Here is a 70,806-nt window from a genome sequence, read left to right as displayed (position 1 = left end):
CTGTCGCCGAGAGCATGGACGCCAAACGGCCCGGCAGCACTGGCCTTCGCAGCCTCCTCAGCTGGTTCTGGCTCAGGACAGATGTTGTCCCCCAGGACCCGAAGCAAGCGTCCCCTGTCGCCGAGAGCATGGACGCCAAACGGCCCGGCAGCACTGGCCTTCGCAGCCTCCTCAGCTGGTTCTGGCTCAGGACAGATGTCGTCGCCCAGGACCCGAAACAAGCGTCCCCTGTCGCCGAGAGCATGGACGCCAAACGGCCCGGCAGCACTGGCCTTCGCAGCCTCCTCAGCTGGTTCTGGTTCAGGACAGACTTCGTCCCCCAGGACCCGAAGCAAGCGTCCCCTGTCGCCGAGAGCATGGACGCCAAACGGCCCGGCAGCACTGGCCTTCGCAGCCTCCTCAGCCGGCTCAGGTTCAGGACGCGTGTTGGCCCCCAGGACCCGAAGCAACCACCCACTGGTGCAAAAAGGATTGCCTGTAAAACCATGGGTCTGCTCTGCATGGCTTGTATTATGCTTCACCTCTGGTGAAATCGGGAGAGACTCCAGCAACAGGTGAGCAATTGAAATCAGTCTCACAGGAAGGGACTGGCTTGTGGGAGCAGAGAACGACAACAGCTGGGGCCAAGAAGGCTTGCAGTGTAAAAGCCAAACCCAGTGTGGGCCCCGAGCAGGCCCCGAGAGGTCCTCTGCCTCTTGCCCAGGGACATGCCAAGCCACAGGGCTGAAGCCCTCCAGGAGCCCCAGCACGACACGGGGCCTGCCGGAGGTTTCCTCAGCCCAACGTGCTGCCCGGAGCAGTCCTGCGAGGCTGGAGTCCTTCCAGAGGAAGACAAGCCCAGCAGGACACTACACGGCCCCCCAAGCCACTGCCTGCTTCAGTGTGCCCCCAGCACAATGGCTCCCTCAGGCCTTAGGACCTCCAAGGCTGGTGCCAGGGCAAGCACCACACCAGGGAGAGGGGCAGGTGTTAGGACGTGGGTGGATAACGATTGCAGCTGTAGCATTTGCATCCAGCTAACAGGGAATTCTCTGCAGGGCGACAGCTGGCTGGTGCAGCAGGACATGCCTCAGCCCACCAAAGGCTCCTGGGGTGAGGGCACCCCCACTGGCGACAATAAAGGCCAATAAAGTTTATTGTTCCTGTAGCGCGTGTCGTTTCGGTACCGAGGGGATCCAGGGAAGCGGCAACAGGAAAGGCAGCGGTGCGAGCCAGGCTGCCGAGTGCGGGCTTGCGCAGCACGCGCTCCGGGAGAAGTGGGAGAGCTGGGGTGGGAGAGAACACGCATCCGTGGCTGTGAGGTGCCCTACGGGTGCCCGGCTTCCAGGAGGAGGGCCCTGCATGCCGGCAGCGTGCCCGTGTCCCGGCGGGGTTCCCGGGGGGGCCCACGTCCCCGTGAGGTGCCTGGTGGGTGCCCATGTCCCCGTGAGGTGGCAGTGGCCGCTGCGTGCCCAGGGCCCCGTGGGTCACGGCCCTCCGCAAATAATTCTAGGCTAATCACACTCCTCAGGTCGTTTTAACAAATTAAACATAACTTGAGATCAAAGGACACCTATAGGACTCACTCAGGCCTCAGAGGAAGCAGCCAATGATGAAGCCAACACCAACCACCAGGGATCACGGGCCTGTCATCCAGTAGCAGCAGCCCTGGTCTAAATCCCACCTAAGTTCCCAGGCACACAGGACCCCTTCAGAGAAAACCGGGTACATGACAAGCTTGCCCACACTAATGGCCACATGCCGCCACACAAGGTGGCACACTAAGAGTTCGGAGACAGGGGCACAGTTCACAGGGACCGGTACGATTCCCTAATGGCACAGAGCACAGGCATCCAACACTGGCCTTCACGGCCACCCCCCCAGGGTCACGGCTGTGAGGTACATGGCGACTGCAATGTCCCAAGAGGAGCAGCCCACGTCCCGGCAGGGTACCGTATTCTGCTGAGGATCACAGGGAGATGCCCAGGTCACAGTGAGGTGGCAGCACTTGCTCATACCCAGGACACTGTGGGTCATGTTCCCCCGTGAATAATTCTAGATTAATCACATTCCTCCTTCTCACAACTTAAGATTTTGGTCAAAGGGGGTGCATTTGTGGCTTTCCCCCTAACATGGGCTGCCACTTTCCCCCAAGAGGATTTGGAGCGCAAGCGTGTCACAGCTGCCCACCTGGGGCACAGCGCTGAACACAGCTTGGATGGAGCTCTGGGCACAGCTCCTTCTCGCTGACAAGTTCAGGGCACAGCCTCTTTTGCTGATTAAGGATACCAATGAAACTCAGGCACCAGAGTGAAAAGAGTAGGCGTATTTTACTAGTGATAACCAAGTAATGTAACAGAGTAATACAGAAAACATGCAGTAAGAAAAGGCAGAATAATGCACCCAGAGCAACAAATAGGAAAATACAGGGTAATGCATCAAAACATTACTACATGACAGGGAGAACAGTGATTAAGAAAGATCCATCACCACTTGCATATGTTACCAACATCCAGACCCGCAGACGCTGGGCAGCCCCGGTTGCAGCGAGGATTTGGAGAGCCTGTCCCGGCAAGTGGGAAGTCCTACGCGGTGCCTCCACCCGTAGGTGAGGCTTCCAAAGTCGCTGTGAGTGGGTCCAGCCTTATACACTAGAGATCGACAAGCCAGAATAGCTGGCACCTTTGTGTTGAGCGGAAAATTTCTGGTTTCATTCTCCTGTTGGATTCCACCCAAAGCATGGCCAGGGCTCGAGGCGGGGAGATCAAGGGAGTTTCTAACAAGGCCAAATACGTGGGTTCTCAGCCTTGAACAAGGCTAAACAAGGGAAGTTGGATACATTCTCTCAGCATTTCATCCTCACTACTGATTATATTCTAAGCTGCATCTTTCACTAGTGAGCTTACATACTTTGTTAATGATGACGTATTAAGTTAGCAGCTTTGCCTTGGGGCCTGTTGTTCAGGCTTCAATACTTTAACACTTTAGCGCTTTTTACATCAGCATAAGCGGTTGTTATAACAGCACAATGGTTATCAGTTATAAAATATACAGGATTCATCTATAGGTCAACTCTGGCTTGGGCCTGTTGTCCAAGCCTTAGCACTTCACAGCCCAAACCATGTGGGACACAGTCCCGCTCCACTGCTGGGCTCGGTGTCTGCCAGCGGCACAGCAGCAGGAGCACCAGGCCTCAGAATGCGCCCATGCAGGTCCTCCCCAGCTCCACCTCGGCCTTCATCGCCCGCCGGCCGGGCAGGGAAAGGCACTGTGGCATCACAGAGCCTTGTGTGACATCACAGAGCCTTGTGTGACATCAGCCCGTGACTTGTCACATCGGCAACCCTTAAAAGCACGGACACACGAGGCGGCCACTCAGTCCAGGTTGTCGCTGCCTGAACTCTGGTCAGGGTGACAGCCCCAGCCAGCTCGTGCATCGATATTTTCTCGTGCATCGATATTTTTTCCCTCGGCAGAGACCACGATGAGGCTCAGCCCACTTCTCTGCCTCACCATGGCTCTCTGCATGGTGTCTCTGTTCCCCGGTGCCAGCGGCCTTTCCATCAACACCAGCTGGTTCACAGTCCACATGGAACTCCTTTCTGAGGTGCGCCAGAAGCTCTGCATGGCCGCCAGAAGGACTGCCTCCGTACTGACCAGCAGCATTGGCCTTCGCAGACACGGCAGCTGGGCCAGGTTCAGGACAGATGTCGTCCCCCAGGACCCGAAGCTAGCGAGCCCTGTCGCCGAGAGCATGGATGCCAAACGGCCAGGCAGCACTGGCCTTCGCAAACTCCTCAGCTGGTTCTGGTTCAGGACAGACGTCGTCCCCCAGGACCCGAAGCAAGCGTCCCCTGTCGCCGAGAGCATGGACACCAAACGGCCGGGCAGCACTGGCCTTCGCAGCCGCCTCAGCTGGTTCTGGCTCAGGACAGATGTTGTCCCCCAGGACCCGAAGCAAGCGTCCCCTGTCGCCGAGAGCATGGACGCCAAACGGCCCGGCAGCACTGGCCTTTGCAAACTCCTCAGCTGGTTCTGGTTCAGGACAGACGTCGTCCCCCAGGACCCGAAGCAAGCGTCCCCTGTCGCCGAGAGCATGGACGCCAAACGGCCCGGCAGCACTGGCCTTCGCAGCCTCCTCAGCTGGTTCTGGTTCAGGACAGACTTCGTCTCCCAGGACCCAAAGCAAGCATCCTCTGTTGCTCAGAGCATGGACGCCAAACGGCCTGGCAGCACTGGCCTTCGCAAACTCCTCAGCTGGTTCTGGTTCAGGACAGACGTCGTCCCCCAGGACCCGAAGCAAGCGTCCCCTGTCGCCGAGAGCATGGACGCCAAACGGCCCGGCAGCACTGGCCTTCACAGCCTCCTCAGCTGGTTCTGGCTCAGGACAGACGTCGTCCCCCAGGACCCGAAGCAAGCGTCCCCTGTCGCCGAGAGCATGGACGCCAAACGGCCCGGCAGCACTGGCCTTCGCAGCCTCCTCAGCTGGTTCTGGCTCAGGACAGACGTCGTCGCCCAGGACCCGAAACAAGCGTCCCCTGTCGCCGAGAGCATGGACGCCAAACGGCCCGGCAGCACTGGCCTTCGCAGCCTCCTCAGCTGGTTCTGGTTCAGGACAGACGTCGTCCCCCAGGACCCGAAGCAAGCGTCCCCTGTCGCCGAGAGCATGGACGCCAAACGGCCCGGCAGCACTGGCCTTCGCAGCCTCCTCAGCTGGTTCTGGCTCAGGACAGATGTCGTCGCCCAGGACCCGAAACAAGCGTCCCCTGTCGCTGAGAGCATGGACGCCAAACGGCCCGGCAGCACTGGCCTTCGCAGCCTCCTCAGCTGGTTCTGGTTCAGGACAGACTTCGTCCCCCAGGACCCGAAGCAAGCGTCCCCTGTCGCCGAGAGCATGGACGCCAAACGGCCCGGCAGCACTGGCCTTCGCAGCCTCCTCAGCCGGCTCAGGTTCAGGACGCGTGTTGGCCCCCAGGACCCGAAGCAACCACCCACTGGTGCAAAAAGGATTGCCTGTAAAACCATGGGTCTGCTCTGCATGGCTTGTATTATGCTTCACCTCTGGTGAAATCGGGAGGGACTCCAGCAACAGGTGAGCAATTGAAATCAGTCTCACAGGAAGGGACTGGCTTGTGGGAGCAGAGAACGACAACAGCTGGGGCCAAGAAGGCTTGCAGTGTAAAAGCCAAACCCAGTGTGGGCCCCGAGCAGGCCCCGAGAGGTCCTCTGCCTCTTGCCCAGGGACATGCCAAGCCACAGGGCTGAAGCCCTCCAGGAGCCCCAGCACGACACGGGGCCTGCCGGAGGTTTCCTCAGCCCAACGTGCTGCCCGGAGCAGTCCTGCGAGGCTGGAGTCCTTCCAGAGGAAGACAAGCCCAGCAGGACACTACACGGCCCCCCAAGCCACTGCCTGCTTCAGTGTGCCCCCGGCACAATGGCTCCCTCAGGCCTTAGGACCTCCAAGGCTGGTGCCAGGGCAAGCACCACACCAGGGAGAGGGGCAGGTGTTAGGACGTGGGTGGATAACGATTGCAGCTGTAGCATTTGCATCCAGCTAACAGGGAATTCTCTGCAGGGCGACAGCTGGCCGGTGCAGCAGGACATGCCTCAGCCCACCAAAGGCTCCTGGGGTGAGGGCACCCCCACTGGCGACAATAAAGGCCAATAAAGTTTATTGTTCCTGTAGCGCGTGTCGTTTCGGTACCGAGGGGATCCAGGGAAGCGGCAAAAGGAAAGGCAGCGGTGCGAGCCAGGCTGCCGAGTGCGGGCTTGCGCAGCACGCGCTCCGGGAGAAGTGGGAGAGCTGGGGTGGGAGAGAACACGCATCCGTGGCTGTGAGGTGCCCTACGGGTGCCCGGCTTCCAGGAGGAGGGCCCTGCATGCCGGCAGCGTGCCCGTGTCCCGGCGGGGTTCCCGGGGGGGCCCACGTCCCCGTGAGGTGCCTGGTGGGTGCCCATGTCCCCGTGAGGTGGCAGTGGCCACTGCGTGCCCAGGGCCCCGTGGGTCACGGCCCTCCGCAAATAATTCTAGGCTAATCACACTCCTCAGGTCGTTTTAACAAATTAAACATAACTTGAGATCAAAGGACACCTATAGGACTCACTCAGGCCTCAGAGGAAGCAGCCAATGATGAAGCCAACACCAACCACCAGGGATCACGGGCCTGTCATCCAGTAGCAGCAGCCCTGGTCTAAATCCCACCTAAGTTCCCAGGCACACAGGACCCCTTCAGAGAAAACCGGGTACATGACAAGCTTGCCCACACTAATGGCCACATGCCGCCACACAAGGTGGCACACTAAGAGTTCGGAGACAGGGGCACAGTTCACAGGGACCGGTACGATTCCCTAATGGCACAGAGCACAGGCATCCAACACTGGCCTTCACGGCCACCCCCCCAGGGTCACGGCTGTGAGGTACATGGCGACTGCAATGTCCCAAGAGGAGCAGCCCACGTCCCGGCAGGGTACCGTATTCTGCTGAGGATCACAGGGAGATGCCCAGGTCACAGTGAGGTGGCAGCACTTGCTCATACCCAGGACACTGTGGGTCATGTTCCCCCGTGAATAATTCTAGATTAATCACATTCCTCCTTCTCACAACTTAAGATTTTGGTCAAAGGGGGTGCATTTGTGGCTTTCCCCCTAACATGGGCTGCCACTTTCCCCCAAGAGGATTTGGAGCGCAAGCGTGTCACAGCTGCCCACCTGGGGCACAGCGCTGAACACAGCTTGGATGGAGCTCTGGGCACAGCTCCTTCTCGCTGACAAGTTCAGGGCACAGCCTCTTTTGCTGATTAAGGATACCAATGAAACTCAGGCACCAGAGTGAAAAGAGTAGGCGTATTTTACTAGTGATAACCAAGTAATGTAACAGAGTAATACAGAAAACATGCAGTAAGAAAAGGCAGAATAATGCACCCAGAGCAACAAATAGGAAAATACAGGGTAATGCATCAAAACATTACTACATGACAGGGAGAACAGTGATTAAGAAAGATCCATCACCACTTGCATATGTTACCAACATCCAGACCCGCAGACGCTGGGCAGCCCCGGTTGCAGCGAGGATTTGGAGAGCCTGTCCCGGCAAGTGGGAAGTCCTACGCGGTGCCTCCACCCGTAGGTGAGGCTTCCAAAGTCGCTGTGAGTGGGTCCAGCCTTATACACTAGAGATCGACAAGCCAGAATAGCTGGCACCTTTGTGTTGAGCGGAAAATTTCTGGTTTCATTCTCCTGTTGGATTCCACCCAAAGCATGGCCAGGGCTCGAGGCGGGGAGATCAAGGGAGTTTCTAACAAGGCCAAATACGTGGGTTCTCAGCCTTGAACAAGGCTAAACAAGGGAAGTTGGATACATTCTCTCAGCATTTCATCCTCACTACTGATTATATTCTAAGCTGCATCTTTCACTAGTGAGCTTACATACTTTGTTAATGATGACGTATTAAGTTAGCAGCTTTGCCTTGGGGCCTGTTGTTCAGGCTTCAATACTTTAACACTTTAGCGCTTTTTACATCAGCATAAGCGGTTGTTATAACAGCACAATGGTTATCAGTTATAAAATATACAGGATTCATCTATAGGTCAACTCTGGCTTGGGCCTGTTGTCCAAGCCTTAGCACTTCACAGCCCAAACCATGTGGGACACAGTCCCGCTCCACTGCTGGGCTCGGTGTCTGCCAGCGGCACAGCAGCAGGAGCACCAGGCCTCAGAATGCGCCCATGCAGGTCCTCCCCAGCTCCACCTCGGCCTTCATCGCCCGCCGGCCGGGCAGGGAAAGGCACTGTGGCATCACAGAGCCTTGTGTGACATCACAGAGCCTTGTGTGACATCAGCCCGTGACTTGTCACATCGGCAACCCTTAAAAGCACGGACACACGAGGCGGCCACTCAGTCCAGGTTGTCGCTGCCTGAACTCTGGTCAGGGTGACAGCCCCAGCCAGCTCGTGCATCGATATTTTCTCGTGCATCGATATTTTTTCCCTCGGCAGAGACCACGATGAGGCTCAGCCCACTTCTCTGCCTCACCATGGCTCTCTGCATGGTGTCTCTGTTCCCCGGTGCCAGCGGCCTTTCCATCAACACCAGCTGGTTCACAGTCCACATGGAACTCCTTTCTGAGGTGCGCCAGAAGCTCTGCATGGCCGCCAGAAGGACTGCCTCCGTACTGACCAGCAGCATTGGCCTTCGCAGACACGGCAGCTGGGCCAGGTTCAGGACAGATGTCGTCCCCCAGGACCCGAAGCTAGCGAGCCCTGTCGCCGAGAGCATGGATGCCAAACGGCCAGGCAGCACTGGCCTTCGCAAACTCCTCAGCTGGTTCTGGTTCAGGACAGACGTCGTCCCCCAGGACCCGAAGCAAGCGTCCCCTGTCGCCGAGAGCATGGACACCAAACGGCCCGGCAGCACTGGCCTTCGCAGCCGCCTCAGCTGGTTCTGGCTCAGGACAGATGTTGTCCCCCAGGACCCGAAGCAAGCGTCCCCTGTCGCCGAGAGCATGGACGCCAAACGGCCCGGCAGCACTGGCCTTTGCAAACTCCTCAGCTGGTTCTGGTTCAGGACAGACGTCGTCCCCCAGGACCCGAAGCAAGCGTCCCCTGTCGCCGAGAGCATGGACGCCAAACGGCCCGGCAGCACTGGCCTTCGCAGCCTCCTCAGCTGGTTCTGGTTCAGGACAGACTTCGTCTCCCAGGACCCAAAGCAAGCATCCTCTGTTGCTCAGAGCATGGACGCCAAACGGCCTGGCAGCACTGGCCTTCGCAAACTCCTCAGCTGGTTCTGGTTCAGGACAGACGTCGTCCCCCAGGACCCGAAGCAAGCGTCCCCTGTCGCCGAGAGCATGGACGCCAAACGGCCCGGCAGCACTGGCCTTCACAGCCTCCTCAGCTGGTTCTGGCTCAGGACAGACGTCGTCCCCCAGGACCCGAAGCAAGCGTCCCCTGTCGCCGAGAGCATGGACGCCAAACGGCCCGGCAGCACTGGCCTTCGCAGCCTCCTCAGCTGGTTCTGGCTCAGGACAGACGTCGTCGCCCAGGACCCGAAACAAGCGTCCCCTGTCGCCGAGAGCATGGACGCCAAACGGCCCGGCAGCACTGGCCTTCGCAGCCTCCTCAGCTGGTTCTGGTTCAGGACAGACGTCGTCCCCCAGGACCCGAAGCAAGCGTCCCCTGTCGCCGAGAGCATGGACGCCAAACGGCCCGGCAGCACTGGCCTTCGCAGCCTCCTCAGCTGGTTCTGGCTCAGGACAGATGTCGTCGCCCAGGACCCGAAACAAGCGTCCCCTGTCGCTGAGAGCATGGACGCCAAACGGCCCGGCAGCACTGGCCTTCGCAGCCTCCTCAGCTGGTTCTGGTTCAGGACAGACTTCGTCCCCCAGGACCCGAAGCAAGCGTCCCCTGTCGCCGAGAGCATGGACGCCAAACGGCCCGGCAGCACTGGCCTTCGCAGCCTCCTCAGCCGGCTCAGGTTCAGGACGCGTGTTGGCCCCCAGGACCCGAAGCAACCACCCACTGGTGCAAAAAGGATTGCCTGTAAAACCATGGGTCTGCTCTGCATGGCTTGTATTATGCTTCACCTCTGGTGAAATCGGGAGGGACTCCAGCAACAGGTGAGCAATTGAAATCAGTCTCACAGGAAGGGACTGGCTTGTGGGAGCAGAGAACGACAACAGCTGGGGCCAAGAAGGCTTGCAGTGTAAAAGCCAAACCCAGTGTGGGCCCCGAGCAGGCCCCGAGAGGTCCTCTGCCTCTTGCCCAGGGACATGCCAAGCCACAGGGCTGAAGCCCTCCAGGAGCCCCAGCACGACACGGGGCCTGCCGGAGGTTTCCTCAGCCCAACGTGCTGCCCGGAGCAGTCCTGCGAGGCTGGAGTCCTTCCAGAGGAAGACAAGCCCAGCAGGACACTACACGGCCCCCCAAGCCACTGCCTGCTTCAGTGTGCCCCCGGCACAATGGCTCCCTCAGGCCTTAGGACCTCCAAGGCTGGTGCCAGGGCAAGCACCACACCAGGGAGAGGGGCAGGTGTTAGGACGTGGGTGGATAACGATTGCAGCTGTAGCATTTGCATCCAGCTAACAGGGAATTCTCTGCAGGGCGACAGCTGGCCGGTGCAGCAGGACATGCCTCAGCCCACCAAAGGCTCCTGGGGTGAGGGCACCCCCACTGGCGACAATAAAGGCCAATAAAGTTTATTGTTCCTGTAGCGCGTGTCGTTTCGGTACCGAGGGGATCCAGGGAAGCGGCAAAAGGAAAGGCAGCGGTGCGAGCCAGGCTGCCGAGTGCGGGCTTGCGCAGCACGCGCTCCGGGAGAAGTGGGAGAGCTGGGGTGGGAGAGAACACGCATCCGTGGCTGTGAGGTGCCCTACGGGTGCCCGGCTTCCAGGAGGAGGGCCCTGCATGCCGGCAGCGTGCCCGTGTCCCGGCGGGGTTCCCGGGGGGGCCCACGTCCCCGTGAGGTGCCTGGTGGGTGCCCATGTCCCCGTGAGGTGGCAGTGGCCACTGCGTGCCCAGGGCCCCGTGGGTCACGGCCCTCCGCAAATAATTCTAGGCTAATCACACTCCTCAGGTCGTTTTAACAAATTAAACATAACTTGAGATCAAAGGACACCTATAGGACTCACTCAGGCCTCAGAGGAAGCAGCCAATGATGAAGCCAACACCAACCACCAGGGATCACGGGCCTGTCATCCAGTAGCAGCAGCCCTGGTCTAAATCCCACCTAAGTTCCCAGGCACACAGGACCCCTTCAGAGAAAACCGGGTACATGACAAGCTTGCCCACACTAATGGCCACATGCCGCCACACAAGGTGGCACACTAAGAGTTCGGAGACAGGGGCACAGTTCACAGGGACCGGTACGATTCCCTAATGGCACAGAGCACAGGCATCCAACACTGGCCTTCACGGCCACCCCCCCAGGGTCACGGCTGTGAGGTACATGGCGACTGCAATGTCCCAAGAGGAGCAGCCCACGTCCCGGCAGGGTACCGTATTCTGCTGAGGATCACAGGGAGATGCCCAGGTCACAGTGAGGTGGCAGCACTTGCTCATACCCAGGACACTGTGGGTCATGTTCCCCCGTGAATAATTCTAGATTAATCACATTCCTCCTTCTCACAACTTAAGATTTTGGTCAAAGGGGGTGCATTTGTGGCTTTCCCCCTAACATGGGCTGCCACTTTCCCCCAAGAGGATTTGGAGCGCAAGCGTGTCACAGCTGCCCACCTGGGGCACAGCGCTGAACACAGCTTGGATGGAGCTCTGGGCACAGCTCCTTCTCGCTGACAAGTTCAGGGCACAGCCTCTTTTGCTGATTAAGGATACCAATGAAACTCAGGCACCAGAGTGAAAAGAGTAGGCGTATTTTACTAGTGATAACCAAGTAATGTAACAGAGTAATACAGAAAACATGCAGTAAGAAAAGGCAGAATAATGCACCCAGAGCAACAAATAGGAAAATACAGGGTAATGCATCAAAACATTACTACATGACAGGGAGAACAGTGATTAAGAAAGATCCATCACCACTTGCATATGTTACCAACATCCAGACCCGCAGACGCTGGGCAGCCCCGGTTGCAGCGAGGATTTGGAGAGCCTGTCCCGGCAAGTGGGAAGTCCTACGCGGTGCCTCCACCCGTAGGTGAGGCTTCCAAAGTCGCTGTGAGTGGGTCCAGCCTTATACACTAGAGATCGACAAGCCAGAATAGCTGGCACCTTTGTGTTGAGCGGAAAATTTCTGGTTTCATTCTCCTGTTGGATTCCACCCAAAGCATGGCCAGGGCTCGAGGCGGGGAGATCAAGGGAGTTTCTAACAAGGCCAAATACGTGGGTTCTCAGCCTTGAACAAGGCTAAACAAGGGAAGTTGGATACATTCTCTCAGCATTTCATCCTCACTACTGATTATATTCTAAGCTGCATCTTTCACTAGTGAGCTTACATACTTTGTTAATGATGACGTATTAAGTTAGCAGCTTTGCCTTGGGGCCTGTTGTTCAGGCTTCAATACTTTAACACTTTAGCGCTTTTTACATCAGCATAAGCGGTTGTTATAACAGCACAATGGTTATCAGTTATAAAATATACAGGATTCATCTATAGGTCAACTCTGGCTTGGGCCTGTTGTCCAAGCCTTAGCACTTCACAGCCCAAACCATGTGGGACACAGTCCCGCTCCACTGCTGGGCTCGGTGTCTGCCAGCGGCACAGCAGCAGGAGCACCAGGCCTCAGAATGCGCCCATGCAGGTCCTCCCCAGCTCCACCTCGGCCTTCATCGCCCGCCGGCCGGGCAGGGAAAGGCACTGTGGCATCACAGAGCCTTGTGTGACATCACAGAGCCTTGTGTGACATCAGCCCGTGACTTGTCACATCGGCAACCCTTAAAAGCACGGACACACGAGGCGGCCACTCAGTCCAGGTTGTCGCTGCCTGAACTCTGGTCAGGGTGACAGCCCCAGCCAGCTCGTGCATCGATATTTTCTCGTGCATCGATATTTTTTCCCTCGGCAGAGACCACGATGAGGCTCAGCCCACTTCTCTGCCTCACCATGGCTCTCTGCATGGTGTCTCTGTTCCCCGGTGCCAGCGGCCTTTCCATCAACACCAGCTGGTTCACAGTCCACATGGAACTCCTTTCTGAGGTGCGCCAGAAGCTCTGCATGGCCGCCAGAAGGACTGCCTCCGTACTGACCAGCAGCATTGGCCTTCGCAGACACGGCAGCTGGGCCAGGTTCAGGACAGATGTCGTCCCCCAGGACCCGAAGCTAGCGAGCCCTGTCGCCGAGAGCATGGATGCCAAACGGCCAGGCAGCACTGGCCTTCGCAAACTCCTCAGCTGGTTCTGGTTCAGGACAGACGTCGTCCCCCAGGACCCGAAGCAAGCGTCCCCTGTCGCCGAGAGCATGGACACCAAACGGCCCGGCAGCACTGGCCTTCGCAGCCGCCTCAGCTGGTTCTGGCTCAGGACAGATGTTGTCCCCCAGGACCCGAAGCAAGCGTCCCCTGTCGCCGAGAGCATGGACGCCAAACGGCCCGGCAGCACTGGCCTTTGCAAACTCCTCAGCTGGTTCTGGTTCAGGACAGACGTCGTCCCCCAGGACCCGAAGCAAGCGTCCCCTGTCGCCGAGAGCATGGACGCCAAACGGCCCGGCAGCACTGGCCTTCGCAGCCTCCTCAGCTGGTTCTGGTTCAGGACAGACTTCGTCCCCCAGGACCCGAAGCAAGCGTCCCCTGTCGCCGAGAGCATGGACGCCAAACGGCCCGGCAGCACTGGCCTTCGCAGCCTCCTCAGCCGGCTCAGGTTCAGGACGCGTGTTGGCCCCCAGGACCCGAAGCAACCACCCACTGGTGCAAAAAGGATTGCCTGTAAAACCATGGGTCTGCTCTGCATGGCTTGTATTATGCTTCACCTCTGGTGAAATCGGGAGAGACTCCAGCAACAGGTGAGCAATTGAAATCAGTCTCACAGGAAGGGACTGGCTTGTGGGAGCAGAGAACGACAACAGCTGGGGCCAAGAAGGCTTGCAGTGTAAAAGCCAAACCCAGTGTGGGCCCCGAGCAGGCCCCGAGAGGTCCTCTGCCTCTTGCCCAGGGACATGCCAAGCCACAGGGCTGAAGCCCTCCAGGAGCCCCAGCACGACACGGGGCCTGCCGGAGGTTTCCTCAGCCCAACGTGCTGCCCGGAGCAGTCCTGCGAGGCTGGAGTCCTTCCAGAGGAAGACAAGCCCAGCAGGACACTACACGGCCCCCCAAGCCACTGCCTGCTTCAGTGTGCCCCCAGCACAATGGCTCCCTCAGGCCTTAGGACCTCCAAGGCTGGTGCCAGGGCAAGCACCACACCAGGGAGAGGGGCAGGTGTTAGGACGTGGGTGGATAACGATTGCAGCTGTAGCATTTGCATCCAGCTAACAGGGAATTCTCTGCAGGGCGACAGCTGGCCGGTGCAGCAGGACATGCCTCAGCCCACCAAAGGCTCCTGGGGTGAGGGCACCCCCACTGGCGACAATAAAGGCCAATAAAGTTTATTGTTCCTGTAGCGCGTGTCGTTTCGGTACCGAGGGGATCCAGGGAAGCGGCAAAAGGAAAGGCAGCGGTGCGAGCCAGGCTGCCGAGTGCGGGCTTGCGCAGCACGCGCTCCGGGAGAAGTGGGAGAGCTGGGGTGGGAGAGAACACGCATCCGTGGCTGTGAGGTGCCCTACGGGTGCCCGGCTTCCAGGAGGAGGGCCCTGCATGCCGGCAGCGTGCCCGTGTCCCGGCGGGGTTCCCGGGGGGGCCCACGTCCCCGTGAGGTGCCTGGTGGGTGCCCATGTCCCCGTGAGGTGGCAGTGGCCACTGCGTGCCCAGGGCCCCGTGGGTCACGGCCCTCCGCAAATAATTCTAGGCTAATCACACTCCTCAGGTCGTTTTAACAAATTAAACATAACTTGAGATCAAAGGACACCTATAGGACTCACTCAGGCCTCAGAGGAAGCAGCCAATGATGAAGCCAACACCAACCACCAGGGATCACGGGCCTGTCATCCAGTAGCAGCAGCCCTGGTCTAAATCCCACCTAAGTTCCCAGGCACACAGGACCCCTTCAGAGAAAACCGGGTACATGACAAGCTTGCCCACACTAATGGCCACATGCCGCCACACAAGGTGGCACACTAAGAGTTCGGAGACAGGGGCACAGTTCACAGGGACCGGTACGATTCCCTAATGGCACAGAGCACAGGCATCCAACACTGGCCTTCACGGCCACCCCCCCAGGGTCACGGCTGTGAGGTACATGGCGACTGCAATGTCCCAAGAGGAGCAGCCCACGTCCCGGCAGGGTACCGTATTCTGCTGAGGATCACAGGGAGATGCCCAGGTCACAGTGAGGTGGCAGCACTTGCTCATACCCAGGACACTGTGGGTCATGTTCCCCCGTGAATAATTCTAGATTAATCACATTCCTCCTTCTCACAACTTAAGATTTTGGTCAAAGGGGGTGCATTTGTGGCTTTCCCCCTAACATGGGCTGCCACTTTCCCCCAAGAGGATTTGGAGCGCAAGCGTGTCACAGCTGCCCACCTGGGGCACAGCGCTGAACACAGCTTGGATGGAGCTCTGGGCACAGCTCCTTCTCGCTGACAAGTTCAGGGCACAGCCTCTTTTGCTGATTAAGGATACCAATGAAACTCAGGCACCAGAGTGAAAAGAGTAGGCGTATTTTACTAGTGATAACCAAGTAATGTAACAGAGTAATACAGAAAACATGCAGTAAGAAAAGGCAGAATAATGCACCCAGAGCAACAAATAGGAAAATACAGGGTAATGCATCAAAACATTACTACATGACAGGGAGAACAGTGATTAAGAAAGATCCATCACCACTTGCATATGTTACCAACATCCAGACCCGCAGACGCTGGGCAGCCCCGGTTGCAGCGAGGATTTGGAGAGCCTGTCCCGGCAAGTGGGAAGTCCTACGCGGTGCCTCCACCCGTAGGTGAGGCTTCCAAAGTCGCTGTGAGTGGGTCCAGCCTTATACACTAGAGATCGACAAGCCAGAATAGCTGGCACCTTTGTGTTGAGCGGAAAATTTCTGGTTTCATTCTCCTGTTGGATTCCACCCAAAGCATGGCCAGGGCTCGAGGCGGGGAGATCAAGGGAGTTTCTAACAAGGCCAAATACGTGGGTTCTCAGCCTTGAACAAGGCTAAACAAGGGAAGTTGGATACATTCTCTCAGCATTTCATCCTCACTACTGATTATATTCTAAGCTGCATCTTTCACTAGTGAGCTTACATACTTTGTTAATGATGACGTATTAAGTTAGCAGCTTTGCCTTGGGGCCTGTTGTTCAGGCTTCAATACTTTAACACTTTAGCGCTTTTTACATCAGCATAAGCGGTTGTTATAACAGCACAATGGTTATCAGTTATAAAATATACAGGATTCATCTATAGGTCAACTCTGGCTTGGGCCTGTTGTCCAAGCCTTAGCACTTCACAGCCCAAACCATGTGGGACACAGTCCCGCTCCACTGCTGGGCTCGGTGTCTGCCAGCGGCACAGCAGCAGGAGCACCAGGCCTCAGAATGCGCCCATGCAGGTCCTCCCCAGCTCCACCTCGGCCTTCATCGCCCGCCGGCCGGGCAGGGAAAGGCACTGTGGCATCACAGAGCCTTGTGTGACATCACAGAGCCTTGTGTGACATCAGCCCGTGACTTGTCACATCGGCAACCCTTAAAAGCACGGACACACGAGGCGGCCACTCAGTCCAGGTTGTCGCTGCCTGAACTCTGGTCAGGGTGACAGCCCCAGCCAGCTCGTGCATCGATATTTTCTCGTGCATCGATATTTTTTCCCTCGGCAGAGACCACGATGAGGCTCAGCCCACTTCTCTGCCTCACCATGGCTCTCTGCATGGTGTCTCTGTTCCCCGGTGCCAGCGGCCTTTCCATCAACACCAGCTGGTTCACAGTCCACATGGAACTCCTTTCTGAGGTGCGCCAGAAGCACTGCCTCCGTACTGACCAGCAGCATTGGCCTTCGCAGACACGGCAGCTGGGCCAGGTTCAGGACAGATGTCGTCCCCCAGGACCCGAAGCTAGCGAGCCCTGTCGCCGAGAGCATGGATGCCAAACGGCCCGGCAGCACTGGCCTTCGCAAACTCCTCAGCTGGTTCTGGTTCAGGACAGACGTCGTCCCCCAGGACCCGAAGCAAGCGTCCCCTGTCGCCGAGAGCATGGACGCCAAACGGCCCGGCAGCACTGGCCTTTGCAAACTCCTCAGCTGGTTCTGGTTCAGGACAGACGTCGTCCCCCAGGACCCGAAGCAAGCGTCCCCTGTCGCCGAGAGCATGGACGCCAAACGGCCCGGCAGCACTGGCCTTCGCAGCCTCCTCAGCTGGTTCTGGTTCAGGACAGACTTCGTCCCCCAGGACCCGAAGCAAGCGTCCCCTGTCGCCGAGAGCATGGACGCCAAACGGCCCGGCAGCACTGGCCTTCGCAGCCTCCTCAGCCGGCTCAGGTTCAGGACGCGTGTTGGCCCCCAGGACCCGAAGCAACCACCCACTGGTGCAAAAAGGATTGCCTGTAAAACCATGGGTCTGCTCTGCATGGCTTGTATTATGCTTCACCTCTGGTGAAATCGGGAGAGACTCCAGCAACAGGTGAGCAATTGAAATCAGTCTCACAGGAAGGGACTGGCTTGTGGGAGCAGAGAACGACAACAGCTGGGGCCAAGAAGGCTTGCAGTGTAAAAGCCAAACCCAGTGTGGGCCCCGAGCAGGCCCCGAGAGGTCCTCTGCCTCTTGCCCAGGGACATGCCAAGCCACAGGGCTGAAGCCCTCCAGGAGCCCCAGCATGACACGGGGCCTGCCGGAGGTTTCCTCAGCCCAACGTGCTGCCCGGAGCAGTCCTGCGAGGCTGGAGTCCTTCCAGAGGAAGACAAGCCCAGCAGGACACTACACGGCCCCCCAAGCCACTGCCTGCTTCAGTGTGCCCCCAGCACAATGGCTCCCTCAGGCCTTAGGACCTCCAAGGCTGGTGCCAGGGCAAGCACCACACCAGGGAGAGGGGCAGGTGTTAGGACGTGGGTGGATAACGATTGCAGCTGTAGCATTTGCATCCAGCTAACAGGGAATTCTCTGCAGGGCGACAGCTGGCCGGTGCAGCAGGACATGCCTCAGCCCACCAAAGGCTCCTGGGGTGAGGGCACCCCCACTGGCGACAATAAAGGCCAATAAAGTTTATTGTTCCTGTAGCGCGTGTCGTTTCGGTACCGAGGGGATCCAGGGAAGCGGCAAAAGGAAAGGCAGCGGTGCGAGCCAGGCTGCCGAGTGCGGGCTTGCGCAGCACGCGCTCCGGGAGAAGTGGGAGAGCTGGGGTGGGAGAGAACACGCATCCGTGGCTGTGAGGTGCCCTACGGGTGCCCGGCTTCCAGGAGGAGGGCCCTGCATGCCGGCAGCGTGCCCGTGTCCCGGCGGGGTTCCCGGGGGGGCCCACGTCCCCGTGAGGTGCCTGGTGGGTGCCCATGTCCCCGTGAGGTGGCAGTGGCCACTGCGTGCCCAGGGCCCCGTGGGTCACGGCCCTCCGCAAATAATTCTAGGCTAATCACACTCCTCAGGTCGTTTTAACAAATTAAACATAACTTGAGATCAAAGGACACCTATAGGACTCACTCAGGCCTCAGAGGAAGCAGCCAATGATGAAGCCAACACCAACCACCAGGGATCACGGGCCTGTCATCCAGTAGCAGCAGCCCTGGTCTAAATCCCACCTAAGTTCCCAGGCACACAGGACCCCTTCAGAGAAAACCGGGTACATGACAAGCTTGCCCACACTAATGGCCACATGCCGCCACACAAGGTGGCACACTAAGAGTTCGGAGACAGGGGCACAGTTCACAGGGACCGGTACGATTCCCTAATGGCACAGAGCACAGGCATCCAACACTGGCCTTCACGGCCACCCCCCCAGGGTCACGGCTGTGAGGTACATGGCGACTGCAATGTCCCAAGAGGAGCAGCCCACGTCCCGGCAGGGTACCGTATTCTGCTGAGGATCACAGGGAGATGCCCAGGTCACAGTGAGGTGGCAGCACTTGCTCATACCCAGGACACTGTGGGTCATGTTCCCCCGTGAATAATTCTAGATTAATCACATTCCTCCTTCTCACAACTTAAGATTTTGGTCAAAGGGGGTGCATTTGTGGCTTTCCCCCTAACATGGGCTGCCACTTTCCCCCAAGAGGATTTGGAGCGCAAGCGTGTCACAGCTGCCCACCTGGGGCACAGCGCTGAACACAGCTTGGATGGAGCTCTGGGCACAGCTCCTTCTCGCTGACAAGTTCAGGGCACAGCCTCTTTTGCTGATTAAGGATACCAATGAAACTCAGGCACCAGAGTGAAAAGAGTAGGCGTATTTTACTAGTGATAACCAAGTAATGTAACAGAGTAATACAGAAAACATGCAGTAAGAAAAGGCAGAATAATGCACCCAGAGCAACAAATAGGAAAATACAGGGTAATGCATCAAAACATTACTACATGACAGGGAGAACAGTGATTAAGAAAGATCCATCACCACTTGCATATGTTACCAACATCCAGACCCGCAGACGCTGGGCAGCCCCGGTTGCAGCGAGGATTTGGAGAGCCTGTCCCGGCAAGTGGGAAGTCCTACGCGGTGCCTCCACCCGTAGGTGAGGCTTCCAAAGTCGCTGTGAGTGGGTCCAGCCTTATACACTAGAGATCGACAAGCCAGAATAGCTGGCACCTTTGTGTTGAGCGGAAAATTTCTGGTTTCATTCTCCTGTTGGATTCCACCCAAAGCATGGCCAGGGCTCGAGGCGGGGAGATCAAGGGAGTTTCTAACAAGGCCAAATACGTGGGTTCTCAGCCTTGAACAAGGCTAAACAAGGGAAGTTGGATACATTCTCTCAGCATTTCATCCTCACTACTGATTATATTCTAAGCTGCATCTTTCACTAGTGAGCTTACATACTTTGTTAATGATGACGTATTAAGTTAGCAGCTTTGCCTTGGGGCCTGTTGTTCAGGCTTCAATACTTTAACACTTTAGCGCTTTTTACATCAGCATAAGCGGTTGTTATAACAGCACAATGGTTATCAGTTATAAAATATACAGGATTCATCTATAGGTCAACTCTGGCTTGGGCCTGTTGTCCAAGCCTTAGCACTTCACAGCCCAAACCATGTGGGACACAGTCCCGCTCCACTGCTGGGCTCGGTGTCTGCCAGCGGCACAGCAGCAGGAGCACCAGGCCTCAGAATGCGCCCATGCAGGTCCTCCCCAGCTCCACCTCGGCCTTCATCGCCCGCCGGCCGGGCAGGGAAAGGCACTGTGGCATCACAGAGCCTTGTGTGACATCACAGAGCCTTGTGTGACATCAGCCCGTGACTTGTCACATCGGCAACCCTTAAAAGCACGGACACACGAGGCGGCCACTCAGTCCAGGTTGTCGCTGCCTGAACTCTGGTCAGGGTGACAGCCCCAGCCAGCTCGTGCATCGATATTTTCTCGTGCATCGATATTTTTTCCCTCGGCAGAGACCACGATGAGGCTCAGCCCACTTCTCTGCCTCACCATGGCTCTCTGCATGGTGTCTCTGTTCCCCGGTGCCAGCGGCCTTTCCATCAACACCAGCTGGTTCACAGTCCACATGGAACTCCTTTCTGAGGTGCGCCAGAAGCTCTGCATGGCCGCCAGAAGGACTGCCTCCGTACTGACCAGCAGCATTGGCCTTCGCAGACACGGCAGCTGGGCCAGGTTCAGGACAGATGTCGTCCCCCAGGACCCGAAGCTAGCGAGCCCTGTCGCCGAGAGCATGGATGCCAAACGGCCAGGCAGCACTGGCCTTCGCAAACTCCTCAGCTGGTTCTGGTTCAGGACAGACGTCGTCCCCCAGGACCCGAAGCAAGCGTCCCCTGTCGCCGAGAGCATGGACGCCAAACGGCCCGGCAGCACTGGCCTTTGCAAACTCCTCAGCTGGTTCTGGTTCAGGACAGACGTCGTCCCCCAGGACCCGAAGCAAGCGTCCCCTGTCGCCGAGAGCATGGACGCCAAACGGCCCGGCAGCACTGGCCTTCGCAGCCTCCTCAGCTGGTTCTGGTTCAGGACAGACTTCGTCCCCCAGGACCCGAAGCAAGCGTCCCCTGTCGCCGAGAGCATGGACGCCAAACGGCCCGGCAGCACTGGCCTTCGCAGCCTCCTCAGCCGGCTCAGGTTCAGGACGCGTGTTGGCCCCCAGGACCCGAAGCAACCACCCACTGGTGCAAAAAGGATTGCCTGTAAAACCATGGGTCTGCTCTGCATGGCTTGTATTATGCTTCACCTCTGGTGAAATCGGGAGAGACTCCAGCAACAGGTGAGCAATTGAAATCAGTCTCACAGGAAGGGACTGGCTTGTGGGAGCAGAGAACGACAACAGCTGGGGCCAAGAAGGCTTGCAGTGTAAAAGCCAAACCCAGTGTGGGCCCCGAGCAGGCCCCGAGAGGTCCTCTGCCTCTTGCCCAGGGACATGCCAAGCCACAGGGCTGAAGCCCTCCAGGAGCCCCAGCACGACACGGGGCCTGCCGGAGGTTTCCTCAGCCCAACGTGCTGCCCGGAGCAGTCCTGCGAGGCTGGAGTCCTTCCAGAGGAAGACAAGCCCAGCAGGACACTACACGGCCCCCCAAGCCACTGCCTGCTTCAGTGTGCCCCCAGCACAATGGCTCCCTCAGGCCTTAGGACCTCCAAGGCTGGTGCCAGGGCAAGCACCACACCAGGGAGAGGGGCAGGTGTTAGGACGTGGGTGGATAACGATTGCAGCTGTAGCATTTGCATCCAGCTAACAGGGAATTCTCTGCAGGGCGACAGCTGGCCGGTGCAGCAGGACATGCCTCAGCCCACCAAAGGCTCCTGGGGTGAGGGCACCCCCACTGGCGACAATAAAGGCCAATAAAGTTTATTGTTCCTGTAGCGCGTGTCGTTTCGGTACCGAGGGGATCCAGGGAAGCGGCAAAAGGAAAGGCAGCGGTGCGAGCCAGGCTGCCGAGTGCGGGCTTGCGCAGCACGCGCTCCGGGAGAAGTGGGAGAGCTGGGGTGGGAGAGAACACGCATCCGTGGCTGTGAGGTGCCCTACGGGTGCCCGGCTTCCAGGAGGAGGGCCCTGCATGCCGGCAGCGTGCCCGTGTCCCGGCGGGGTTCCCGGGGGGGCCCACGTCCCCGTGAGGTGCCTGGTGGGTGCCCATGTCCCCGTGAGGTGGCAGTGGCCACTGCGTGCCCAGGGCCCCGTGGGTCACGGCCCTCCGCAAATAATTCTAGGCTAATCACACTCCTCAGGTCGTTTTAACAAATTAAACATAACTTGAGATCAAAGGACACCTATAGGACTCACTCAGGCCTCAGAGGAAGCAGCCAATGATGAAGCCAACACCAACCACCAGGGATCACGGGCCTGTCATCCAGTAGCAGCAGCCCTGGTCTAAATCCCACCTAAGTTCCCAGGCACACAGGACCCCTTCAGAGAAAACCGGGTACATGACAAGCTTGCCCACACTAATGGCCACATGCCGCCACACAAGGTGGCACACTAAGAGTTCGGAGACAGGGGCACAGTTCACAGGGACCGGTACGATTCCCTAATGGCACAGAGCACAGGCATCCAACACTGGCCTTCACGGCCACCCCCCCAGGGTCACGGCTGTGAGGTACATGGCGACTGCAATGTCCCAAGAGGAGCAGCCCACGTCCCGGCAGGGTACCGTATTCTGCTGAGGATCACAGGGAGATGCCCAGGTCACAGTGAGGTGGCAGCACTTGCTCATACCCAGGACACTGTGGGTCATGTTCCCCCGTGAATAATTCTAGATTAATCACATTCCTCCTTCTCACAACTTAAGATTTTGGTCAAAGGGGGTGCATTTGTGGCTTTCCCCCTAACATGGGCTGCCACTTTCCCCCAAGAGGATTTGGAGCGCAAGCGTGTCACAGCTGCCCACCTGGGGCACAGCGCTGAACACAGCTTGGATGGAGCTCTGGGCACAGCTCCTTCTCGCTGACAAGTTCAGGGCACAGCCTCTTTTGCTGATTAAGGATACCAATGAAACTCAGGCACCAGAGTGAAAAGAGTAGGCGTATTTTACTAGTGATAACCAAGTAATGTAACAGAGTAATACAGAAAACATGCAGTAAGAAAAGGCAGAATAATGCACCCAGAGCAACAAATAGGAAAATACAGGGTAATGCATCAAAACATTACTACATGACAGGGAGAACAGTGATTAAGAAAGATCCATCACCACTTGCATATGTTACCAACATCCAGACCCGCAGACGCTGGGCAGCCCCGGTTGCAGCGAGGATTTGGAGAGCCTGTCCCGGCAAGTGGGAAGTCCTACGCGGTGCCTCCACCCGTAGGTGAGGCTTCCAAAGTCGCTGTGAGTGGGTCCAGCCTTATACACTAGAGATCGACAAGCCAGAATAGCTGGCACCTTTGTGTTGAGCGGAAAATTTCTGGTTTCATTCTCCTGTTGGATTCCACCCAAAGCATGGCCAGGGCTCGAGGCGGGGAGATCAAGGGAGTTTCTAACAAGGCCAAATACGTGGGTTCTCAGCCTTGAACAAGGCTAAACAAGGGAAGTTGGATACATTCTCTCAGCATTTCATCCTCACTACTGATTATATTCTAAGCTGCATCTTTCACTAGTGAGCTTACATACTTTGTTAATGATGACGTATTAAGTTAGCAGCTTTGCCTTGGGGCCTGTTGTTCAGGCTTCAATACTTTAACACTTTAGCGCTTTTTACATCAGCATAAGCGGTTGTTATAACAGCACAATGGTTATCAGTTATAAAATATACAGGATTCATCTATAGGTCAACTCTGGCTTGGGCCTGTTGTCCAAGCCTTAGCACTTCACAGCCCAAACCATGTGGGACACAGTCCCGCTCCACTGCTGGGCTCGGTGTCTGCCAGCGGCACAGCAGCAGGAGCACCAGGCCTCAGAATGCGCCCATGCAGGTCCTCCCCAGCTCCACCTCGGCCTTCATCGCCCGCCGGCCGGGCAGGGAAAGGCACTGTGGCATCACAGAGCCTTGTGTGACATCACAGAGCCTTGTGTGACATCAGCCCGTGACTTGTCACATCGGCAACCCTTAAAAGCACGGACACACGAGGCGGCCACTCAGTCCAGGTTGTCGCTGCCTGAACTCTGGTCAGGGTGACAGCCCCAGCCAGCTCGTGCATCGATATTTTCTCGTGCATCGATATTTTTTCCCTCGGCAGAGACCACGATGAGGCTCAGCCCACTTCTCTGCCTCACCATGGCTCTCTGCATGGTGTCTCTGTTCCCCGGTGCCAGCGGCCTTTCCATCAACACCAGCTGGTTCACAGTCCACATGGAACTCCTTTCTGAGGTGCGCCAGAAGCACTGCCTCCGTACTGACCAGCAGCATTGGCCTTCGCAGACACGGCAGCTGGGCCAGGTTCAGGACAGATGTCGTCCCCCAGGACCCGAAGCTAGCGAGCCCTGTCGCCGAGAGCATGGATGCCAAACGGCCCGGCAGCACTGGCCTTCGCAAACTCCTCAGCTGGTTCTGGTTCAGGACAGACGTCGTCCCCCAGGACCCGAAGCAAGCGTCCCCTGTCGCCGAGAGCATGGACGCCAAACGGCCCGGCAGCACTGGCCTTTGCAAACTCCTCAGCTGGTTCTGGTTCAGGACAGACGTCGTCCCCCAGGACCCGAAGCAAGCGTCCCCTGTCGCCGAGAGCATGGACGCCAAACGGCCCGGCAGCACTGGCCTTCGCAGCCTCCTCAGCTGGTTCTGGTTCAGGACAGACTTCGTCCCCCAGGACCCGAAGCAAGCGTCCCCTGTCGCCGAGAGCATGGACGCCAAACGGCCCGGCAGCACTGGCCTTCGCAGCCTCCTCAGCCGGCTCAGGTTCAGGACGCGTGTTGGCCCCCAGGACCCGAAGCAACCACCCACTGGTGCAAAAAGGATTGCCTGTAAAACCATGGGTCTGCTCTGCATGGCTTGTATTATGCTTCACCTCTGGTGAAATCGGGAGAGACTCCAGCAACAGGTGAGCAATTGAAATCAGTCTCACAGGAAGGGACTGGCTTGTGGGAGCAGAGAACGACAACAGCTGGGGCCAAGAAGGCTTGCAGTGTAAAAGCCAAACCCAGTGTGGGCCCCGAGCAGGCCCCGAGAGGTCCTCTGCCTCTTGCCCAGGGACATGCCAAGCCACAGGGCTGAAGCCCTCCAGGAGCCCCAGCATGACACGGGGCCTGCCGGAGGTTTCCTCAGCCCAACGTGCTGCCCGGAGCAGTCCTGCGAGGCTGGAGTCCTTCCAGAGGAAGACAAGCCCAGCAGGACACTACACGGCCCCCCAAGCCACTGCCTGCTTCAGTGTGCCCCCAGCACAATGGCTCCCTCAGGCCTTAGGACCTCCAAGGCTGGTGCCAGGGCAAGCACCACACCAGGGAGAGGGGCAGGTGTTAGGACGTGGGTGGATAACGATTGCAGCTGTAGCATTTGCATCCAGCTAACAGGGAATTCTCTGCAGGGCGACAGCTGGCCGGTGCAGCAGGACATGCCTCAGCCCACCAAAGGCTCCTGGGGTGAGGGCACCCCCACTGGCGACAATAAAGGCCAATAAAGTTTATTGTTCCTGTAGCGCGTGTCGTTTCGGTACCGAGGGGATCCAGGGAAGCGGCAAAAGGAAAGGCAGCGGTGCGAGCCAGGCTGCCGAGTGCGGGCTTGCGCAGCACGCGCTCCGGGAGAAGTGGGAGAGCTGGGGTGGGAGAGAACACGCATCCGTGGCTGTGAGGTGCCCTACGGGTGCCCGGCTTCCAGGAGGAGGGCCCTGCATGCCGGCAGCGTGCCCGTGTCCCGGCGGGGTTCCCGGGGGGGCCCACGTCCCCGTGAGGTGCCTGGTGGGTGCCCATGTCCCCGTGAGGTGGCAGTGGCCACTGCGTGCCCAGGGCCCCGTGGGTCACGGCCCTCCGCAAATAATTCTAGGCTAATCACACTCCTCAGGTCGTTTTAACAAATTAAACATAACTTGAGATCAAAGGACACCTATAGGACTCACTCAGGCCTCAGAGGAAGCAGCCAATGATGAAGCCAACACCAACCACCAGGGATCACGGGCCTGTCATCCAGTAGCAGCAGCCCTGGTCTAAATCCCACCTAAGTTCCCAGGCACACAGGACCCCTTCAGAGAAAACCGGGTACATGACAAGCTTGCCCACACTAATGGCCACATGCCGCCACACAAGGTGGCACACTAAGAGTTCGGAGACAGGGGCACAGTTCACAGGGACCGGTACGATTCCCTAATGGCACAGAGCACAGGCATCCAACACTGGCCTTCACGGCCACCCCCCCAGGGTCACGGCTGTGAGGTACATGGCGACTGCAATGTCCCAAGAGGAGCAGCCCACGTCCCGGCAGGGTACCGTATTCTGCTGAGGATCACAGGGAGATGCCCAGGTCACAGTGAGGTGGCAGCACTTGCTCATACCCAGGACACTGTGGGTCATGTTCCCCCGTGAATAATTCTAGATTAATCACATTCCTCCTTCTCACAACTTAAGATTTTGGTCAAAGGGGGTGCATTTGTGGCTTTCCCCCTAACATGGGCTGCCACTTTCCCCCAAGAGGATTTGGAGCGCAAGCGTGTCACAGCTGCCCACCTGGGGCACAGCGCTGAACACAGCTTGGATGGAGCTCTGGGCACAGCTCCTTCTCGCTGACAAGTTCAGGGCACAGCCTCTTTTGCTGATTAAGGATACCAATGAAACTCAGGCACCAGAGTGAAAAGAGTAGGCGTATTTTACTAGTGATAACCAAGTAATGTAACAGAGTAATACAGAAAACATGCAGTAAGAAAAGGCAGAATAATGCACCCAGAGCAACAAATAGGAAAATACAGGGTAATGCATCAAAACATTACTACATGACAGGGAGAACAGTGATTAAGAAAGATCCATCACCACTTGCATATGTTACCAACATCCAGACCCGCAGACGCTGGGCAGCCCCGGTTGCAGCGAGGATTTGGAGAGCCTGTCCCGGCAAGTGGGAAGTCCTACGCGGTGCCTCCACCCGTAGGTGAGGCTTCCAAAGTCGCTGTGAGTGGGTCCAGCCTTATACACTAGAGATCGACAAGCCAGAATAGCTGGCACCTTTGTGTTGAGCGGAAAATTTCTGGTTTCATTCTCCTGTTGGATTCCACCCAAAGCATGGCCAGGGCTCGAGGCGGGGAGATCAAGGCCAAATACGTGGGTTCTCAGCCTTGAACAAGGCTAAACAAGGGAAGTTGGATACATTCTCTCAGCATTTCATCCTCACTACTGATTATATTCTAAGCTGCATCTTTCACTAGTGAGCTTACATACTTTGTTAATGATGACGTATTAAGTTAGCAGCTTTGCCTTGGGGCCTGTTGTTCAGGCTTCAATACTTTAACACTTTAGCGCTTTTTACATCAGCATAAGCGGTTGTTATAACAGCACAATGGTTATCAGTTATAAAATATACAGGATTCATCTATAGGTCAACTCTGGCTTGGGCCTGTTGTCCAAGCCTTAGCACTTCACAGCCCAAACCATGTGGGACACAGTCCCGCTCCACTGCTGGGCTCGGTGTCTGCCAGCGGCACAGCAGCAGGAGCACCAGGCCTCAGAATGCGCCCATGCAGGTCCTCCCCAGCTCCACCTCGGCCTTCATCGCCCGCCGGCCGGGCAGGGAAAGGCACTGTGGCATCACAGAGCCTTGTGTGACATCACAGAGCCTTGTGTGACATCAGCCCGTGACTTGTCACATCGGCAACCCTTAAAAGCACGGACACACGAGGCGGCCACTCAGTCCAGGTTGTCGCTGCCTGAACTCTGGTCAGGGTGACAGCCCCAGCCAGCTCGTGCATCGATATTTTCTCGTGCATCGATATTTTTTCCCTCGGCAGAGACCACGATGAGGCTCAGCCCACTTCTCTGCCTCACCATGGCTCTCTGCATGGTGTCTCTGTTCCCCGGTGCCAGCGGCCTTTCCATCAACACCAGCTGGTTCACAGTCCACATGGAACTCCTTTCTGAGGTGCGCCAGAAGCTCTGCATGGCCGCCAGAAGGACTGCCTCCGTACTGACCAGCAGCATTGGCCTTCGCAGACACGGCAGCTGGGCCAGGTTCAGGACAGATGTCGTCCCCCAGGACCCGAAGCTAGCGAGCCCTGTCGCCGAGAGCATGGATGCCAAACGGCCAGGCAGCACTGGCCTTCGCAAACTCCTCAGCTGGTTCTGGTTCAGGACAGACGTCGTCCCCCAGGACCCGAAGCAAGCGTCCCCTGTCGCCGAGAGCATGGACACCAAACGGCCCGGCAGCACTGGCCTTTGCAAACTCCTCAGCTGGTTCTGGTTCAGGACAGACGTCGTCCCCCAGGACCCGAAGCAAGCGTCCCCTGTCGCCGAGAGCATGGATGCCAAACGGCCCGGCAGCACTGGCCTTCGCAGCCTCCTCAGCTGGTTCTGGTTCAGGACAGATGTCGTCCCCCAGGACCCAAAGCAAGCATCCTCTGTTGCTCAGAGCATGGACGCCAAACGGCCTGGCAGCACTGGCCTTCGCAAACTCCTCAGCTGGTTCTGGCTCAGGACAGACGTCGTCCCCCAGGACCCGAAGCAAGCGTCCCCTGTCGCCGAGAGCATGGACGCAAAACGGCCCGGCAGCACTGGCCTTCGCAGCCTCCTCAGCTGGTTCTGGCTCAGGACAGATGTTGTCCCCCAGGACCCGAAGCAAGCGTCCCCTGTCGCCGAGAGCATGGACGCCAAACGGCCCGGCAGCACTGGCCTTTGCAAACTCCTCAGCTGGTTCTGGTTCAGGACAGACGTCGTCCCCCAGGACCCGAAGCAAGCGTCCCCTGTCGCCGAGAGCATGGACGCCAAACGGCCCGGCAGCACTGGCCTTCGCAGCCTCCTCAGCTGGTTCTGGTTCAGGACAGATGTCGTCCCCCAGGACCCAAAGCAAGCATCCTCTGTTGCTCAGAGCATGGACGCCAAACGGCCTGGCAGCACTGGCCTTCGCAAACTCCTCAGCTGGTTCTGGCTCAGGACAGACGTCGTCCCCCAGGACCCGAAGCAAGCGTCCCCTGTCGCCGAGAGCATGGACGCCAAACGGCCCGGCAGCACTGGCCTTCGCAGCCTCCTCAGCTGGTTCTGGCTCAGGACAGATGTTGTCCCCCAGGACCCGAAGCAAGCGTCCCCTGTCGCCGAGAGCATGGACGCCAAACGGCCCGGCAGCACTGGCCTTCGCAGCCTCCTCAGCTGGTTCTCGCTCAGGACAGATGTCGTCGCCCAGGACCCGAAACAAGCGTCCCCTGTCGCCGAGAGCATGGACGCCAAACGGCCCGGCAGCACTGGCCTTCGCAGCCTCCTCAGCTGGTTCTGGTTCAGGACAGACTTCGTCCCCCAGGACCCGAAGCAAGCGTCCCCTGTCGCCGAGAGCATGGACGCCAAACGGCCCGGCAGCACTGGCCTTCGCAGCCTCCTCAGCCGGCTCAGGTTCAGGACGCGTGTTGGCCCCCAGGACCCGAAGCAACCACCCACTGGTGCAAAAAGGATTGCCTGTAAAACCATGGGTCTGCTCTGCATGGCTTGTATTATGCTTCACCTCTGGTGAAATCGGGAGAGACTCCAGCAACAGGTGAGCAATTGAAATCAGTCTCACAGGAAGGGACTGGCTTGTGGGAGCAGAGAACGACAACAGCTGGGGCCAAGAAGGCTTGCAGTGTAAAAGCCAAACCCAGTGTGGGCCCCGAGCAGGCCCCGAGAGGTCCTCTGCCTCTTGCCCAGGGACATGCCAAGCCACAGGGCTGAAGCCCTCCAGGAGTCCCAGCACGACACGGGGCCTGCCGGAGGTTTCCTCAGCCCAACGTGCTGCCCGGAGCAGTCCTGCGAGGCTGGAGTCCTTCCAGAGGAAGACAAGCCCAGCAGGACACTACACGGCCCCCCAAGCCACTGCCTGCTTCAGTGTGCCCCCGGCACAATGGCTCCCTCAGGCCTTAGGACCTCCAAGGCTGGTGCCAGGGCAAGCACCACACCAGGGAGAGGGGCAGGTGTTAGGACGTGGGTGGATAACGATTGCAGCTGTAGCATTTGCATCCAGCTAACAGGGAATTCTCTGCAGGGCGACAGCTGGCTGGTGCAGCAGGACATGCCTCAGCCCACCAAAGGCTCCTGGGGTGAGGGCACCCCCACTGGCGACAATAAAGGCCAATAAAGTTTATTGTTCCTGTAGCGCGTGTCGTTTCGGTACCGAGGGGATCCAGGGAAGCGGCAACAGGAAAGGCAGCGGTGCGAGCCAGGCTGCCGAGTGCGGGCTTGCGCAGCACGCGCTCCGGGAGAAGTGGGAGAGCTGGGGTGGGAGAGAACACGCATCCGTGGCTGTGAGGTGCCCTACGGGTGCCCGGCTTCCAGGAGGAGGGCCCTGCATGCCGGCAGCGTGCCCGTGTCCCGGCGGGGTTCCCGGGGGGGCCCACGTCCCCGTGAGGTGCCTGGTGGGTGCCCATGTCCCCGTGAGGTGGCAGTGGCCGCTGCGTGCCCAGGGCCCCGTGGGTCACGGCCCTCCGCAAATAATTCTAGGCTAATCACACTCCTCAGGTCGTTTTAACAAATTAAACATAACTTGAGATCAAAGGACACCTATAGGACTCACTCAGGCCTCAGAGGAAGCAGCCAATGATGAAGCCAACACCAACCACCAGGGATCACGGGCCTGTCATCCAGTAGCAGCAGCCCTGGTCTAAATCCCACCTAAGTTCCCAGGCACACAGGACCCCTTCAGAGAAAACCGGGTACATGACAAGCTTGCCCACACTAATGGCCACATGCCGCCACACAAGGTGGCACACTAAGAGTTCGGAGACAGGGGCACAGTTCACAGGGACCGGTACGATTCCCTAATGGCACAGAGCACAGGCATCCAACACTGGCCTTCACGGCCACCCCCCCAGGGTCACGGCTGTGAGGTACATGGCGACTGCAATGTCCCAAGAGGAGCAGCCCACGTCCCGGCAGGGTACCGTATTCTGCTGAGGATCACAGGGAGATGCCCAGGTCACAGTGAGGTGGCAGCACTTGCTCATACCCAGGACACTGTGGGTCATGTTCCCCCGTGAATAATTCTAGATTAATCACATTCCTCCTTCTCACAACTTAAGATTTTGGTCAAAGGGGGTGCATTTGTGGCTTTCCCCCTAACATGGGCTGCCACTTTCCCCCAAGAGGATTTGGAGCGCAAGCGTGTCACAGCTGCCCACCTGGGGCACAGCGCTGAACACAGCTTGGATGGAGCTCTGGGCACAGCTCCTTCTCGCTGACAAGTTCAGGGCACAGCCTCTTTTGCTGATTAAGGATACCAATGAAACTCAGGCACCAGAGTGAAAAGAGTAGGCGTATTTTACTAGTGATAACCAAGTAATGTAACAGAGTAATACAGAAAACATGCAGTAAGAAAAGGCAGAATAATGCACCCAGAGCAACAAATAGGAAAATACAGGGTAATGCATCAAAACATTACTACATGACAGGGAGAACAGTGATTAAGAAAGATCCATCACCACTTGCATATGTTACCAACATCCAGACCCGCAGACGCTGGGCAGCCCCGGTTGCAGCGAGGATTTGGAGAGCCTGTCCCGGCAAGTGGGAAGTCCTACGCGGTGCCTCCACCCGTAGGTGAGGCTTCCAAAGTCGCTGTGAGTGGGTCCAGCCTTATACACTAGAGATCGACAAGCCAGAATAGCTGGCACCTTTGTGTTGAGCGGAAAATTTCTGGTTTCATTCTCCTGTTGGATTCCACCCAAAGCATGGCCAGGGCTCGAGGCGGGGAGATCAAGGGAGTTTCTAACAAGGCCAAATACGTGGGTTCTCAGCCTTGAACAAGGCTAAACAAGGGAAGTTGGATACATTCTCTCAGCATTTCATCCTCACTACTGATTATATTCTAAGCTGCATCTTTCACTAGTGAGCTTACATACTTTGTTAATGATGACGTATTAAGTTAGCAGCTTTGCCTTGGGGCCTGTTGTTCAGGCTTCAATACTTTAACACTTTAGCGCTTTTTACATCAGCATAAGCGGTTGTTATAACAGCACAATGGTTATCAGTTATAAAATATACAGGATTCATCTATAGGTCAACTCTGGCTTGGGCCTGTTGTCCAAGCCTTAGCACTTCACAGCCCAAACCATGTGGGACACAGTCCCGCTCCACTGCTGGGCTCGGTGTCTGCCAGCGGCACAGCAGCAGGAGCACCAGGCCTCAGAATGCGCCCATGCAGGTCCTCCCCAGCTCCACCTCGGCCTTCATCGCCCGCCGGCCGGGCAGGGAAAGGCACTGTGGCATCACAGAGCCTTGTGTGACATCACAGAGCCTTGTGTGACATCAGCCCGTGACTTGTCACATCGGCAACCCTTAAAAGCACGGACACACGAGGCGGCCACTCAGTCCAGGTTGTCGCTGCCTGAACTCTGGTCAGGGTGACAGCCCCAGCCAGCTCGTGCATCGATATTTTCTCGTGCATCGATATTTTTTCCCTCGGCAGAGACCACGATGAGGCTCAGCCCACTTCTCTGCCTCACCATGGCTCTCTGCATGGTGTCTCTGTTCCCCGGTGCCAGCGGCCTTTCCATCAACACCAGCTGGTTCACAGTCCACATGGAACTCCTTTCTGAGGTGCGCCAGAAGCTCTGCATGGCCGCCAGAAGGACTGCCTCCGTACTGACCAGCAGCATTGGCCTTCGCAGACACGGCAGCTGGGCCAGGTTCAGGACAGATGTCGTCCCCCAGGACCCGAAGCTAGCGAGCCCTGTCGCCGAGAGCATGGATGCCAAACGGCCAGGCAGCACTGGCCTTCGCAAACTCCTCAGCTGGTTCTGGTTCAGGACAGACGTCGTCCCCCAGGACCCGAAGCAAGCGTCCCCTGTCGCCGAGAGCATGGACGCCAAACGGCCCGGCAGCACTGGCCTTTGCAAACTCCTCAGCTGGTTCTGGTTCAGGACAGACGTCGTCCCCCAGGACCCGAAGCAAGCGTCCCCTGTCGCCGAGAGCATGGATGCCAAACGGCCCGGCAGCACTGGCCATCGCAGCCTCCTCAGCTGGTTCTGGTTCAGGACAGATGTCGTCCCCCAGGACCCAAAGCAAGCATCCTCTGTTGCTCAGAGCATGGACGCCAAACGGCCTGGCAGCACTGGCCTTCGCAAACTCCTCAGCTGGTTCTGGTTCACGGGGTGCCCACGTCCCCGTGAGGTGCCTGGTGGGTGCCCATGTCCCCGTGAGTTGGCAGTGGCCGCTGCGTGCCCAGGGTCCCGTGGGTCATAGCCCTCTGCAAATAATTCTAGGCTAATCACACTCCTCATTCACAACGGTTAAGAGCACCCGCACGCAGCAGCGCTGGCTGGGAAACACGGCAAACTCCTGCCTAAGAGCCCCCTACCATCTTTGTTTTCTAGCACGCTCCCAATCAACGAAATGTATGCATGTGTCTCACAAAATATGAGACATTTTCCTACTGTCTCATACACTGCCCCATCTCTGGTCTCCCTTTTCAGCTTCTGGTGCCAGGCTCTCCTGGCTGTCGAGGTGTTCCAGAAGCTCTCGAATAAACAACCAACCACCAAAAAATTAAAAATTTATAATTGACACAATTAACTAGCTCTCCGTAAAGTACAGGTTCGAATGTCTGTGAGATGAGAACAGAACAACTTCCTAGGGTTTAACGGCAACCCAAAAAGCAGAACAAAGCACAACTCCTTAGGGTTTAAGCAACCCAAGACACAGAACAAAGCACCACCCTCTGGGGTTTAACAGCAACCCAAAACACTGTATCGCTCACCTGACAAGTGAGGGCTCTCAACCTCGAGGACCTGCTCAGGGCAGCGTCCTGACCCAAGGCACCTCGAGGCGTTTCCTTGGGCAGCGTCCTGACCCAAGTGAAGAGTCCTCGACGGCAGCGTGCAGCTCCAGGGGACAAGCTCCAAATGGCTCCCCCAGGGGACTCCATTTATACCCAGGCCGAATCTGACCTGTAGTCAACCGCAGCTCCCATTGGCCAAAGGCCCCAACTACCGCGAAGCCCTGAGAACAAAGACAGTCAGGAGCTGCTACCCCTCAGCAGCCAAGAAGCTCTGTTTTCATTGGGCGGCTGCACCTGCCACACAATCCACCCCGTGACTACAGTCATGATTCAGCTGGTTTCCTTGAAGCAGTGGTGCAGTCACCTCTTATCTCTAAGGTTAAAAGGCAGTGCGGTCCCAGTGAGCCTCTATACTCGTTGTGGATTGTCATTCCTAGATGATTATACAATCAAATCTTAAAAAAACCCCCTCCAGTCATACAACGTATTACAATCAAAATTGAAGGAAGCTGATTAACCGTTCCAACAAGGAAGATTCAAACATATCCAATTAACTAATTAATACTTAATATAGCAACAATCACCTCAAGTCTCTTGCCACTTTCTTCATTTGTTGACCTAAAGGGGCATTAACACAATAGCATCAAGTTCAATCACATTTCCCAGGATTCATTTGCCACCGTGTTGTCCTCCAAGTCTTGATTGTCCATATGGATCACCATTGCCAATCAGGGTGTCGAAGTCATCTGTTCCTCCAAGATCCTAACAAAAAAAAACAGAACTAGGCCTCGGATCAGAACCCAGGCATCAAGTTAAAAATTAGTAATGATCTATTGGGCACTAATATGGTGAGTTTTTCCACCTTTCCCTAAGGCTTCCCAAGCACGTCGACATTGCCCATTAGCCTGAGGGTAGTATGGGGTGTGCAAACCCCCTGTATTCCTTGTGTGCCCACTCCTGGACCACCCCAGCAGGAAAGTAGTTCCTGGTACCTATTAAATTGATTTGGGTGTTTCCTTTTCTCACTGTCGTGTGTGGCAATAATGATCTAACTGCACATAGGGCTTTCTCGCAGTTTCTCACTGCCCTACTCCCACAGGAGAGGGGGGGGGCGCTGTGTCCAGAGCTCTTAACCCCTTCTCTGGGCGCGGTTTTAGCGAGCTTTTGAGCCAGTGCATAGTGAGCAACTGTCGGCGAGTGCCGCTATCCCTGAACAAGACATGCAAGAGCAAAGCCCCATCTCTGTTTGCTTCCCACAAAGGCACCACAAAGAGCCTGTCCCAGAGCTGGCGGGCGGCTCTTGCAGGCCACGCCCAGCCCGGCCCTGCAGCTGGCAAAGGCCTGGATGGGCATTCAGCCGCCCATCATCGGCTGTTAACTGCCACCTTTGGTTTGGTTTGCGGACTGGCCACACCGGAGAATTCTAAGGGGAATGTGTACGATTTATCATCTGTTTCAGTATCATTAATCACCTCAAAAATACCCTGTTTGGCAGCAGTTTGTTATAAATGCAGAGGCAGAACCAGAAAATAGTTTTATAAATTTATCGAAATAAAAACAAGCAAAAAAAAGGCTCGGTACGCCAGGGAGCCGGGGGGAGGTTTCCGCTCCGCACCGACGCACACTAGGTGGAGCTGTGCCACCCCCCTTATAGTCTACCCTCATGCATATTCACAAAATGGGCTTAATTCTCCCCAAAAAGTTTCCACCTCCTGGCTGCGCAAGCGCAATAGAGCTTCTGAACCTTCCCCAGTCCGCACATGCACAGCAGAGCCTCTCGAACTTTCCCGGGTCTCTCTGGTGTTGCTGGCGGCTTCTGACAGGGGGCCCTCTGGTACTTTTCCATTGCGCAATAGCAGTCCATAGGAGTCTGTGTTTACAGAAAAAGAACTCCGAACCATTTTAACAACAAAACCACGGTAAATCCCCTTTAACTTACATACCTTGCAAAGTACCCGCAGCATACCTGCTCCTCACATCAAAGTCACTATATTTTTAACACGAATCACCACCATATTCTTCACAAGTTGGCAGTGGATATTGAGAGATGCAGGTAACTTCTGTCCCCCTAACTCCAAAACTCCACACTGCCATCTGGTAAACACCACTGTTTCCCTGCCAAAACATCAAACCCTAGTATTTGTCCTTTGTTCTCGAGTTCTGCCCTCCAGCAACTGCACCAGCTTCAAGATGTTACCAGTAGATTGCCCATGTAATATTGCCCGGGGTAACCCCAGTGCCAAGGCCTTCCGCTAAAGAGGATTCCTTCCTGAATCGTAAAATCGACCTGACTTATCCCGGGGCGGTTTAAACTCTCTACGAGGAGGCTGCTCACGGGGGAGTTTCCGACTGACTTGCCAAACCCTCCGGCTTCTGTCTTCGCCCCCACCCAGGTCAGTCCAGCCCATTTCTCACCCATAAGTAACCAGATCCTGTCACACTTCTGCCCACGTTAACACACGCACACGAGGGTTGGGGGGGTTTCGCTGGTCGCATTCAATAGCTCTTTGCACCCTTTCTCTGAGGGGCTGGACGTGGATCTTTAAGGCAGCCGGGAGCCCTCTAGTAAGAGCTCTAAGGGGGCTGGGATCCTCCAGCACAGCAAGTGGGATTCCGCACCGCCCCCTCTCACCCACCGCCTGAATGCCAGCCGCCTTTTGTCCTCCCTCCGCCAGCTCCGACAGTCCCTTCACCTTAATGGTAGCAGGTTCCCCCCTCTCCTTAGGGTCCACCCCCCCAGACCAGTAAGCCACTCGAGATGTTATCGACTGGTTACCCGCTGGTCCGTCACTTAAAAACACTCCAGGATCCCAGAAACCTCCCGCCTCGTCGTCATCACTCAACAGAATTCAATCCCCCCTCCCCCCCCCCCCCCCCCCCGTTAAAGAAACTCTCCACAAATACTCAGTTTCAGTTTCACCCTGTTTACGTGAATATTTAACCTGAAGTTCAGTAAGCTTGGCTCCCATCCAGGGGGTTGTACAGACGGTGGTTCGGGGGTTCTGATACAAGGAAATGATCACCTACTTTGCAACTTATTTACTTATAGCAACTTATAGCAACTTAGAATGATTTCTGAATATTGCTTAATAATAGCCACGCTCTATAAGTTTTTGGTAAAATGTGCTGTTGGTGTGCAAGCTTTGTGGAGAAATCTCCTTGCACCCTGGCACCGGAGTAAACACCCACCTTATAACTCTCTCTGAGTTGTAGAGTCTGTTTCCGCAGATCTGTTTGGCACCCCAGATGGGACCCTCTCTGTCCGGCTGCAGGAAAGGCTGAGAGGGGATGTTCTAGGTGCGCCCCGAGGCTTCTTTCTCGGAGAACCTCCCTCGCTCTCCCCATCTCAGCAGGGGCAGTCAAGGACCATCTATTGGCCGATCAGGTATGTTGGAGAAAGGGGAGACCTGTAAGTCGTGAAGAGACGTTCTACGGGAGGTAAAGAGCCTTTTGTGCTCGTCCCTGGGGTTGGGGTTTGAGTCTCCAAGTGGTAGTGCGCCCGTGAGTGGCAGGGTGGTTTCGACACTCTGACCACATTGGAACCCTAGGTCGACTTGGGTACTCCTAGTACGGGGGCACGGGAGTGGTGTGAGTTGTGTGAGTGGAGTGGCATTGCCATTGCTACCATCAAATGTAAAATCTGGTACCGTTTATAATAACTTAGTCGATATTGATCAGGTGTGGATTTGTGGTAAACGATAAACGGCAAACGGCTCATGGTATATGATTTATGCTCTTGGCTTTAATTTATGACTTTTATGATTTAGCAATTGTTGTAATTGGTGTTTTGATGTTTGTAGTATTTGTCATTTTATGTTGTGTGATTGTTTAGCACGTGTGAGACGCAGCCCAGCTGCAAAGTGAGTGCAGAGTTCTCTGATCCACAGTTCCGTTATCCCAGAGGGAAGCAGCCGGAGAGGAACGAAGCACAGGGCAGACTCTGTACCACTGGGGGGGTAGTGCAGGACCAGTTAGCATTCCGTAGTGCAGAGCGCCCTAGTGCCCGACCGCTGGGTCATCGGTGCTGCCTGTTTGTTCGTGCTCAGTGTTTGAAGTGTCATAGGTGAAATAGCTCCTCTAGCGGGAAGCAGTAATTCTGTGTTAATTGTTGTCTTGAATTTAGGTGCATACTCTGTGGGGAGAGTGCACCTTTGTACCATCTGCCTGAGGGGGATAGTGTCAGCTTATCAAGTAGCGTTTTAAGGTAAAGTAGACAAGATGGGAAGCGGCCAGAGTGGGGGAATAGTCAAAAGAGTCCCCTAGGCTGTGTTTTAAAACACTGGAAGAAGATAGGGGGACCTCCAGGCACAACATATTGCAATCAGTGGTAGCCCCTATATAAATTGGATGAGGGGGAAAATGGCCCCTTAATGGGTCCTTGAATTATAACACCCTGCTACAACTGATGCTGTTTTTAAGGAGGGAAGTGGGATGAAGTCTCCTATGCAGGCATGTTTTTCACCCTTCGAGGCCATCCTGAATATCAACTAGACTGTGGCCTGGCACCCCCATGATATCCACTAGTGCTGGCACTGGAAAAAGAAAATAAGAAGGAAGGGAAAGAGAAGTTGAAAAGATGTTGTTCATCATGCAGTATAGGACAGAGATGCACAGAACTGGGGAAAGAGAAAGGGGCCGAAATAAAGGATTTACCAGAGTACTATAAACCACCGGTAGGAAGCCGACAGGAGGAGAGTGAAAGTTCGGAGGAGCCAGGCTCCCTGCCTCATAGCCCCATATCCTCTCACACTCGGAGACGGAGAAACGAGCGGTGGTGCTGGCTCCTCTGAGAGAGGCCGTAGGGCCAGATGGGGGCCCTGTCAGAATAAAACTCCCATTCACTTCCTTTGATCTTGCAACTTGGAAAAGTGTAGCAAAGGGGTATGGAAGTGACTCTGTTGGGGTGACCAAGCATTTTCAGTTTCTAATAAAACAACATGATCCGGATTGGAGTGATATACAATTATTATTGGATCACATGACAGAAACGGAAGAAAAATTAATATTAAAACCAGCCCAGGATCTGGCTACTGATCACCTCAAAAGTACAGGAGAAGATATAAAAGATCACTTCCCCTTACAGGACCCATGCTGGGACCCCAACAGAGGAGCCCATATGAGGTTGCTAAATGCATATAGAGATTGGATGGTAAGGGGCATTGGAACGGGCTATACCAAAAGCAATTAACTCTTCGGCCCTATACACTGTTCGAGAGGGACCTAAAGATACTCCATCGGAATTCCTGGAGAAGCTGTGGGATACCATGAGGCGACACACACCCTTAGATCCGGGATCAGAGGTGGGAATACAACAGTTAGTGTCATTATTTATAGGGTAATCAGCACGTGACATTCAAAAGAAGTTGCAGAAGCTGAAACCGCCAGAGACTAGGAATTTGGAGACCTTGTTGGACATAGCATAGAGAGTATATAGCAATAAGAGAGGAGGAGATCTGCATCCTGTTGTAGCAAACCCCCATATACACTATTAATTAGATTAGTACCTGAATTCGCTTGGTTTACCATACTGGACCTAAAAGATGCCTTCTTTTGCTTGCCTTTGAGCCCTGAAAGTCAGGTATTGTTTGCATTTGAATGAGAAAACCCGGAATCCAGAAGGAAGATGCAATTAACATGGACTGTGCTACCCCAGGGATTTAAAAATAGCCCCACTCTTTTTGGAAACCAACTAGCTAAAGACCTGGAGCAATGGGAGCAACCGCATGGAATTGGGAAAGTTCTGCAGTATGTAGATGATTTATTAATAGCCACAGAGACTGAAAAAATGTGCATAATGTGGACTATTAGTTTATTAAATTTGTTAGGACTTAATAGTTATCAAGTCTCTCCACAGAAAGCCCAGGCAGCTCAGCAGCAAGTAACTTACCTTAGATATGAGGTCACGGCTGGTCAACGGACCCTAGAACTGCAAGGAAGGAGGCCATCTGTCAGACCCCTCGACCACAGACAGCTAAAGAGCTCTGCACGTTCCTAGGAGTGACCGGATGGTGTCGCCTGTGGATATATAACTATGGACTTATGGTAAAACCCCTTTACAAACTATTGAAATCAAATCCGAAAACCCTCACTTGGAATGGAGAGGCGGACAGAGCATTCCATCAGCTAAAAAAAGAAGGTGATAGATGCCCCTGCTTTGGGTTTACCAGACACCACTAAGCCTTCCTGGTTATTCTCCCACGAGAAACAGGGAATAGCCCTCGGGGTCCTAGCTCAAAATTTAGGACTAGATAGAAGGGCAGTAGCATACTTCTCTAAACAACTTGATGAAGTAAGCAAAGGATGGCCTAGTTGCCTGAGGGCGGTAGCAGCAGTAGTTCTAAATATCCAGGAAGCACGAAAATTCACACTGGGCCAGAAAATCACAGTACTAGCATCCCACATGGTGTCTGCAGTACTAAACATGAAAGGAGGACACTGGCTTTCACCCCAAAGGTACCTGAAACACCAAGCCCTCCTCGTGGAACAGGATGATATAAAAATAGAAGTTACTAATATTGTCAACCCAGCTTCTTTTCTTAGTGGAACCACAGGAGAACCAGTGACACACGACTGCCTGGAAACAATTGAAGCAGTCTATTCCAGCCAGCCAGACCTCAAAGAGGAGCCATCAGAGGAAGCTGATGAATCCTGGTATACAGATGGGAGAAGTTTTGTCTGACAAGGTATCCGCAAGGCAGGATATGCGATAACCACCGAAGATCAGGCAATAGAGTCTAAAGCCCTTCCTCCAAATACCTCGGCACAAAAGGCAGAAATAATAGCTTTAACTCAGGCACTGGAAATGGCCAAGGGTATGAAAATTAATATATGGATGGACTCTAAATACGCTTTCGGAGTAGTCCATGCTCATGGGACAGTGTGGAAAGAAAGAGGACACTTGTCTGCACAGGGAAAACATACAAAGCATGCCAAAGAAATCCTCAGACTCCTGGAAGCAGTGCAACTACCTGAAAAGGTGGCTATCATGCATTGTAAGGTTCACCAAAAAGGAAGTTCCACCCATGAACTTGGCAACACTGTAACAGATCGTGAGGCAAAAAAGTGGCTGAGGAAGGTGAAGTAGAAGTGCAGTCTTTGGTTTGAGACGGTAAAATACAAATTGATTGTAAGCCTCAATATTCTAGGGAGGATCAAAAACTTATTGAAGATCTAGGGGGAAGCAAAGGAGAAGACAGGTGGGCAAAGACTCCTCAAGGTAAAATAACAGTACCATCTGCATTATTATGATGCTATAGTGATAACAGAACATAGAAAATCCCATGGGGGGCGGCGCGGGTAGAGGCCTTATATAAGTATCTAAATCAACGTATAGTTGCCCAAAATCTATATACCACCATCAAGCAGGTGACACAGCAATGTGAAATCTGTTTACAAAATAATCCTAAAACAGGACTGAAGACCCAACCCGGGTGGATAGGGAAAGGAAATTACCCAGGACAACAATGGCAGATTGATTTTTCGGAACTCCCAAGAAAAGGGGGGTTTCAGTACCTTTTGGTCCTGACAGATAACTTTTCTGGGTGGCCAGAAGAAGCATGCCCTTGTCGAACTAATAAAGCCAGAGAGGTAACTAAGGTATTGTTTTGAGAAATAATACCAAGGTTTGAAGTTCCAGCAACAATGTCATCAGATCAGGAATCACATTTTGTGGCAAAAATTATCCAGCAGTAAAATTTTAGGAATAAATTAGCAGTTACATACCCCATATAATCCACAAGCAAGTGGTCAAGTAGAAAAAATGAATCATTTAATTAAATCACAAATAGTAAAACTAGGCCAGGAAGCTGGCTTATCCTGGCCCCAAGCATTGCCCTTAGCCCTTCTAAGGATCAGAACTAAACCCAGAACTAAGGAGATATTAAGTCCTTTTGAAATAGTATATAGGAGACCATATATGATACAGCAGGAACATCAACCCAGGTTGAAGATGAAATACTAACAGATTATATTATAAGTCTTCAAAAGCAGCTGCAAGAAATAGAGAAATCGGTCCTAGGGACCAGGGCTCGAGATCTGGACAGGCCTATACACAACATTGAACCTGGTGATTATGTATATATAAGATCTTTTCCAGATTCACCTCTGGAACCAAGATGGGAAGGTCCCTTTCAGGTGCTACTAACTTCACATACAGCCATCAAGATTAAAGAACAATCATCGTGGATACATCACACTCAAGTTAAAGGAGCCCCGAAACAGCAATGAACAAAATCGACTAGACCCCTGAGGCTCCAAATCCAACAAAAGGATAGACATTAATTATGAACATGTTCAAACTATGGGGAGGGATCATAAGTACATGGGACTATCCATTAACACAGAATATGTCCATAATTCTAGGTAAGATCAGTATCAAAGATACCTGCTTTGATACACCAAAAGAATTTGCTTAGGAAAAAGAAGAGGGGGGAATTGATGCAAGGAAATGATCACCTACTTTGCAACTTATTTACTTATAGCAACTTATAGCAATTTATAATGATTTCTGAATATTGTTTAATAATCCTGCTTGCCCTGTCTGTTCTGTGGAAACTTACCAAGAATTACTATGTTCAGCAAAGAATTACTATGCTGCAAAGGAGGCTGCAGAAAAAGGCATCCTAGCCCTGGTACCTGAAAAAGAAATAATTTTGCCAGACACACCACCCAAGTATGATAAAAAGGATGGTAAGTTAATAACTCAATGACAGGCCAAGGAGCAGGGAAATGGGTGGGCCATTTTGCCCACCAGACAGGTAATTATCCCACCCTCTTTGATGAGAGAAATTGCTAGGAAATAACATAATAAAAGTACACTGGGGAACAGAGAATTTGGTGAAACACTTTCAAAAATGGTTCTGAACAGAGCTGTGACAGAGATTGTTCAGTCCTTTACAGAGAAGTGTAAAATTTGTATTAGAAATAACCTGAACGCTAGCAATAAACTAGTATTCAGGGTTACCAAAGCAAGAAATTCTTCTGGAGATTACTGGCAAACAGATTTTACTGAACTACCTAGAAAAGCGGGGTATAGATGTGTTTAGGCTTTAGTCGATACCTTTACTGGGTGGTCCGAGGCTTTCCCCTGTCGCACCAACAAAGCAAACAAGATAATTAAAGCTATGCTAAAAGAAATTATCCCGCGATTTGGTACACCTTTGGGGATGTCATCAGATCAAGGGCCTCGCTTTATTGCTGGAATTGTGAAACAGCTGAGCAAAGCTTTGTCTGTAACTTGGGATTACCACACTCTTTATAAACCACAGTCCAGTGGTGAAGAGGAGCGAATGAATTATACTCTCAAACAGCAGCTTGGGAAAGTTTGTCAGGAAACATCTATGACTTGGGTACAGGCCCTACCCTTAGTGTTGCTGAGAATTAGAATCCAGCCCCATGGAAAGGGTAATCTGAGTCCATATGAGCTATTCTCTGGACAACCGTGCCAGGCTCCTCACGTGCCATGTGCCACTCTCATATCATGGCAGAACTAAATTTTAAAACTTATTTGATATCTTTAGGGAATACCTTACAGAAGCTCCAGAAGTATGTTGCGACAAATAGACCTTTGGAACTTGACACACCAGCACATCCTTTCCAGCCTGGAGATTGGGTCTACATCAAGTCATGGAACACTGAACCTCTGACAGAAAAGTGGAAAGGACCATTCCAAGTTTTGTTAACTACCTATACGGCAGTCAAGGTTTGGGGCAAAGGCCCTTGAATTCATTATTCAAGAATCAAGAAAGCTCCCACCCCATGGGTAGGGGAGCAGCAGTCTCCTCTTAAACTGAAATTAAGAAGATCATGATGGAGTTTTATGTTTGGTCTGTGACAATTACGATAGCCATGGATCAAGTCTGGCCAGAATCAAAATGGAATCAGAACCTCCATTTAATTTTAACACAACAAATTACTCGGATACTGCACAGAAGTGATTGTTGGGTCTGTACACGTTTACCGGAACACCCTCGAGGAACACCAAAGTACATGGGGATTCCAATGCCTGACGATACCCCCTTATGTGATAATGTTACCATTACTCGAGGCCAGAGCTATGGACAGATTACAATGAGTGCAGACTTTCAGTGGGGCAGTGCTAAGATGACCACTCAACAAGAAGTCCAAATAGAAGACAAGCATTACCAATTGAAGTGCCCAGTTGATCTCAGGTAATATCACAAAATCGTATGGCCCTTGACTTACTATTGGCCTCACGAGGGGGTGTCTGCACCGTGATTAACACAAGTTGTTGCATATATGTAGATCAGAATAGTAGAATTTCCACAGATTTGGCAGAAATTTGGGAACAGAAAAAGGTCCTGCATCAGGTCACCAAAGACGATACGTCCTAGGGCTTTGAAGAACTGTGGCACAAACTTACCTCATGGCTACCGAATTGGGTATGGTTAACAATCTCTTTGTAATAATAATAGTAGTGGTCTGCATCTGTATCTTAACTTGCATTATGATTCAGTGTTGTAGTTGTTGTAGCCAATCTACATGAAAATAAGGTATGGGTATTAAGTATTGAGGCGTTGGATTTATGAGTCCAAAGTCTCAAGAAAAGGGAGAAATTGATGCCTGCTAGCTGATGCCTGCAAGCAGTTGGTGCTAATTGCTGCAAGGCGCCTCAGACAAGAATGCACCCAAGGACATAATTGCTGTAACGGGCCTTGGATAAGAATGCACCCAAGGACATCAGTTTTGCAACTGTGATGGGTAAATACTGGGGAGGATATCCCACTTACAATCTTGCCATCCCTTTCCCATAAGACCCTTTTGCAGTAGATACCATTTATCATGGGAATCAGATGTCATTCTGACTCAAGGATCCTGCCTACTATAACAATTAATTCTGTCACCCAGCACTATGGGGACAGGGAGATTTGTTGGGGATCCTCACTAGAACAACAACACAAAAAGTTGTTACAATCCAAACTTCTTTTTAACCTGAACCCTCTGCAGATTGGGTCCTTTTACAAAACTAGTATTGGAGACTCTGTGCAAATTACATCGTTTTAACAAATTAAACATAACTTGAGATCAAAGGACACCTATAGGACTCACTCAGGCCTCAGAGGAAGCAGCCAATGATGAAGGCAGCACCAACCACCAGGGATCACGGGCCTGCCATCCAGCAGCAGCAGCCCTGGTCTAAATCCCACCTAAGTTCCCAGGCACGCAGGACCCCTTCAGAGAAAACCGGGTACATGACAAGCTTGCCCACACTAATGGCCACATGCCGCCACACAAGGTGGCACACTAAGAGTTCGGAGACAGGGGCACAGTTCACAGGGACCGGTACGATTCCCTAATGGCACAGAGCACAGGCATCCAACACTGGCCTTCACGGCCACCCCCCCAGGGTCACGGCTGTGAGGTACATGGCGACTGCAATGTCCCAAGAGGAGCAGCCCACGTCCCGGCAGGGTACCGTATTCTGCTGAGGATCACAGGGAGATGCCCAGGTCACAGTGAGGTGGCAGCACTTGCTCATACCCAGGACACTGTGGGTCATGTTCCCCCGTGAATAATTCTAATCACATTCCTCCTTCTCACAACTTAAGATTTTGGTCAAAGGGGGTGCATTTATGGCTTTCCCCCTAACATGGGCTGCCACTTTCCCCCAAGAGGATTTGGAGCGCAAGCGTGTCACAGCTGCCCACCTGGGGCACAGCGCTGAACACAGCTTGGATGGAGCTCTGGGCACAGCTCTTTCTTGCTGGCAAGTTCAGGGCACAGCCCAAACCATGTGGGACACAGTCCCGCTCCACTGCTGGGCTCGGTGTCTGCCAGCGGCACAGCAGCAGGAGCACCAGGCCTCAAAATGCGCCCATGCAGGTCCTCCCCAGCTCCACCTCGGCCTTCATCGCCCGCCGGCCGGGCAGGGAAAGGCACTGTGACATCACAGAGCCTTGTGTGACATCACAGAGCCTTGTGTGACATCAGCTCGTGACTTGTCACATCGGCAACCCTTAAAAGCACAGACACACGAGGCGGCCACTCAGTCCAGGTTGTCGCTGCCTGAACTCTGGTCAGGGTGACAGCCCCAGCCAGCTCATGCATCGATATTTTCTCGTGCATCGATATTTTTTCCCTCGGCAGAGACCACGATGAGGCTCAGCCCACTTCTCTGCCTCACCATGGCTCTCTGCATGGTGTCTCTGTTCCCTGGTGCCAGCGCCTTCTCCATCAAAACCAGATGGTTCACAGTCGAGATAGAACTCCTTTCTGAGGGACGCCAGAAGCTCTGCATGGCCGCAAGAAGGATTGCCTCCATATGGACCAGCAGCATTGGCCTTCGCAGACCCTGCAGCTGGGACAGGTTCAGGACAGACGTCGTCCCCCAGGACCCGAAGCAAGCGTCCCCTGACACCGAGAGCATGGACGCCAAATGGCCCGGCAGCACTGGCCTTCGCAGCCCCCTCAGCTGGCTCAGGTTCAAGACGCATGTTGGCCCCCAGGACCCGAAGCAACCACGCACTGGTGCAAAAAGGATTGCCTGGATAACCGTGTGTCTGCTCTGCATCGCTTGTATTGCACTTTACTTCTGGAGAAATGGGGGGAGACTCCAGCAACAGGTGAATAATTGAGATCAGTCTCACAGGAAGGGACTGGCTTGTGGGAGCAGGGAACAACAGCTGGGGCCAAGAAGGCTTGCAGTGTAAAAGCCAAACCCAGCATGGGCCCCAAGCAGGCCCCGAGAGGTCCTCTGCCTCTTGCCCAGGGACATGCCAAGCCACAGGGCTGAAGCCCTCCGGGAGCCCCCAGCACGTCCCAGGGCCTGCCGGAGGTTTCCTCAGCCCAACGTGCTGCCCGGAGCAGTCCTGCGAGGCTGGAGTCCTTCCAGAGGAAGACAAGCCCAGCAGGACACTCCATGGCCCCCCAAGCCCCCACCCGCTTCATTGTGCCCCCGGCCTTGTCATTTCCAGGGAAGGCGACAGAAGGCCTCATCTTCCATGGGGACAGTCTGCAGGGGAAAGGACACCATCTGCAAAAAGAGGTTGCTCTGCCAGATGGAGGCCAACATCACCCAGATGCTCAGGTGCCGGAGCCTTGTCCGCCGCCTCCTCCTGAAAGAGATCCGGCACCGGTACTACGAGACGGTGGCACAAGAACCCAAGTCTAGATCCCTGCGCAACCCCAGCTAGAGCGTGCGCCCAGCGGACTGGCAAGATAAAAGGCAGCGGTGCAAGTGAGTGCTGCTGTCCATGCGGGGTGGGACCTGAGGCTGGAGACAACAGGCATCCGTGGCCGTGAGGTGCGCCAGGGGTGCCCATGTCCCAGGAGGAGGGGCCCACATCCTGGCAGGGGGCCATGTCCCCGTGACGTTCCCAGTGGGTGCCCACGTCCCGGTGAGGGGTGCGGTGGTTACTCCCCATGCCCCTATAAGCTGGCAGTGGCCAGCACCTGCCCATGACCCGTTGGCTTCCTCAGGCCTTAGGACGTCCAAGGCTGGTGCCAGGGCAAGCACCACACCAGGGAGAGGGGCAGGTGTTAGGACGTGGGTAGATAACGATTGCAGCTGTAGCATTTGCATCCAGCTAACAGGGAATTCTCTGCAGGGCAACAGCTGGCCGGTGCAGCAGGACATGCCTCAGCCCACCGAAGGCTCCTGGGGTGAGGACACCCCCACTGACGACCATAAAGGCCAATAAAGTTTATTGTTCCTGTAGCGTGTGTCGTTTCGGTACCAAGGGGATCCAGGGAAGCGGCAACAGGAAAGGCAGCGGTGCGAGCCAGGCTGCCGAGTGCGGGCTTGCGCAGCACGTGCTCTGGGAGAAGTGGGAGAGCTGGGGTGGGAGACAACACGCATCCGTGGCTGTGAGGTGCCCTACAGGTGCCCGGGTTCCAGGAGGAGGGCCCTGCATGCCGGCTGGGTGCCCATGTCCCGGCAGGGTTCCCGGGGGGGCCCACATCCCCGTGAGTTGCCTGGTGGGTGCCCATGTCCCTGTGAGGTGGCAGTGGCTGCTGCGTGCCCAGGGCCCCGTGGGTCATGGCCCTCCACAAATAATTCTAGGCTAATCACACTCCTCATTCGCAACAGTTAAGAGCACCCGCACGCAGCAGCGCTGGCTGGGAAACACGGCAAACTCCTGCCTAAGAGCCCCCTACCATCTTTGTTTTCTAGCACGCTCCCGATCAACGAAATGTATGCACGTGTCACACAAAATGTGAATCTTCCCTCATCTATTGTTCAAGCACAACTTCCCCATCGTGAATCCATGCTGACATAACGTGATTTTCCACAAAGTGTTTTATCCCTTTGCTAAAAGCAATCTCACCCTTGCCCAAAACTCCACTAGTGTTAATGCCACCCTGGCTGTAAGCTCTATTGACAAAATTCACTCTGTCATCTGTTCAAGAGACCTACTGGGAAGTGCTGAACTTGTCCATCTCTGCTGTCCTGAGAGCAGGGGGGTTTCACAAAAGCAACCCAAGCCATGTGTGCACCAGGACTTGCTGAGAGCTAACTGGCCAGCCAAAAGCCAGAGCCACTGCATTCAGCACCTCCTTCTTCACCAAAGCAGTCTGTGCCAGGAGCTTTTCTCCAGATTTGGCTTTGACTTGCAGAACTAAGACAATGTTGGCTAAGTCTGCTTCCACACTAGGACTGCAGCCAGCAACATGCAGCACCAAACAGGAGACAAGAAACACCAGCATCTATTTGTTCTGTTTTTATTTACAGGGGAGAGGAGGCCAGTACTTCATCTTGACAGCTATCTTGGCTCCTTAAGCCGTGAGAAGCCTCACCAGTTCTGCAGGGCTTCAGTCCCTCTTGCCTATGGCTGTACCTAGGATTAGCCAGTGCCAGCCCTTGATTATGGCAAAGCTGACATGCTACAGACATGGAGTGTCTGTAGACAGGGAGGGGGATAAAGGGCTGCTGCCCATCACAGATCAAGAGGTAATGAGCTTGCCCTAGCAGGAGTCACTGGGGGAGGTGTTTCCTTTCTTGTTCTCTGTTAAAAAAAAAATCAAAGCTTGTCTCGGCTCACATGGGGCTGGAGAGCAATTGGAGTATTGAGTGTCTCAGGTCTTAAGCTTTTAACTATGCAGAGCAAAACCAATGCTCTGGAAAGACTGAAAATCATCAGAGAAAGGCTAAAGGTCCCTGCTCCAGGCTTCATGGGATGCCTATGGAACTTTGTTTCCAGTGAGGCATGTCAGTCCCAGCATCATGGGCCAAAGGATCTTTCCTGGCTACCATCCCACCACATCCCCTTCCCCGGCTCCCACCAAGCCCCTGCCCCAGCCCAGCTGCCCGACCTTGCTCTACAGGCATCCCCAGACCTGCAGTAGAGCCCCATCAGGCTCTCCTGAGACACAGCCGTTGCAGCACTACCAGGTTAGGGATGAATACTTCTCACCCTGGGCAAGGGAGGGCACTCCCTGGGCAGCCCTGGGGATGACATACTGTGAGGACACTGTGTCCTCCACCAGGACGCAATGAAAGGGACACAGGCCAGGCAAGAACATGCTCTGAAAAAGGGAAGCAGAGGACTCCTGGCCATCCAGTTTCATGCTACCCAGCTGGGACCTGTGGATGCCCCATATGGGGATGCTAGGTAGCCCAGAGAGTGCTACACACTGCTGCCGCCCCCCTCAGACAGGCTGCCTTTCATCATCTATTGCCCCTTTCTTTCAGAAGAGGCTGGTTCTCCCTTAACCATATCCTCCATCCAAGAGCAAAACCATTCCAGGCGAGGAATGACAGACACACCTCTGGCCTTCTGCAAGCCAACCTCCAGCCTTAAAAGTTGAGCCCAGGGCTTGGCTAGGAGTCCCACCACCCACATAGCCACTGAGCTCCAGAGGGGTTGAAGGTATCCATGTGCCATCCACACCCAAGCCAGGCAGTCAGACTGCTAAAGACACAAGCTGCCGTGTTTATATGATCACATACCCAGCATCACCTACCAGGTCCTTGCTGGAGGGTGTGGCAGCAGACCCACACCTGTGGTGGGAAGGGGTGTCAGACACAGAAAGGGATGCTGTTGAGGGACTGAGACCTGGAGACGCAAAGACAGTCGGAGGAGGTATTATACATCATTCTCCCAACTCTCAGTGGTATTGTGCAGTGCCTGCCAGCCAAAACCAGGCTGTTCGGACCTGAATAGCAATGGCAGGAGGGGGCAACCCTAGCCCAGTCACAAAATCTAGGCCACACTCAAGCTGCCACCTCCACCACAGCCCGTCCCTTCCCTGGGATGGAGACCACTGCAATACTAAAGCACCTGTTGAATGCTCTTCCTTCCTTACCGCCTTTGAGGTGAAGATCCTGACACCAACATCTCCCAGGACCCTCTTCCCAGCCCCCTCCCAGCAACATTGAGCCTGGCAAATACCTTATGGCAAGTAATTTTACGTTATTCTGCATTTACACAAAAATAGAGCAGTTCTATATTTATAGAGATTTATAGCCGGGTCCGTGCTGGAAGAGTTACTGAGCAAGGCCAGGAGCTGTGGGTGGTCCAGGCTCCCGAGCAGCTGGCTGCTTCTCATTCAGCATTTCCAACATAGAAAATTAAAGGCATTCGTCTCCGTCTGGTTTCTTAAATAGATAAGGGGGGAATGAACGGACAGTATGTACAGAGGGGCAGTGGCAGGGCCCGAGTGCCCTCCGCCCCCAGCCTCCCGCCTGCCGCCTGGGGTCAATGAGGCCGGCTGCTGGACTCTGAGGGCTGCCGCTGACGGGGAGGAGTGTAGCCATTCAGGTAGCCGTTGCTCTGGCGTTTGCTGAGTCCTCCGTTAAGAATGTCCTGGATGTGCTGCACTATCAGGTTTATGGCCACTGTGAGCAAAAGGGAGGGAAAGACATGGAGGAGACATTGCATTAGGATCAGTACAATTAAACCAGAGACAAGCCAGAGATGATGACACTGCCATCTCCCCTGCTCCCATCTCACGGTGGGGAGCTGCAGCCCTGCAGGGAGGAGCTGTCCCGCTGGAACTTCATCCCTTTGTCCCAGTTGAGCCCAGTACTCAAGCCAGCATGGTGAGGCTGATTCCAGCCAGGTGGAGGCCTGGCTGTCCCAGCTGCATGTCTGGCCTTGGAGAAGCACATTTCCCTTTGTGTGGGATGAACCAAGAGTTTGCCTGGAGGCACTGCGCATAGATGGACTCTCAGGCTTGATCAGAGCACGAACTCCCAGTTACTAATGCTCCAGGCAGGAACAAAGGGGAGAGGCTCATCTCAGCACGCGTGTGGTAACAGCACTCTCTCAGGTGGCAGTGGCCTGAGTCACCTTGTGGCAAGTCCTGCTACCTCCTAGCTAACTCTGCCACAACAGCCCAAAGCCTGCTGCCAGGACATAATGGCAGGGTCTGGGTCCACTCACCTTCATTATCTGCTCCTCTGGGAATGATGACATCAGCATACTTCTTGGTCTGGGAGGAGAGAGAGCACTGTGTTACAGAGAAAGGGGAGAGCCACCAGGCTGGGGCATTGTCCCTGCTTCCTGGGACAGGTCTTTCCCCTCCCCTTGCAAACCCAAACCCACTGGGAGGTATGTCGTTGCTGATAATACATTTTGGATGCTCTTATTTGTCTTCCACTGTGTTTTGAGGGCCATGCTTTGCACCTTGACTCCATTTGCATGAGCTCCTACAGATTCCAGTAAGAGGAAGGAAGAGGCACCCTAACAAAACCTGAAATTAAAAAGCCTCACTATTGCAAGACTCCAGCAGTTGATGATTTTGGCAACAACCTCCTCCTGAATCCACCCAGACTTGGTACAAAAGCAAGAGTTGGCATGCCTGGGCTGTGTGGACATGCAGGGCACAGCCGTATGGTCTGCTTGGGATGTGGGGAGAATTTTCTACCAGTATCACTTGCAAAAAAGGTCTGATTCATGACACCAATTCTGACCTATTTTCACCTGCAGGTGCCAGTCTCAGTTTCCTCCCCTATTTGTGTCAGCTTTTACAGCCGATCAGCTTCCTGACAGCCAAGCTCTACCAGCCGTAAACAAGCCAGCCTGCTGGGCGAAGAGTGTCATCTGACACCTCCAGGTGCTTCCAGCCATATCAAAAATCACCAGGACATGCTGGACCATTTCAGTGCTGGACCACCTGGCCCAGAGCTGGTTTAGGAGTTGAGTAACAGCAACAGTGGATGCTGAGCCTGCTCAACATCCACATGCAATTGCTCTGCAGCTGAGCCCACCAGCAGGTTGCAAGTGGGAGCAGACCACTGCAGAGCTGGTGGGTAGGGACAAATCAGTTGTTTTCTACCCTCCTCGTTTCACATTTCATTCTCCTACAGACTCTTCAGCAGAATAGATTGATGCAGCACCTGCTGCTTTGCAAAGCTGCGGATTTACTTTGCTGGGGAATTGCAAGGAGGGGAGCCATCAAGCTGGACCTGCCTCTTAGGAAAAGCCTTTCTGGAATTACCCTAGAATTGGCCTTGGTTCCCAGAGCCACAACTGAGACAGACAAAGAAAAGGGTGCTGCCCAGGAGCCAGGAAAAGATCTTGTAGCACAAAAAGAATGAGCCCCTCTTATGGTAAAGGGCAGAGCTGGCCACATAGACAGGCACAGAGATGTTCCTGAGGCTGGAGGCACAGGTTCAGTTCCTGCCTGTGGTGCTGGCCAGCAGTTCCCAGGTTGCAGGACTCTGTTGGCTCAGTTCCTCCAGAATAAGAAGAAATTCCTCATATAACTATTTGAAAGTAACTCATGTAACTGCTTGAAAAGCCTTGAGAACCAAGGCTCAGGCTCCTCTCCATGAGAGCCAGGAGAGGTGTGCAATGGCTAGTCCTGCAAACGCACTATTTCACCTGCAAGTTCTGCAGGACTGCGGTGGTCTCCCACATGCAAAGTCCCTGTCTGCTAGGGAGCCTTGCCTCAGTTATCAGCTCCCAAAGTAACTTCCTTTCTCCAGGCAGACCTTGTAGCCTTGACCCCGAGCAAGGTCTGTCTGCTCTACACCTTGGCCTCTCACCGCCTAGGAAATGCAACCTCTAAGGCCATGTCCTGCAGCAGAGAGCGAAGAAAGAAGCTCCCCTGCTCTCCCAAGCATCCAGCCAGCAGCACAAAAAAGGCAGGCAGACAGCCCAAAAGAGGAGGCAGACACTGCCTGCGGGCAGGGATCTCCCCCTCCCCGACTAGATGCAGACGAGGATCTTCCCTCCCGGGCTGGCATCTGCTGAGCTGCCTGGTGATGGTTTGTCAGACCCTGTGCAGGGAGGGGTTTCTCTTGCCATGTCAGGGCCTGTGATCTCACAAAGAAGGCAAGCTGCTGGATAAATAGTGCCCATCTCACCCTGCCCTGGCCAGCACTGGCACCTCCATTTTTGCCAGTGCCTGCAAGGAGGGAGCAAGGTGAGGCAGGCTGACCTGAGCTCTGGGGCACAAAATGCTCCTGTCTGAGGAGCTGGGCAGGGTATGAGGCATTTTTGGCAGACTCCCATGGGTATCACTCCCCGTACTTACTGGCAAACAGAACTCCTCAAAGGCAGGCTTGACGAAGGTGATGTATTGAGATAAGATCTGCTCGAGGTCCCTGCCTCGCTCACTGATGTCTCGTAGCACTGCAGGGAAGATGTAAGGCACAGTCAGGAGCTGAGACATGAATCGCTCCATCCCCCTTCCCTTCAGTACAGCCTTTGGCTAGCCACCCAAGTATTTTGCTCGAGGTCTCCATTCCTGGAAGCTGCTGCCCACAAGTCCAAGCACACCCCAGCCCAGCTACATGCTTTTAACCCGCTTCCAAGCTTCCCCTGGAGCCAAGGGCTGGCTGACCTGACCAAGGGCTTTTCTTGGCCTCCCTCCCTTCTCAGCTCTGCAAGCACATTCCAGCTGTAATCAGTGCCACGCCAGTCCTAACTGTTCCCAGCCTCAGCCCTTGCATCCCTCCTGTCACTCTGCCCTGCCCTTGGCCTAAGGATGGGGCATTCTCCTAGTCATCCCAAGGCAGAAGTGCCCAAAGAATGGAAAAGCAGTGGGGTTCACCCATACACACATTAAGGCGCAGTTTAAAACTCAGGTCTGCAGAGGTGAGGAGAGTAAAGCTCACCCACCTACCCAGCTCTGGCAGGCTCCTTGTGCTAGCCCCAGCTGAGTGGGATGGGAAGGCGAAGCAGGCTCCCACAACAAGAGGCTGAGGGGGTGCATGGAGGAGATCAGCTCAGGAGGAAGCCAGGAGGCAGGAGAGCAAGCTGGTCTCCTGCTTGTTCTGCTGTTTGGGCTTTATACCCTGGTTGCATGAGGTATTTGGGCCATTGCCACCTCTGGTCTGAAGCCACTTCAGCATGGACAAGTGCCCCAGTTCAGCAGAAATTCAATCCACGGGTAGGAGCCAAAACAGCCCGGTGGCCAAGCAGACGGCTCTTGGCTCTCCCCAAGGGGCTGGCTGGCTTCTCCCCAGCATGCTAGCGCCTGGCACTGGGTTTGGCATGAGCCTTCTCCACGTGCCGAGCAGAGCCAAGCCATGGCACTGCCAGCCTGTGTGACCTGCTCAGCAGCCATCGCCTGTGTGCTTGCAGGGCCAGGACAGTGCTACTCTCTCAGTGCTGGTTTGGCACCGTTCCCGTGGCTCTGTTTGCCCTCGGCCAGCAGCTTCGCCGCGTGCCCTTTCACAGCCCTGCACTGGGGAGGTGATGGGGGGAAGAAAGGGCTGGTAGCAGGATGTGTGTCAGCTCCCTGCCTGCTCCAGGAACAGCTCAGCACAGCCCAGGCTGCTCTAGCCAGCTCCTTGCCTTCTCCAGAGAGCAGGAGCAAGCCCCAGCTCAAACAATACAGAGAAATAGGCAAGGAAAATAAAAGAGAGACTTTTGTTTCTCAGGTTCCACACCCTGTTCATTGGCTACTCTAGGGCAGGGAAGCAGCACAGCAAGGGTGTATTTACAGCACACCCAGCCTGGGATGGCATGTGGGAGGCCTGTGAGCTGCACAGGGTTAGTGCCCAGGCTGCAGGGGCTGGTCCTGACACAGCAAAACTCTCCTGTCCGCTCCCAGGGCAGACCACAGCAGGGCAATCACCCCACACAAAAACACAAGTCAAACACCCACTGTCTTGTACCTGGCCCCAAAGCAATGGCTCTCAGTAACCTGGGCTGGGACCACACACCCTATCTGGAGGTATCATCCTCTACTTGCAGGGCAGGCAAATGTCCCATGGACAGATCAGCACCCATGAAGAGCCAGCAGGCAGACATGACTCAAAACAGGCGGTTTTTGAGGTCTTTGTTTTACGGAAGCTGGCCAAGAACAGGGCAGCAAGGGACCTCAGCCAGAATCAGCTTTTCACGGATCAGGCTGTTTGAGGCAGCTGACAGACCTTGCCCCTTGCACTCTGGTAGCAGCGTTTTTCTTGGGAGAGGTGCTGAGATGGGGACAGTGCGAGCTGCACGTACTGAAGCCCAGCACTACTGATTAACTGAGCTGTCAGCTACATTTCCATAAACATCACATCCCGCTGCTGCCCAACTGGAAAGCCCATTGCTGCAACTCTTCAGGACTTCTGGGAGAGCAAGATGACTCAGGGCCATGTCACAATGCAAGATCCTGACTTTTGCTACAAGTTGCCTCCAGCTACGTTCCAGGGATGTGATTATACCTTCAGCACCTCACACACAGGCTCTCCTTTCCCAGAAATGCCAGGGAGACATACAGTAAACAGATTTGCTGTTGCAGTGGTCCTACCAACTGCTGACAGCAGGCCAGGAGACTGTCAAGTGGTCAGTTCCCTAACAGGAGGCCAAGGAGCTACCCTAACTAGGAGACACCAGCACCTCAACCAGCCTAGCTGCCCATTTGCAAGGCTTTATCGACTGATGGTGGGTGGGAGAAATACCCCAAGAATGGCCTGGGTCTTGGGGTTCAGGACCCCGTCCAACAGCTGCAGCACAGCAGGGTTTAGCTCTGTATTGTGGTGGACAGTTGGATGGTCTCGGTTCTTAGTCAGTGGGATCTCAACCAGTTCTCAAGCCCTGAGCTCATAGTTTTGTACCAAGTCCGAAGTGACTGAATCACACGCTCCAGAGTACAATTGGGATGCAGACACAGTCACGTGGTGTTGCAAATGCACATGGCAACGCCTTGCCTTCAGACAGCCAATACAGGGCACTGCCAGAAACATGGCTGAGTGTGAACCCAAGTTCCAGTACAGCACAGGATTAGGCTTAAGGGATAAGGGTCACATTGCAGGATCTTGCAGATGCGTATCTATGACCTGCTAATACATCTCCCTGCATGACTATGCTGTCACCTCCCTGGATGAGTCATGCAAGAACAGTGGGCAGGGTCAAGAAGGATGCATAAAAAGGAGCTTTTAGTCAGCACTGATGACATCCCAACAGCTGAGGAGGCTGTGTGTCTGTCTGACAGCGGGAGGGCAGGCCACACCAGTTCCATCACAGAGTGGAACAGTCCCATGCAAACCAGCAGTCCCAGGCTGACGCACTGAGACATGCTCCTGTCATCACAGCACAGAGGTCTGGACAGGACCTCTTCTCTTAAGTCATCTCCTGCATCCTCAGACACCCTGTTGTGGCTGTCAGAGCCAAGTAGGGGTAGGGACAGTCCAGGCAGAACTGAATTCTGCCCCAAGAGTCCCCAAAGGCTTCCTTAGTTACCCAGGAGACTCAGGTGCTACATCAGTGACCCCACTCCTAAAGGCTGCTTTGAAATGAACAGCATCTCAAGTCATGCAGAGCTGAGTCCCTCCTATGTCAGCTGGCAACCCACAGCCAAGCCAGCTGGTCATGGGGAGTCCTAGAGAGGGATATTCTGGTTTCTAGGGCTCTTTGCCCCTAAAGCCATCACCCCAGTGCCAAGTACCATGAAGAGGCTCCACGCTGCACTGGCTGTGCTTGCACAGACCAAGATGTACAACCAGACTCCCTATCTGCATCACCCACGATGGACACCCTCACACCCAAATGCCATCCTCGGAGCACACCCATACCCCAGGTCCTGAGCAGATCTATCAGGCACTGCCTTCTGACTGAACTGCCGAAATGCTTCGCCTTGCCCATTGCACCCTTCCTTGCTGGTACCTGCTGACCGGCAGTAGCTGCCGTTCAGCTGATGGCACAGGGCTGCTGCCACAGGGCCATGTGAGGACACAGCACGCTCAGTAGTCACACTGCTGCCTGCATCAAAGGAGGAATCCCAGACAAGGCAGAAAAACCCCCACTGAACCCTAAGAGACATGGAGCAAGGTGCTCTCCACTGCTTTAAGCTGCCCTGGGTGACATTCTGCACTGGGGAGGAAAAGCTCCCTGGCTACTTTGCTCACAGCAGCACAGCTCTGTGCCAATTCCAGTTCTGTTCTGGTCACCATCACCTGCCTCTGTGACCAGCTGCCCAGACCAGTTAAGTGACACTTCTGTCCCTGCTGCACAAGGTATGTTCAGGCCTCACCTCTGCGGGACAGCCGGGTGTCTGCATCCGTGTCTACAAAGAGCTTCATGCGGAAGAGATCCCGCACCTCCTGGCTGTAGAAAGCCAGGATGCCTTCGAAGAGCACCACATCAGCAGGGTAGACAGTCACCGTCTCCTCTTTCCTAGCAGAAGGAAGGAGAGTCAAAATATGCTGGGGGGGGGAGGGAAACAAGCCAAGAGAGGTGGGGGGAAGCAGCAGTGCTCCTAGGCACTGCTCCAACCCTGGGACATCACTGCTGCACCAGGGGGGCGACCAAGGAGAGGGCAGACCTACCCCACCGCGGTGGAGGGAATCCAAGGCATATGTACACTTCCTAGAAGGACAAACGGCAGAGCAGGAAGCAGCCTAGCCCTCCTCCCCCCACCTTGGCCAGCTGCTGCTTGCAAGTGTTATGTGCCAAGCTATAAAGCCCGGAAAACCTATGCATGGGAATTGACCCACGGGAACCTGCACGGACCAGCTCTGCTCCCCTGGGAACCAGGCAGCACCCCCCTGACACCACAGCGCTTTTGTGGGAAATGGAGCAGGGTCACACCATCCACGACCAACACAGGCATGCAAAAACAAGCTGAACACATGCAAGGGAAGAGTTACAGGAGCAAGAACAGTTGTCCTCCTCCTTTCCTGGTAGTGCTGGGCTGTTTGAGCCTGGAATACTTGTTAAAGCTGCAAACAGAGTTTATGGGGAGAGGAAGTGTGGATGGGGGAAGAAAAGGGGGGGGGGGGGGCATAACCCCCCTCTGCTGACGCCTGTATGTTGCTGGATGCCACTGCATGGCTGCGCAGCTTTCCAGACCCTCAGACTGCATCTGTATCTGCCCTGGATCCTCTAACCAAGGGGTCTGGAGTAGTTAGGATTGGAACTTTCTGTTGGTACGTTAGGCGCCTAAGAGCGGGCGCAAGCAGAGGGGCAGGCAGTTTGGGCTGGCAGGGCTGCGTGCAGCGCCGCAGGGCGTTAGCAGAGGCACAGCAAGGCAGGAGCGGCTGTTAGACCTGGAGTGGGAGACAAAGTCATAGACAGGAATCTGGACCGTCTTCCCTTCTGTGATCTCTTTGAGCGTTTTCACGATCAGCTCGTTGTCAAAGGCATCTGAGGAGAGAGGAAACATTACCCGAGGCAGCTTTGCAACCTCTCCCACCCACCAGATGCTGAGCTTAGCCTAGCCAGAGCCACTGTCACCCCACACTGGGGACAGCCAGACGCGCAGACTTGGGAGGAAAGCGGACGTAGCATGGCCGAGCTCTCCCGGAGCCCCTGGGGCTTCACTGCTTTGCACCAGCCTGGGATCTGGCCCGCAGAGATCAATACCGCCCTTGTACGGTGGCACTAACAGCCCGGGCTCGGGAAGGCATCTCCTCCAGGGCTCCAGCCCTCGGAGAGACTGCAGCAGTGTTTCAGCCTCGAGTCGCCAGACAGACAGGGCTCTGTTTGCTCGGTGCTCCCTGCCTCCAGCCATTGTCCTCATCGGGACGAAGGGACAGCAGCTCTGGAATTTCCCCACCAAGCCCAGAGATGGTTCAAAGAGGCCCTGTTGTAGCAACATGGCGCGGCCCCCTCGGTGAAGGGGTTTGCAGAGCAGCTACACAAGATGGTTCCCTCCTTGAAGGAGGGACACGAAGCTGTTGGGTCCAGGGGGCTGTGCCAGGCCAGATCTCCCTGGTCCTGACCCAGCAGCACCAGAAAGGTTTTCAAACCAGGGGATGTTTTCACAGGGAGAAGAAGAGCAGCTTAAGGAATTTGAGGGCTCACAACCTGCCCTTTCTCATCCCAAACACTCCACCCCAGAGGCAGTTTCCTTCCCAAAAGAGACAGAGGCTGTACTGCAGGGGACATGGGTGGCCCCCAGCCACCCTGTCAGGGATGCACACAGCTCCACAAGAGCTTAACTAAGCCACCCACTCATGCCCCATGCAGAGACAGAGTCCCAGTGTCCATGCAAGGCTCTGCTGGTGGAGTGGGGGATTTCTGCTCCAGCCCTCGCCCCCCCCACCACGTGGCAGAGCCCCGATGCTGTTCTGCATTCACCTGGGTGGTCAAAATTGAACTGGCCTTTGAGCGCTTTGGATTTCTGCTCTGAGGTGAGGACCCGGTAGAAGCTGTCCTGGCTCACGATCACCACCTGCTTCTGGCGGTAGTCCACCTCGTTCTGGCCCAGCAGCTGGACGATCTTGGAGCATACTGAGGACTGGGGAAGGAACAGCAAAGGAGGCAAGTCAGCAGCAAGTGGTGTCTGAGCTGTGCTGGCAGAATGTGCCCCGGTAACAGCCACAGTGAATGAGACGCTGCTTGCTGGATCTCCAGCCAAGAGTTCGTGGTCCCCTCAAAGGTACAGCCCAAAGCCCCAGAGGCATCATCGCAGGTCCCTTCAGTGTGAAAGCAGCACCAAGCTTGCTCCCTGCCCGCCTCTCCTCCATCCCCATGGCCTACTCACAGCTCCTATTCTGGATACAAATGGCGGCAGGAAACCAGTCGGCTGCTGCCCAAGTTCAGTCGCACCCCCAGGGCCCTGTGGCCAGCTCCAGCTTGCCCAGCAGCTCCCCAGGGAGCAGAGCTGCGTGTGGCACCAGGGCTGAGCCTCCGCCCTGGGAGGCAGCCATAGTGCCTTGGTTCCCCCAGTCCTGGTCCAGCCCAGAAACCCCACCACAGCATGGACAGGGAGGGAGAGAGTCCTCAGAGAGGCAGAACCATGTTGTCTTCATACCTTAAACAAAGCCCAGGATGAAAAGACACCGGGAAGAGAGCCCTGGGACTTTATCAGGGATCTCTGCCACAGCTGCCAGGGCTGGGAGGAGCAGTCGCGAGCATATCCTGGTGCCTCTTGGCACAGTGAGGCTAAGGGCACTGCGGAGCCAGCGGCTGAAGAGCCACGTGGCTCTGACTGCTGGTGCAAGATCCCCACGAGCGCTGCTGGCACAGGGACCGGCACCTCGCACACGGTGTGGAGTGGCCTGGGTGCCAGCGGCCAGCACGGACTCTCTGCTGGCAAAGGGTCACGCTGGACCCTGCCATAGCGACACAAATCAGAGCACAGTTGGGGAACAAATCCCAAAGCCTGCTTCCGTTGCTTCTCCTTAGTCATACGAGTCCTTGGCCGCTGCGCAACACAGTGGTGTTAACTGCATCACTAACTGGCAGCCGGCATGCCTGCCCCAGCCAGCGAGAGCCAAGGTCAGGCTGGCGGGGGAGTGCTCTGCTGCCTGTGGGAGCCCTGCATGTCAGCCACTGTTTGGGAAGAAGTGGGTGCTCCTGGTGCCAAACTGAGCTGCTTCACCTCCTGCAAATCATGCTTGCTGCAGACGCCCAGCTGAGCCACTCCGGGTCTCGGTTACCACATATACTCTCTCCACTGAGTGCTCTGCTTCACAAAGAGAGGTTTGCTTGCCCCAGCCTGCCTCCCCCAGCTTGCCTGTGGCTCTTTCCATGCTCCCACCTCCCTGCTGGCTCAACCACCCACTGCGTACCTGGCTGGCAACCTCCACATACAGCACTGAAGACAGCGGTGGTGAGAGGGAACAGGGAGGGGAATGCATGCCTAGCAGAGGAGGTCACCCCAGCAGGCAAAGGGCAAGGCTGTTTGCCTGAGAAGCTGGAAGACTTGACGGCATTCCTGTCCCCAGAGACTGTCTCTTCCCCTCCAGGCCAGGCTGACCTGACTTGGCTGTGACCGCTGCGCTGTGAGTCAGCCCAGCCCGGCTGGAGAGCCTCCACACGCAGCACTGCTGCAGAGCGAACTGGCTCGGGCTGCCTGACAGCAGTCCTTGTGGCCCTGGGCACAACTTTGGGGTTTGGGTCAGGGATGGGGTCTCCCTGAGCATCCCACCCTCTTCTCCTGCCTCTCAGGACTGGCAAGGTGTGCTTCCCCAGCCACATCAGCAGCCCTGCCCTGGAGCAAGCCGCTACCGCCCAGAACAAAGCACTGCAAGTCAGTGCCAGCCACTCGCCCTTCAGCACGTGCAGACACAAAGCCGGAGCCCATTGTCCGTTTCCTCTGTTTTCCCACTCCCCACATACTTCTCCAGCCTGTGTCAGCCCTATTGCTTACCCAGCTGTATCCCATAGGTTTCAAAAAAACAGGGCGTGCACGGTGCCTCTCCCTGCTCTCTCCCCAGGACACTGCTGCCTTTCCATGCTGCAAGGAGATGCAGCGCAGAAGCGTTCAGCCTTGGCCACAGCTGCCGAGGACACCAAACTTCCTAGGCCCTTTGCAATTAGGAAGAAACCACCTTCCAGCACAGCCACCCAGATCCCCAGCCTGTAGATCAGCAGGCTCCATACAGATCTGCACCAGAAACTGCTTTCCCCAGCCCAGGGGAAGAAGCAGGGCTCCTTTACTTTGGACCAGTGAAAGCAACACACCAGTTGCACTCACACTCTCCCCTTGGACCTCAGCATGTGGATGGACAATAAAATCATTGAGGGCATCAGATGGTTCCCGCCAGTCTTTGTTCTGCCTTATGCACACTAATCTCTCGTCTACTGATCCTGGAAAGTGGAGAAAAGAGTCCCCATCAGCTCTGAAAATCACCCTCCTTTTTCACAACCCACAGCTTGAGACATGGTCAGAAAAACCCGATGAGAAAGTAGCTCTCAGCAGCTGGAGACAGGAACATGTTCTCCCACCAGTGTCCAGGATGAGGATCAGAGTGTATCCTGGCTGCATTTACCACCCAATGCTCTGGAGTAGCAAGCGCCTCTTGCGAAAGCATCCAGGCAGATGCTACGGACCTTTCCCTTTTCTCTGGTGAGCTTTGGAGAGCTACCAGAAGTGGTGGAGAAAGATGATCACAAGGACATCCTGCTCTCAGGACCGAGCTCAGGGTCAGCATACTGCATTGCCCAGGTGGGCAGGGATGTCACCTCTGGGCTCTGGGAAGAGGTACACGTGTCACCTTGGCCCCACAGAAGGCAGGAGGTGTGGGCCAGGGCACTGCTCATACATTATACCTGCATAAGTGCAGCGGGACATAGGGACAGCAGGGAGCATGTTCCTCCAACCCAAGGGTTGCATTCAGCTTGCCTTAGTGGGGCAGAAAACCTCTGCAAGGTCTAAGTGAAGAAGGTTTTTCCTTTTCTCACAAGCATTTGTGATGGAAACAAGAATGGTTCATGAGGGACATTCCCTGATGCCAGTCTGAATACCTTCTACAGCTGGACAGGCAGTTTTTCCCCTTGGTCGATAAACACCCTATGTTAAGGAGGAAGAAAAACCAAAAATGCAGAGGTTACGAATTCCCCTATGCAGTGGGAACAGAAACTCCCAGCCTCAGGAAGCGTCCCTCCAAATGAATGACACGTCCCCTGCTTAAACCCCTTTCTCCCAAATCAGTACTGCATGCATATGTGTGGCTGATGTTAATCAGAAGTGTGAAAACCCACTAATAACTGAAAATTCAAACAGTTTGGCTCTGGGGAGGCCTGCAGATGCCCAGAAAGACCAAGGTCAAAGCATGACTGTGAAGTACCGTGCCGGGGTGCAACCAGCCTGGATGCACAGTAACCCAGGGGACACGTGGTGCTGACACATGCACTCGGCACCCACTTGAAGGGACAACCTGGACTCAGATTCCTTCCTTTGCCAATTCATAACTGCTTCTCTCAGGGAAGAAGACGACAATCGTTTCTTCTCTGAAAAGCCCAGGACTACAGAGGCAAACAGAGGATGACTTGAGGAAGATGACGTGATGCTATAGATGAATCCTAGCACAGAAACTCCGGGATTTGAGTCCCATCCCTAGCTCTGCCCTGCCTGAAACATCTCATCTGCAGGAAGATGAGAGGCATGACAGGGCTCCTTGCCTCCGCTCGACCTCTTCCCCAGATCTACACTGTCCGTGCACACCTCGCCACGACCCAAAGCGAACACTGATGGTGATTCAGCCACAGCACGCTCCCGGCAACAGGATGCTTTCTCAAGCAAAAGCCTTCCCCTCCTCCAGAACTTGTTTAAAACTAAATATAGACAGGACGCAGCAGCTTCTGAGCCTCCATGGTTGCCAAGCAGACCTTTCCCATGTTAGCCACATAAAACCAATGCAGGACTTTCCAAGCATGCAGGCAGGGAGCCCTGGCCTCTCTGCTGCTGTTCATGACTTTCCACATGCTGCAGCAAGGAGAACTCAGCTCCAGGTTTGAGCAAACTGGCTGCGACCCACTGAGCTGCACTCCCCCAGACTTTGCACTTGAGCTGCTCCCTGGGAAAGCTGTGCAAACCAACCCACACCACACACAGATGGTTGAGAGGGAGGTATCTGCACATCACAGAGCAAGAAGCGAGCTCAGAGATGTTATTCCTGAACAGAAGCAGCTGCAGCTCCCCTTGCAGGTTTCCTCCTCTGAACCAAGCACACAAATAACCAGTGTTTAAGGAAGAAGTACAGCTTTATTCTGCTGGGAGGGGAAGACACAGAGGGCACCTGGGAAAGAGCTCCAGTATATTTTCCCGAAAGGAGAGCGGTGGTGCACAAGGGAAGAAACTCAACAGACGGGTGTTTGGAGCCCTACCGCTGACATTTATTTGAAAGATATTAATTACATTACATATTTAATTCATATTCACTTATGGCCTATAGCCAGCTGCTCAGATATTCTTCAGCAGTTGACTAATTCCCCAATATTATTATGCAGATTATCCCACAATCCCTCTTGGGTAGCTCTGATCAGCCAGTGAATTACAGACTGGTATTAGAGAGAAAGCTGATGGACAGTGCTAAAGTTAACCACCATGTGAAGGTACCGGGCAGGACACAGCCGACGTTTTCAGCCCCAGGTTTGCTGCAGCAGACAGGGCACTATGGGTACTTCTGCTCCTGGCTGCTAAGGCCTGTCCCGGGCTAGGAGGAATCCATAAGCCTTGTGCATGTGGATATGCTAAAACCCACTTGCTCAGAGCAGTCCATCCATCCCCAGGGAGCCTGGCACTGCACAGGGATCTTCACACCAAGCTGCTCACTAGGGTCCCAATACAGCAGCAGGGAGGATTGGGAGGACCTCCCACCCTCCCAAGGACTCTAGACTAGACACCTAGCAAAAGTGACTTACTCCAGATAAAGTGATTCCAGCCCTAAAGAAATACGGAAGCTGTCGGTCCCCTGGGGAGCAGGTAAAGGGGGAAGGGCTGTGCCAGAAGCAAGACCTACCAGGAGAGGCACGTGCTGGGCTCCAGTGTGGAATAAAGAGAGGCAGACTCCTGCCACTGCTGCAGGCTGCTTGCCCCTGATCTAGGATGCTGCTCACCACGATGACAGCGTTCGCCAAGAGAGCAACGTCCCTGGCCCACAACAAATGCTACAGCCAGCAGCAAGGACAGACAGACTGCAGCAGCCACCTCCCACTAGGGAGAGAAGCCCAGAGGACACCACTGCCATAACATAACCCCCTTCCTGTAGTATCTGGATGTGAGCAGGCTTGGCAGGGGCTGTCAATGGCTTTGCATCTGCAGGAGCCTGGTTGGGGCGTCCTCATCACATGCTTATGGATAAAACTGTGTCCAGTTTTAGGATCTGGCAGGGTTTTCCCTAAGATCACATCAGGGACCACTGGGATTACTTGTTGCATTTCTCCGATGTCACCTGTAGTGTGGTTCCCTTTCCAGGCATCACAGGGGACTTTTTCTCAGCAGGGTCCCTGAAATCAGGGGCCATGGTAATGCTGCCCTTCTCTCCAGCTCATCTCCTACAGCACACTAGTCACGCATTTCAGTCCCTTCTTGTAAGGTTATGTTAATCATAGGGTATTAGAAAGTGCTTGGTGGACTGGGGTGACACACAGAACAGATACCAAATTGGGAAGGGTCCCAGAGCATCTATTAAATGTCTGCCTGTGACTGCAGAGAGCTAGTTCATGACCCATGCAATCCTTTCCAGTCCTAATGGAGCACATCCGTATGGCAGCACTGGGACTGGAAACTTGCTATTCTTGTACCAAAAGCCTGGGCCTCCACCCAGAGCTTTCCCAGGCAGGTTCACCATTCCTGCTTTTCCCTTCGTGAGCCACAGGCCAACCAGTCTGGGACTGGGATAGCCAGGTTTCTCTTCACTCACCCTGGGACACTGCACATGTGATCAACAGTCCTGGGCTGGAGCATAAACAGGCACACACAAACACAGAGGATCCGAACACAGATTACGCACAGGGAGGAAAACAAACCCTCTAACACAAGCCCTCCCAATCCACCAGTTTTAGACACAGGATATTTTTCTCGAGTCCCTGCTGCAAACTCCATAGCCTGGAGCTGGCTGAGCCCACACGACTACCACAAGCAGGCTCCATAACGAACTCGCACATGTTCAATCAGTACCAGGAAAGGGCTGATCCATCAAAACGTCCTGTGTATCAGTCTGATCAGGAGCTGGCACAGAATAATGTTCTACTAGAAATTTTGACGAGTCTCTAGCACACATTGACACCAGTGTTTAACAAGTCAGACCTTGTGATTCAGGGCTCCTGTCAGCCATGAAACGAACATCACCAGGAAATGGTGCTGAACTGACACCGGACTGCTGCAGTCCCTGCTAGTCCCCCTCCCGTGGCTCCCCCCTGGGTCACTGCTGGGTCTCTCCTGGGCTTCTTTGCCTGGCATCCAGCTGGTGACATGGTGCAGTGACCCCCAGACTGCTGGGGGGGAACCTCAGCCCTTGCTAGTGTAGGGGACTGAGCTCTGTCATGCAAGAAGCCCCACGTGGAGAGAACTGCCTCATGCAGAGATGTGCTGCAGCTGGGGCCGCTGCTTCCCTGGGGACCAACACATCAGCTGTCCCACCCTGGCTGGGTGACACCAGCCTTCTTCAGCCTCCTGGCTAACTCTCTTTGGCAATCAGCTCAGCCTCAGACAGTGGTTTTTGGTGTCTAAAGCAGAAGTGCCTAATGGATTAACAGTGCAGAATACACCTGGCTGAACACACGCTGCAATTTTGGTGCTCTGCAGTATGGAAACTCTCAGGCTGCATGTTCAAACAGACATTTTCAACTTTATGTGTTAACTCAAGATTCAAATGATGCAGCCACTGGGTGAGGGTGGCACCCATATTCAGCCCTCACTAGTCTGAGGGCCAGACAGCCAAGAAAAGCATTCAGCCCTTTGTAAATCTGTCTTTTCTTGCAGCCTCCTGTCAGAAGGTAGCAATCAGCACCTCGCTTTGCAGCACGTGGGGACAAGCAATTAATGCTTCAGCCTGAGTCAAAGAGCTCTCCCCACCCCTGCAACCACCCCAGCACCAGATGCTTCCAGTGCTGCTGGGAGCGAGCCACTCCAGCACTGCCAGCAGAGCTGCAAGGTCCCAGGAGCTAAGCTGGTGTGAGGACACATGGAGAACTTAAGGACACATCCCAACGTTTTCCAGCTTATCTCAGTAGTCAGTCTGCTGAACTTTCCTCCAGCCCGCAGCCTGGCTGCCTGCCTTGCATGCTGCAGTCCTTGGTAGTCAGGAATCTCTTGCGGGAGGGAAGGAAGATGCTGCTAGCACAAAGACCACAGGTGTAAGAAGAAAACAAGAACTTTAACACAGCACTTCAAAGCATATAGAGTGAAAGAGAAAATGTTACAACCAGCCTTGGGAATCCCTCTAAGGAAATAAGGCAGTTGCAATCCTCTCCAGCTTTGGCACAGGAGTGGGTCTTAATGCCATGTCATCTCCACATCAGGAGACTGCAGCAAGCTTTGCCCAGGCTGCACAGTGCTTGGATTTCAGGGGACAGTGGAAGAAATGCTGCCTCCCTGCAAGCTTTTGTGAAGAGCCTGTCCCAGCTGAGCCAACACAAAACAGCCACCATGCAGCTGGCACTACCCTCATAGAGGCTGCAGCATCACAGCCTGCCCAGGACCTCTGCGGTTGCTCAGTTTTGCTCCCAACACAGTCCAGATTTCTTTTAAGAGCCAAAAATAGGAGAGTGTTCAGGTTCCTACCCCCTATTTGAGTACTGGAAGTTGCTCAAGACTCTTTTGCTCACTAGGGAACAGCAGCCAGCCTTTTGAATTTGAGTTCTCACCAATCTGCCTTTAAGAAATACCAGCCAAACACTCCCCCCAGTTCTTCAGGGAAGGCTGCCCGCTTCAGATGCCAGCTTCCCCAGGGCACCACACAACACAACAAGTTGTGGCAAGCTACAGACTGGATCCCTTCCTTCCACAGCCTGACTGCGCTGGTACATCGAGAGGGATGGGGCAGGGGGGACTGCAGAGCCTTTTTGCCCATCTCAGACTCAAAAGCAGCAGCGGGAGGATCTGGGGGGGGCCTTGGAAGGCAAATGTCCTCTTATCTTTGGGCTGGTGGCTGCCAAAGGGGTGTGTTATGACAACAACCCTCAATCGGTGTGAGGACGACTCGGATGGATTTGCCGCTTTCCCAGTGGGAAAGGTGCCTGCTTCGCTTTCCTTCGAGGAGCATTTCATTTTCACCCAGACCCAGCACACCGGCACAGCAGCCCCTGGGACTGGATTTTATCTGCAGGCAAGCCCTTAGCTGAGCAAACCACACCGGCCCCACCGCTGCTTTCCCCAAGCGCACCTCAGCACCCGGCATCACCCAGCACAGGGCACTGTCACCAGCCAGATGGAGGACAGCCCCACTGTACCCCTGCCTTGCAGCTCCATCCAAGGTGAATTTGAGGGTCTGTGTGCACAAGGCCCAGGTCTTTTTTTCCTGTTGCTTCTCCTCGAACAAACTTTTCTTCCCAGCATATTTCTTGTAGTCTTTTCCCACAAACTTTGTACTTATCTGCTGGATTCCCTTCAATGGGCAGCACTGCACAGAGGTTTTTAGCAGCCAGAGATCATTGGAGGGGGGGAAATCAAAGCTGAGAGACAGGAAAAGCCAGTTAGTACATCTCCCTTGCTAGAAAGAACCATTTCCCTATTTTCTTTTCTAAGGCAGCCTGCTGCTACTAAGCATTTTCACTTTGAAGTCGAGAACAACTGTGTCATATTGTACTGTAATCACTGCTTTTACCTTGTGGGCCAGAGACACAGCATTCAGAGACATAACAGTTCAGCAGTGCCAGACACGATGTTATTGGGACAGCTAGAGAGAGGCAGACCCACGCATCAGAGAGCAGACAAACCCAGCGTGTTTGAGTCACCAGGAGCCGTACTGCAGGAACAATCCAGCTTTGGTTCCCAGTGGAGGAGATTGCATCCTCTCTCACCATCCCTCCCCTGTTATATCTGGATTTTTCCCCCTTGCAGTAGCAACAGCAGTCCAAGAATCAATAGAGTACTTAGAAACACATTCTTAAAACACTGTTATTATGGGCTGAGGTACAGCAGTTGGGTCATGCCATCCTTCAGGAGAAAAAGGGGCTCCCCTCCAAACACAAATCAACCCAGAGATATAAGGCTCTGTATTCCTCCTCGGATGGCCCACATTCAGTTTCCTTAGCAAGAAATATTTCAAAGGTATTGTTACTTGCAAATCTATTCATGTTCTCTGAAAAGCCTCTTAAAAATGCAGATAGAATGTCTGTGCTGCCCTGCACCAGAGGGCTGATTAGCTGTGGATCTGGTTTTACTGCTCTTCAAGAAGAATAAAAAAAAAAAAGTAATTTTCTTTTCATATTAGGATAGAAAGCAACCTACCTCAGGTTAAATAAATAAAAACCCACCGTATGAAATAATTAAAAAAAAAAATAGCAGCTGTAACGTTGCCGGAGTTGCCCTGCGCTGCAGTTTGGGTGTAGCAGCCCTCCAGAAAAACCCGCATTACCGCCGGCCGGCGCGGAGCGGAGCGGCTCCCCGGGGCGGCGGGGCTCCCCCAGCCCACCGCCCCGCTCCTACCTGCCGCCGCCGGGGGCCAGCCCCTCCCGGGCGCAGCCAGGAGCTCCTTCTGCCGCTGTGAGTCAGCATTTGCTGCGGAATTTCTACTCCCTTCTCCCCCCAAAGTTGGCCAGGAAAGGGTACACCCCCCCACCATGCACGACCGACACCATTAAAGAGAAAATAAATTAAATAATTGCACCGCACCCAACGCAGCCTGCGGGTCTGCTGCGCGGCGAGTGGCCCTGGGGGACACTGCAGGTGAACGGGGGGCGGTGGGGAAGCGCTCGGTAAAGCCACGGGAGGGAGGATTTCGCAGGGGGGATGCCGCCTCCGGCCGGGCCGGGGCCCCGCACCCCCCATCCCTTCCCGCCGGTAGCCCCCGCCGCCCCCGGCGAGGCGAAGGGCAGCAGCAGGCTCCCGGCCCGAGGTGGGTAAAGCCTGCACCCCCACCCCCCCCTCCACGTGTCTCCGGGGCTCCCGGCCGCCGAGCCCCCGCAGCCGCCGCCCGGGCAGAGGCCTCGGCGGCCCCGCTCTCTTCGCCGGCTCCTCTTTCCCCGCGCCGCAGCGTGCACCGCCGGGGCACACAGCGAGCCCGCCCGGCCCCGCCGCCACGTCCTCCGGTACGACCCGGCCCGGCCCGGCGGGGCCCCGGGGCAGCGCACGTGGCGGAGCGGCCGCCCGGCCCCGCCGCGCTGCCATGTGGCCGCCGGGCTCACCCCCATCCCCCCGCTCCCAGCCCCCCGGGGCTCCACCGCCACCCCCCGGAGCTCCCCCCCGCACCTTGCCGCTGGCCGTGCCGCCGCTGACCCCGATGAGGAAGGGCTCCCCGCCGCTCGGCTGCCCCTGCTCCTCCAGCCGCTGCTCGCTGTCCCCCGCCATCCTCCCCTGCTCGCAGCACCGCCTCGCCTCCTCCGCCTTCGCCCTCCGTGCGGGGCTGGATTTATCTGATGAGTCAAGGGCCTTCCTCCCCGCCTGGTTCACATCCCCGGCGCTGCGGCTCCCTGCCAGGTGCCTGCCGCAGCTGCACATGCTCCGGCCCAGCCTGGCGGCGGGGCGGCACGGCACGGCACGGCACGGCACGGCACGGCGGCCACATGGGCCCGCACCTCGCCGCCGCCTTCCCCCGCCCGGGGACAAAGGCGATGCGGCCGCCCGAGGCACCGGCCCTTGCTCCCTCTCCCCGCCAGCCTGGTTTGTCCCCTCTGCGTCCCACTGGCCACAGCCTTCCGCAACCGCCAGCACCGCACCAGTGTGGTCCCCAGCAGGACCCCCATTACATGTCCCCCACCCTGGCTTCCCCCGCCCCAGCCAGGCCCTAGTCCTGCGAGCACTTAGGAACACTTATTAACGACCCAAAACCAGGAATAAAAATTACGCTTATGTCTTTGGCAAATGGGACCCATCTGGGAGGAGCTGCAAGCACTCCGGAGGCCAGGATTCAAAGTCAAAATGCTCTTGACAAAATGGAAAAAGGCTCAGCAAAACGTGGGGTGCGAGTCCACACGGGCCAGTGCCAAGTACTGTACTTAGGTTGGGGTAATGATCCATGAAAATGCAAGATGGGAACCTGCTGGCTAAGCCAGCCCTTTTACAAATAACGATCCGGGAGTACAGTGGATCAAAGAGGCAATGCAGTGCTGCTGCAAAAAAGGCAAATGTCCCACTGGGACATACAAACGTCAGCAGGACACGGTAGCTCACCCTCTGCCGGGTACCAACGCCACTGCCCGCCGTGTTTTGAGAAAGGTGAGACCTGATGGAGAGACTCCAGCGGGGTCTCGGGGACAGCCTGGGGTCTGGCTTTGCAGAAGGACTGCAGGAACTGGGCGTGTTTAGTCTGGGGAAGAGATTGCTGCGGGGACACAAGATAACTGTTTCCAAATACATAAAAGGCTGCCACAAGCAGGAAGGGAATACATTTCTCTTACCCGTGGGGATTAGAACAAAATGTTGCCAGCTCAAATTGCAGTAGGGCAATTCAGGATAGACAGCCATTCAGGGACATTTTCTAAGTGTGAGAATGGCTAAGTCTTGGAATCGGTTATTTAGGGAGAGTAAGGACTCTCCACCACTGCGGATTTAAAAAAAAATGGACTAGGTAAGCTCTTGTATAGAAACTTTTTAGTAGAGTTGATCATGCATTGGGGCAGGGGATGGCCTAAGCGGTGCCCTCAGATTCCTCCCAGCACTGTTCATAGGATCATAAGTTTCAGCAGGGTTTTTATCTTCCCACTTCAATACAGTGAAACAGGTGTGGAAATGTTTACCAGACGGGTCCCACGTCCTAGCCCTCAC

The 70,806-nt window shown here is 55.0% G+C and overlaps 1 protein-coding gene across 1 annotated transcript; it reads right to left on the bottom strand.

Annotated features, from left to right (window-relative positions):
* Positions 1 to 48,029: 48,029 nt before the first annotated feature.
* Positions 48,030 to 69,497, bottom strand: UCK2 (uridine-cytidine kinase 2). The gene is made up of 7 exons (XM_074832911.1): positions 69,292 to 69,497; positions 58,788 to 58,947; positions 57,755 to 57,851; positions 56,740 to 56,882; positions 52,807 to 52,904; positions 50,709 to 50,757; positions 48,030 to 50,161 (listed from the first exon to the last, which is right to left on the bottom strand). Exons 1-7 carry the CDS (start codon positions 69,388 to 69,390, stop codon positions 50,022 to 50,024), a joined length of 786 nt encoding a protein of 261 aa, XP_074689012.1. The 5' UTR covers positions 69,391 to 69,497; the 3' UTR covers positions 48,030 to 50,021.
* Between the last annotated feature and the right edge of the window lie 1,309 nt (positions 69,498 to 70,806).

The sequence above is a fragment of the Strix aluco genome, chromosome 8, assembly GCF_031877795.1.
Source record: "Strix aluco isolate bStrAlu1 chromosome 8, bStrAlu1.hap1, whole genome shotgun sequence".
In the NCBI taxonomy this organism is placed as follows: Eukaryota; Metazoa; Chordata; class Aves; order Strigiformes; family Strigidae; genus Strix; species Strix aluco.
This window is presented reverse-complemented; position numbering and strand designations above follow the sequence as displayed.

Coding starts and splice junctions, on each gene's coding strand:
- UCK2 (XM_074832911.1), bottom strand. CDS start 69,390: ATGGCGGGGGACAGCGAGCAGCGGCTGGAGGAGCAGGGGCAGCCGAGC. Junction 52,905..56,739: donor CACCCGGCTGTCCCGCAGAG/GTGAGGCCTGAA, acceptor TCTTCCCTGCAG/TGCTACGAGACATCAGTGAG. Junction 50,758..52,806: donor TTGAGGAGTTCTGTTTGCCA/GTAAGTACGGGG, acceptor CTCTCCTCCCAG/ACCAAGAAGTATGCTGATGT.